The sequence below is a fragment of the Phyllobates terribilis genome, unplaced genomic scaffold (assembly GCF_046119375.1).
Source record: "Phyllobates terribilis strain yellow unplaced genomic scaffold, ASM4611937v1 Scaffold_11__3_contigs__length_659146591, whole genome shotgun sequence".
NCBI lineage: Eukaryota > Metazoa > Chordata > Amphibia > Anura > Dendrobatidae > Phyllobates > Phyllobates terribilis.
Window position 1 is genome coordinate 433,943,381 of NW_027362771.1, and position 60,948 is coordinate 434,004,328.

The 60,948-nt window shown below is 41.4% G+C and overlaps 2 protein-coding genes across 2 annotated transcripts; both read right to left on the minus strand.

Moving 5' to 3' along the window:
- Nucleotides 1–5,790: 5,790 nt before the first annotated feature.
- VPS33B (VPS33B late endosome and lysosome associated) lies at nucleotides 5,791–48,991 on the minus strand. Its single transcript, XM_073653206.1, has 24 exons — nucleotides 48,869–48,991; nucleotides 44,045–44,161; nucleotides 42,690–42,770; nucleotides 42,391–42,452; nucleotides 40,449–40,498; nucleotides 38,648–38,715; nucleotides 38,515–38,560; nucleotides 37,027–37,121; nucleotides 34,587–34,691; nucleotides 32,519–32,615; nucleotides 32,010–32,087; nucleotides 30,723–30,796; nucleotides 28,130–28,216; nucleotides 27,698–27,788; nucleotides 22,059–22,133; nucleotides 16,713–16,777; nucleotides 16,566–16,620; nucleotides 16,438–16,484; nucleotides 13,220–13,352; nucleotides 12,873–12,946; nucleotides 12,685–12,786; nucleotides 7,851–7,920; nucleotides 7,642–7,758; nucleotides 5,791–6,595 (listed from the first exon to the last, which is right to left on the minus strand). Exons 2-24 carry the CDS (start codon nucleotides 44,135–44,137, stop codon nucleotides 6,516–6,518), a joined length of 1,845 nt encoding a protein of 614 aa, XP_073509307.1. The 5' UTR covers nucleotides 44,138–44,161; nucleotides 48,869–48,991; the 3' UTR covers nucleotides 5,791–6,515.
- A 5,166-nt stretch (nucleotides 48,992–54,157) lies between these two features.
- Nucleotides 54,158–60,381, minus strand: HDDC3 (HD domain containing 3). Its single transcript, XM_073650851.1, has 4 exons — nucleotides 60,173–60,381; nucleotides 58,008–58,063; nucleotides 56,085–56,325; nucleotides 54,158–54,508 (listed from the first exon to the last, which is right to left on the minus strand). Exons 1-4 carry the CDS (start codon nucleotides 60,279–60,281, stop codon nucleotides 54,378–54,380), a joined length of 537 nt encoding a protein of 178 aa, XP_073506952.1. The 5' UTR covers nucleotides 60,282–60,381; the 3' UTR covers nucleotides 54,158–54,377.
- Between the last annotated feature and the right edge of the window lie 567 nt (nucleotides 60,382–60,948).

Consider the following 60,948-nt stretch of genomic DNA (forward strand, 5'->3'; position numbering starts at 1 on the left):
CCGACAAGAAGATTCTGAAAACAGATGAGAAAGATTTAAAATAACAAAATAAATCATACACCTCTTACCAATCCTGGCTGCTCTTATTATGACTTTATGGGTGTCCACTAGTCTCTAGTGCTAGCCCTAGTGGCCATGAGACTTCATGGCTACGGCCAGTAATTGGCTACAGTGGTCACATGAGCAGGTTGGGGGTCGTGAAACAGAAAGGAGAGAACAGCAGGAAACCTAAGAAGCATTTAAACTGGAAAAGTGGAGCATTGGGAAGGGGAGTATGGTTTATTTTATTATTTTAGACTATTTTTAAAATGCATTCAAAAAATGTTTGCCTATCTGAATAACCCCTTTTAATGCTGGTGTTTCTGAGCCAAATACAGGAGGGGAAAAAAAATAAAGAAAAGTACGTATGCTAAGATTTATACATTGCCTTATTAAAATTACACAAATCCTTGCAATTTATTTTTGTGCACCCCTTGTCAATCACTTATAGGCATATCAATCACCAAGAGTGATTAATAGATGGGCACTGTAAACATATACTGAGTAAAATGAACGGGAACCTGTCCGCTTCCCTAGCCTGCCAAAACTGCCACCATATCTTTACTGATCCTTTTATCAACTTTCTAACAAGCCCCTTTTCCTGGCTAACTGATAGATTTCATGGTGATTCAACAATTTTAAAACGGTGCTTGCTATAGACTAAATAGTAGATGACTAGTTGTGGGGAAATTGGTTTGTCCAGACTAATCCTACCACTAGTCATGCACCTGTGTGTGCGAGTGACATGATCACAAAGGCTCATTGCAGGACTCGTGTACGCGATCGACATTCCCTGGTAATGTGCAGTGAATCCGGGGTTCATTAGCACACTGCGCATGTCCATGGATGGCGGCAGCAGTAATGCATGATGTGTAAAGAGTCCACGGTAATGCTGCTCTTGAAAATCATGTCACTCACCTACACGGGAGAGCGATAAAATGATTACAGGAAGGATTAGGTCTGAGATATGCTAATTATGCTAACTAGTTACCCACTAATTAGCATATCACAAACACAGCTGTAAAATTGATTCCATGGTGATTCAACAATAAATAAGGTTTGAAAAGGGTCAAGATAGAAAGTAGATATAGGGTTCAATAAGACACGGTGGCAGTTATGGGGGGCTAGGGCGGCTGCCACGTCCCATTTAAACATTATAAGCAGCAGTAAAAATGGCAAAAGCACAAGCTGTTCATTGAAGTACCACTACAGCATCTTCAGTACTATCCTCACATTTGGTCCATTCATATCTCATCGGAATAGGACACTCCACTCTAAAACTCATTGGTTTGTATCAATTTTGGCCATATACAGTATATAAACTTGCTGCATGTATAACCACCAATCTTTATGCTTCTCAAAATCATGGTAACTGTAACATGCTAAATGATAAAAAAAACTTTAGAAAATAAAAAAAATGAAATGAGAAGTTATGTGCTAAAGAAAAGTATACGGCTGGATTCACACATGCAGCTTTTGGAGCAACAAAGGAGTGGATACAAAAAGTACCAGCCTGACTTCACTCCTGGCATGTCTCCTTCATAACAATCCTGGAGATTTTCTCTGTGTTCCTCCTGAATATGTATGAACACAATGACAGCTGGGTGTCACCATTTGGGGGGGGGGGGGGTGTCCTTGTAGAAACTGATACTGTCATCCATAATTGGACAGTGGAGACACACCCCTAACAGGTAACACCCAGCTGTCAATTTATCCACCAATATCCATGGTAAATAGAAGAACGTCACAAATACAGAGCTAAAAAACAGATGTTCCATCATCTCAAGACAAATATTTACTAAAATGTTCATTTTAGGATAGAAGAGAGGTCCTCCTTGTTTTGGTTAAAAACTATCAAAAAAATAGTATTCTAGCCGAATATATGTGTTATGCTGTAGATATATAGCTAAAGCTTAAATATAAAAGAATACGCAGCATTTATTGTCTACAATTACAATAATGTTCATATAGATTCAGTAAGACTGTTGTTTATTCACGCTAGTGTTATTAAAAGGTACACTGTGTTCCAAATTATTATGCAAATAATATTTTCTCAGATTTTCCCAAATTACCTATATGAATTGCAGTCATTGTAATTTTCCAGTCAAATAACTATTAGAGTACAATTGAAAGGTTTTTGTACAAACTGCCTATGATAACAGTATATTTTTAAAAAAATAAAAACCTCAAACTGCACTCAAAATGCATGTTCCAAATTATTACGCACAGCAGAGTTTTCAACCTTGTCATTTTAATAAAGAACAAAAAATGGTCTTTTTTGAAATTATAAGCATTAGCAGGTTATTACAAACTGAAATCAAACAGTTTTCAACTCAAAACTTTATTCTAGGTGATGTTACATTTGCACATAGGACCGCTTGTTCGAAAGGAGCTTCTGAACTCTCTCGTCCATTGAATTTGTCAGGTTTTGGAAGGTTTCTGCTTCAATTGTTTTGCATGAGGACAGAATACCCTCCCAGAGCTGTTGCTTAGATGTGAACTGCCTCCCGCCATCATAGACACTCCTTTTGATGATGCTCCAGAGGTTCTCAATGGGGTTGAGGTCAGAGGAGCATGGGTGCCACACCATAAGTTTGTCCCCTTTTATGCCCATAGCAGCCAGAGATGCAGATGTGTTATGTGCAGCATGAGACGGGGCATTATCATGCATGAAATGATCTCGGTAGTCCAGATGGATGGAGTGGAGGATGGCTGGTTGATGGCCACCCCATGCAAACACGGCTACGGCGCTAACAAGGAGGAGGTGGAGTAATGTTTTGGGCTGGAATCATGGGGAGAGAGATTGTCGGCCCTTTTAGGATCCCTGAAGGGGTAAAGATGAACTCCATAATGTATGTTGAGTTTCTCAAACAGCACTTCCTTCCATGGTTCAAGAAGAAGAACCGTGCATTCCGCAGCAAGATCATTTTCATGCATGATAATGCCCCGTCTCATGCTGCACATAACACATCTGCATCTCTGGCTGCTGTGGGCATAAAAGGGGACAAACTTATGGTGTGGCCCCCATGCTCCCCTGACCTCAACCCCATTGAGAACCTCTGGAGCATCATCAAAAGGAGTGTCTATGATGGCGGGAGGCAGTTCACATCTAAGCAACAGCTCTGGGAGGGTATTCTGTCCTCATGCAAAACAACTGAAGCAGAAACCATCCAAAACCTGACAAATTCAATGGACGAGAGAGTTCAGAAGCTCCTTTCGAACAAGCGGTCCTATGTGCAAATGTAACATCACCTAGAATAAAGTTTTGAGTTGAAAACTGTTTGATTTCAGTTTGTAATAACCTGCTAATGCTTATAATTTCAAAAATGACCATTTTTTTGTTCTTTATTAAAATGAAAAGGTTGAAAACTCTGCTGTGCATAATAATTTGGAACATGCATTTTGAGTGCAGTTTGAGTTTTTTATTTTTTTAAAAATATACTGTTATCATAGGCAGTTTGTACAAAAACCTTTCAATTGTACTCGAATAGTTATTTGAATGGAAAATTACAATGACTGCCATTCATATAGGTAATTTGGGAAAATCTGAGAAAATATTATTTGCATAATAATTTGGAACACCGTGTATATGCCACCTGGCGTGCGCCTCCACCAGAAATGTCACACTAGCTATGGGTTGGCGTTATTTTCTGACACAAATTACGCCCTCTTGTAGAGTAAATTATGATGAATTTGATGGGTGGGCTTCTCTGCGCTCCATCCCAGCTTTGAACACTTTGACGGAGCTGTCCAAACAGATGTAAAAATGATAAAAGTCATAATTATTTTTTTCCCAACTCTAAGTTGCGCAAAAATATTGCAACATTACAAAAGAGTTTTATGCCAGAAAACCAACAAGAACTCCTTGATGAATTGTGGTCATAGTGTTTTTGTTTTACACTTGGCATATTTGTCAGGAATACTCCAAATGCATCTAAAATACCTTTTGGGGAGTGTTTCATCATACCCTTTTTCAGTTGCACTACAAAGCGTAGATGTGTCTGCTTTTTATGAATAGAGGCATTGTTTCTTAATATTTGAGCCTTTTTTATTTTTAGATTTAGTTTAGGCCTCCAACATACACTTCCAAAATTTCCCCAGAAGCATTGCTTCTTAGCATGTGAGCTCAGAAGTCATTCATGAAACTATACCTCAGACCTAAACAAAATTCAAAAATATAAAGAGGTCCTCACTGGCACAACCACATAGAAAATCAAAGATGAATCTATATAAAAATATTAATCACTGCCATTGTTGGTCAGAAGGGGAAAGTTAGACATTTGTCCATTTAATTTGAAACATTTAACATTGATGACTTATCCTTAGATAGGTGATCAATGTCTGATTGGTGGGGGTACGACACCAGGCACCCCAGCCGATCAGTTCTTCTTGGTGTCGGCGGTGGCCGGAAGTGCTCAGTTACAGAGCTGTTCCATCTACTGCACATTCCTTTCCTACTGGTTTGAATAGGGACGGATGTGCAGTACATGGCTATGGCCACTATTAATAGACAGAGCAGCTTCGTAACTGAGCACTTCCGGCCGCCATAGTCACCACCTCATCGGCAGGGTGCCGGTGTCAAACCCCCAACAATCAGATATTGATTCCCTATCCCATGGATAGGGCATCAATGTTAAAGTAGTGTACAAACTCTTTAACTCATTTAGTAATTGATGTTGGCAACAAATCTAAAAAAAAGTTGGAACAGGGTTAACAAAAGGCTGGAAAAGTAAGTTGTATTAATGAAAAACATCCAGAGGGTCAATGTTCAACTAAGTCACATACCTGTCTAAATAGAGCATGTTAGAGAGGCAGAGTCTCTCAGAAGCAAAGATGGTCAGAGGTTCACCAGTTTGTGAACAGTGTCTAAAAATTGTGTAACAATTTCCAAAAAAATATCCTCAACATAAAATTGTAAAGACTTTGAGTATCCCACCATCTACAGTACATAATATCACCAAAGATTCAGAGATTCTGGAGAAATTCATTGGCATAAAGGACAAGAACATTGCAAAACACTGCATGTGCCGTGCAATCCACAAATGCAAGTGTAAGTTCTATTATGTAAAGAGTAAGACATAAATCCAGAAACGCTGTCGTTTTCTCTGGGCCAAAGCTAATTTAAAATGGACTGAGGCAAAATGGAAAACTGTTCCGTGGTCAGATGAATCAAAATCTGAAATTCTTTATGGAAACCATGGATACCATCCAGTTTACTATCAGCGCATAGTTGAAAATCCGCATCTCTGATGGTATAAGGATGCATTAGTGCCTATGGTTGGGCAGCTGACACATCTTGAAAAGCATCCTCAATGCTGAGCATTATATAGAGGTTTTAGAACAACATATGCTCCATTCAGACAATGTCTATTTCAGGCAAGGCCTTGCATATTTCAGGAAGATAATGCTAAACTACATACTGTATACATCAAAACATCATAACTTCGCAGAAGAAGAGCTCAGGTGATGAACCAGGCACCTGCACTCCAGACTTTTCACCAATAGAAAACATTTGGGGCATATTGAAAAGACCCAGGACTGTTGAGCAGCTAGAATCCTAGATCAGATCAGAATGGGACAATGCTCCTCTCCCAAAACTCCAGCAATTGGTCTCCTCACTTCCCAGGTGTTTACAGACTGTTGTAAAAGGAAATGATACACCAAGGTAGACATGGCCCTGCGTCAACTTTTTTGAGATGTGTTGCTGCCAACAATTTCTAAAGGAGTTATTTTTTTCAGATGGAATGGAAAATAAATAAAACATAAAAGATTTCCAAATCATTGCATTCTTGTTTTCTTTACATTTTACACAGTGTCGAAACTGTTTTGGAATTGGGGTTGTACATTTATTTTCCTTTTATATATTAATACAAAAAAAAAAAAAAAAGAATTTAAAACAAAAACGAAAAGACAAAAACTAAGCTTGCTCTATTGCTACCAATTACTTTAATTGGCAATGTTATTGTTGTAGGTTGTCATCAGATTTTGTTTGGCATATGGAAAAAGGAACATGTCTTTAAAACATTCAGATGGTACAGGTACAATGGTTTAAGTGTACCTTAATTTTCTGTAATTACCTGAGTCATTCAATGGCAAATGAGAACACACATTAGGCAGTACAGAATAAAGGCCTTTAAATAAGGAGATATTTACATAAATGGCCACAATTGGCAAAATCCGGCTTCATCCCTTGAAAATTGGAGGCCCTTTCTGTATGTATCTGACAGATGAATTTCCTTAAGTTAATATATAAGAGACCATGACAGCCATTTCTCCAATGGTCTCATATTAACTTTAAGAAGCACTAGAAGTATTTCTATATATCTTCATTCATTTTCCAGAGGAATGATCATTTAGACAGAAACCACATGTTTTATACTAAGATAAAGTTCCTGTGCGTAGTTTATAAAATAAATTCCAGTGTCTGACAATTCACACAATGATGGGGTCTAAAAAGGAAAGGCGACTCCGATGACTCATGACTTGGTCTCGGTCATGGATTCCAGTAGCCGTGCCCCATTTGTAATTGCCGTGGTCAGAAAGACAAATTTGCAACCTGAGAATAAAAACAAAATACTTCTATGATACAGTCGTAGCACATATTCCTAGCATTGGTACCTACTGAAAATGCAACTAATGGGTCGGCATGTGAACGCTAAACACTGAGTTTGTACATGTAGTTTTCCCAAGAATATGTTTTTCCTTCTGAAGTCAAGGGGAAAAATGGCAAGATATGTAATTGTTCCCTTCAAACTGGACCTTACAGCCTAGGGAGCCCATAGGTCATCATGCCAACACTTCAACTGCAACTTACTACTTATTAATTTCCTAGTCATATCCTGCATTCTCTGTTTTCTCATGTGCTGTTAGGTCAATCAAGGACCCCCCATCCTCAACAACTTATCCCTCATTACCTTCGGTCCCTAGTTTGTTGTGCATTGGAAGAAGCGGTCCGCTAACTGTCCAGTTTCTTAAGAAATTGCCACAAGAGTAGCTGCTGCCACCACTGCAGTAACTATTCTCTGTGCTGGTAGCATTGAACAAATTTGATGAAGAAGTGGGATCCTACATACACATACTGAATGATAAAGGACAGCCTGACTCCCAGGCATTCAGATACTACACAAAGGCCCAAAAGTGATAGGAGGTCTGTAGCCCTTAAAAGGCATATCTGGGGCTCTATGCATTGGCATTTATTTTTACCCGAATAAGAAAGCTTAGCCTGCTCCCAATGTATGACTTTGATGAAAATTAAAAAAAAAAAAGTGATGTGAACAGAGGCCAAATTTTGACTAATAAATGAGTTGTCGGTGCTCTAGACAATTTTCTGCAGTCATTCTGTGTCACAATTCTGCTGTTAGAATAGGCGTTCATAAGTCAGCCACTTTTCTTCATTTTGTATTCTCTAGTTCGCATGTGACTGGCAAATAAATCATTTGTGGTAAGGTGACTGCACACTCACGCTGGGAATACAATAGAATTGTGACAGTGCGCACATTGCACACTGTCATGAATCGGTAATCTGCAGTTACAAAGTGTGACTGCAGAAAATTATCTAAAGCCCTTAAAACCCCTTAATGTTTTAAATTGCTTATATTTTACCTATGTCTTTTCCTAAAAACCTCAAAGCAGAGATCTCAGAAAATGTGCATCCACCAAGGAAAACCACAACAATGGTCCTATGAGAATCCGAGAAAGAATTCCTGTCCGAGAGTTGTTCTGCATAGAAAAGCAAAATACGTTATAGAGGTTCACAAACTTCTGTCAGGCTGCTATTTTTTAAAATCACAATTGAATGGAAAAAGAAATACCTGAAAATTCATTGCTATTGAGTAGACGTGTCACTTCTTCAAGGCCAGTCCAACTTTTACGTACTAAAACCTGAAAATCAATACACTTATAAATAAGTTGTATACGGTTATAAATACTGCGATAGTACAGGATGAATACTTAAAGGGGTTTTCTACTTTCAGGAAAGTGGGCCTCACATGCTCTAAAATAACTACGCAAACCCTGTGTAACAATTGACTGTTAGCGATACTATGCTTCGGGCCTGCATATAGTTGACTGAGATGCACGCTACTCAACATGAGCATTGTGGTGACAGAAAGTCCACTGCTTTTGTGAATAGCACAGGGCTTTACGACAGAAAAGTCAAGTTTGTACTAGTTGTGCAATTTTTAATAACAACTTGTTGGGAACCTTTGTTAGGTCCACAGGAGAGATTCCAGTTCATATCTTCTGTCTTGTTTTGTATTTAGTGATATTAGCGGTTGTAATATGGTGGGATGAAACTTCTTCTAGAAGACTCTACTTTCCCAGATATGAACTGGGACACCTTCCTGTGAATCCATCTTTACATTTCTCAACTTCTAATGATTGTTGCACAATGATAAAATTCTCTGGACACTTTTTACATCCCTTGATACAAAATAGAACATTATTACAAGATCATCTCTTTGAGCTTCACAGAATATAGCCTCCGTGGGATACATACAGCGGGTAAAATAAGTATTGAACACATCACCAATTTTCTAAGTAAATATATTTCTAAAGGTGCTGTTGTCATGAAATTCTCATCAGATGTCGGTAATAACCCATCCAATCCACACAGGGAAAGACATCAAACCAAATTAAGTTGTGTGTAATTATGAGAAATGACACAGGAATAAAGTATTGAACACGCTTACTTAAATGTAATTAATACTTTGTACAAAAGTTTTTGTTGATGATGACAGCTTCTAGACTCCTCGTGTATGGAGAAACTAGTTGCATGCATTGCTCAGGGGTGATTTTGTCCCATTCTTCCATACACTTTTCAAATCCTGAAGGTTCCATGGGCTCCGTCTATGAATTCTGACCTTTAGTTCCTTCCATAAACTCTCTATTGGATTCAGGTCAGGTGATAGAAAATAAAGCTAGAATGACCCAGCCTTTCTCTGAAACCAACTGAGAGTTTCCTTGGCTGTGCGTTTGGGATAATTGTCTTCCTGAAATGTTCTTCATTGTTTCATCTTCATCATCCTGGTAGATGGCAGCAGATCTTTTTCAAGAGTGTCTCAGTACATTTGTACTTTCATCCTTCATGAAGTTTGCCAATGCCGTATGCTAGAAGACAGCCCCACACCATGATGTTCCCACCTCTAAACTTCACTGTTAGCATGGTGTTTTGGGGTGATATGCAGTGCCTTTTGGCCTCCTAACATGGTGTGTATTATAAAATCCAAAGATTTCAATTTTGGTCTCATCTGACCAGACTATATTCTCCCAGTATGTCACAGGCTTGTCTAAATGTTGTTGAGTAAATGTTAAATACGTATGAACATGCTTTTTGTTCAGCAACGGAGTCTTGCGTGGTGAGTGTGCCTGCAGGCCACGGAGGCTGAGTGCATTACTTGTTTTCTTTGAAACAATTGTACCTGCAGATTCAAGGACTTTCTGTAGCTCTCTTCAGATGGTCCTTGGCTCTTGGACAACTCTTCTGATAATTCTTTTCACTCCTTCTGAAATCTTGCAGGGAGCACCAGGTCGAGGCCGGTTTATTGTGAAATGATGTTCTTTCACTTCCGAATTATGGCCCCAACAGTGCTCACTGGAACCTTCAGTAGTTTAGAAATTCTTCTGTAATCAATGCCATCAGTATATTTTGCAACAATAAGGTTGTAAAGGTCTTGAGACAGTTCACTGATTTGACATATCATAAGATGTTTCTTGTGTGGAACCTTAGTAATGAGACACCATTTTATAGGCCATCAGTTGAACCAGCTGATATTATTTTTCACTAAGTGGCAGGGTTGCTTTCTAATTACTGATAGATTTCAGCTGATGCCATGATGTTCCATGGCTTTTTGTACCTCTTTTTCTTCATGTGAAGGCAGCACAGTGCCTCAGTGGTTAGCACTGCAGCCTTGTCAGCGCTGGGGTGCTGGGTTCAAATATAACGAAGGACAACATCTGCAAGGAGTTTGTATGTTCTCTCCTTGTTTGCGTGGGTTTACTCTGGGTTCTCCGGTTTCCTCGCACACTCCAAAGACATACTAACAGGGAATTTGGGTTGTGAGCCCCAATGGGGACAGTGCCAATAATGTCTGTAAAGTGCTGTGAAATGAATGGCGCTATATAAGTGAGTAAAATAAATAAAAAAACCAACATATTCTAATACTTCTTCCCTGTGTCATTTCTCATTATTACACATAACTTAATTTATGGACATATATAATTTGATTTCTTTGCCTGTGTGGTTTAGATGGGTTATTACCAACATCTGATGAGAATGTTATGTCAACAGCACCTTTATAAAAAATATTTAAGGCTACGTTCACACACTGCGTATTTGCTGCTTTTTTTACGCGCGCGCATTTTCCTGCAGTTTTTACCTGCGTTTTTTTTCGCAGGTGAAAAAAACACCTCCATTCACACACTACGTTTTTTGCTGCGTTTTTTTTTTACGCATGCGTTTTTTTCTGCAGTGTACACTACAAAGACAAAGTTTGTTGGAAAAAAAAAAAAGTGTCATTGATGTCATTTCCTTCCCTTTTTTTTTTTTATTTCATGAATTTCATGAAATAATTTAAAAAAAATTGATGTGGGGCTTCGCCCTATTTTTGTGTCCAGCCAGGTACAGCAGGCAGGAACGGGTTGCCCCCAACCACCAGCTGCCTATTTGTACCTGGCCGGACACATCAATATAGGGAAGCCCCTTTTTTTTTTTATGAATTTCATGAAATAATTTTAAAAAAATACGTGGGGCTTCGCCCTATTTTTGTGTCCAGCCAGGTACAACTAGGCAGCTGGGGGCTGGAATCCGCAGCGCAGGGAGGCCCAAGCTTTCTGGGCCCCCGCCGCTGCAAATTGCAGTCCGCAGCCACCCCAGAAAATGGCGCGTTCATAGAAGCGCCATCTTCTGGCGCTGTACCCAACTCATCCAGGGCCCTGGTGCGGTGGCTCACTGGGTAATAAAGGGGTTAGGGCCAGCTTGGTATTATCAGCTGGCCCTAAGCCCGAAATTCATGGGGTCACGCCAATATTAGACATGACCGCCATGAATTTCTAGTAAAGTATTTAAAAAAAACACAACACCCAGAATAAAGTCCTTTAATTGAAATAAGCACACATTCCTTTAATGTTCTAAATTAAACCATACTTACCATCACGCCCATTCCAGCTGAAGCCAATGTCTTCTGCAATAAAAGTAAAATAATAAAGCAAGCTCATCCTTGCCTTTCCATGGTTCCCAGGATGGCTCCAGCTCTGCTACATTCACATGACAGGCTGGATCGCAGCCGAAAGCTGTCATCCAGCTTGCCATGCCACAGACACTGAGAAGCGCAGGCATGCTTGCGCTCCTCAGTGTCTCGCTGTGACGGCATCCAGATGAGCCGAGATCATGTCCAATGAACTCAGCTCACCTCATGCATGTCACTGACAGCGTGGGAAAATTCTCCTGCGCTCAGCGCTTGAGCAGGAGAATTCTCCCACGCTGGGATGGCACTGAGATGACAGGCTGGATCGCAGCTGAGCGCTGCCATCCAGCTTTTCATCCTTCAACCGGACCGGACGCCTCCCATCCATCGGATAGGTGAGTATCCATAGTTTTTTTCTTTTAAGTTAAGCAGTGTATGTACTGCAGCCAAAAACTGTCTGTACAACACTGCTAGGGGGACACTCACACACACGACACATAGACACAGACAGTACACACACACGACACAGACACAGACAGTACACACTCGATACATTACACATACATATACTTACCGCCTCGATGAGGACACCGACATTGATGGACGTCACACGTGAGCAGCGGCGGGGAACCAGGAACAAAGAATCCCAAAATAGTGGGATTTCCGGTTCCTGTTTTCCCTAGGGCTGCCCCCGTGTGACGTCACATCCTTCATTTCTCCTGCACCTCCGTAAAAAAGCACTGGAATTACGCAGTGTGTGAACACCGCTGCGTAATTCCATCGCTTATAATGGGCACAATATGGGAGAAAGCGCAGGCTGCGGTGCGTAAAGAATTGACATGTCAATTCTTTACGCAGGTGCGCTTTCGCGCTGCGTAAAATTAAACAGTGTCTGAACGGCAAAGTGAATTTCCCATTCACTTTGCCGGCAGACACAAGGCACATTGCGTATTTTGAAAAAGTGCGCGCAAAAAAACGCAGTGTGTGAACATAGCCTAATAAGAAAATGGGTGACGTGTTAAATAATGTCCGGCCATCTGTTCGTGACCTCAAGCTGAAGCACACTTGGGTTATGCAGCAGGACAATGATCCAAAACACACCAGCAAGTCCACCTCTGAATAGCTTAAGAAAAACAAAATTAAGATTTTGGAGTGGCCTAGTCAAAGTCCTGACCTTAATTCGACGACGATGCTGTGGCATGACCCTTAATAATAAAGACCTTCATTTTAAAAACTGTAATTTGTGTTACTTGTGTGATCTTTGGCTAACATTTAAATTTGTTTTGTGATCTGAAACATTTGAGTGTGACAAACATGCAAAAGAATACTTTTGCATATTTGGTCTTTTTCACACCAGTGTGTGTGTGTGTGTGTGTGTGTGTATAAATATATACATATATATAATACATATACACACACCACACACACATTTAGGCAAAAAAAGAACAGATAACTGACTTACATGTTCTATTAACTTGCAACTTAGTGGCGTATAAGCCCCACTGAAAACATAGGCCATGTCTTTTGGGGTCTTCAAGTCATAATCTCCATCTACACGAGGAATCTGCCAAAAAATTTAAGGCTCAGTAGAAGAAAACTGTCTGCATATACATTCCTTGATATAATATACTGGTACAACAGATTACTTACTAGTCCCAGCCTTTTGCTGATCCCTCTGAAATTACTCTTTTTTGCCAAAGATGAAAAAGCATCAGTAAGCTTTCCTGCACATAAAATACAAAAGTTTAACAAGAAAAATTCCAGTTTCTGTCAGCGCTGATCTCTGAAGGTACTGATAAAGTGGTAATGTACATGGTAACTTCATACCACGTGGACGTCTCATGCATCCGCCACTATTGCCATGTCTACAATCATTTTAACTAGGCTGGACGGTTTTACCAGTTCTTGTTGGGATGGACTGAATGACAGTAAAAGAACAAAAACCTTTGATGCAAATGGAACAAAATGGTCAAAACCAGAAAAAAAAACAACCTCACCTACAGCTTTGTCCGTGACCAGTTTGCTCACTCTGCTCTCCACCGCAGTCAGCGTCTCTCCCGGAGCTTGTTCAGTCAGCAGCCCGACGCGTTTCAGATTGGAAAATGTCAGCAGATGCTCAGGGCCGTAACTCTAAAGAAAGGAGAAGATGTAGAGTTCAACTCAAGACTTGATTAAAGTTTTGGAAAAACAAATCAATACTGAACCAGTTATAATAACTTATTACAACTGACCAGACCGTGAAAATCAATGCACCTGACGATAATTGTGTTTCAGAAAGCATATAAGACATTAGTCAGTCTGAACTGTAATTGTGTGAATCCTGCATTTCCTAATATTAATGGCATTAGTATTGCACATAAAGCTTCTTTCCATATTTAAACTATCTTAAAAATGAGTCAACTAAGTTCAATGAAGACATACAGTAGGGAAGTACAGCTCTGTGTAGTTTAACCCCTGGCATGACGACAGAGCGCCATTTATCAAATCTGACGTGTTACTTTAGGTGGTATTCAAGGGGTAACGTTTCTCCTTGTGGAGAGTGACAAGCCAAGCCTGGCTTTCCAATAACTCTGGAATGTTTTTATACATATCCCAGTGATTATGAGAAAGTTTTTTCATGACACATTGTACTTTATGGTATGGTAAATTTAGGTTGATCTGTTTTGCATTTATTTATGAAAATATATGAAATTTGAAGAAAATTTAGAAACAAAAAAAAAAACAATTTTCAAACTCTGAATTTTTATACCCTTAAACCAGCTAGTTATATGACTTTATAACCAGATAGTTATAAACAAAATAGATAATAAATTACCGGTATATTTCCTATATGTCTACTTCACATCAGCATCATTAAAGATCCTTTTATTTTGTTCTGAAGTTTAAATGTTTAGCAGAAATTTTTTCTTTCTTTTTATTTTTTAAAGGACACTGACAAATCCTATTTTTCATGGACCTATTCAATTTTTAAATGATTTTGAGGGGTTTATATAATGGTAAACCCCCAAAAGTGATGCCATTTTAAAAACTGCACCTCTCAAAGTATTCAAAACCACTATCAGAAGGTTTGTACACCCTTTAGGGCTATTTGATTTTTTTTTTTTTACAAAGGGCCTAAGAATTAACAGGCAGGTAGTTGCTGACTACCTGCCTGTTCTGCCAAGTACATACCTCTGCCGGCACAGAGCGGTCACAGACCGCTCCTGCTGGCAATCCGGCACCTTACGCTGATGTCACAGCAACAGACAGGGCAGCAGCTTCTCTTCCGCTCTTCTCAGTTGATGGGACATGAGGTCATGCTGATTGACAGCCAGCTCCCCGCTGCTTAACTGCAAGGAGCCAGATGTCAATCAGCATGATGTCGTCAGTTATGCCCCATCAACAGACCAGCCCAGAAGAGGAAGAGCTGCTCTGTTGACGTGAGCAGTAGAATCACCAGCCAGAGTGGTCTGTGACTACTGTGAAGCGGCACCGGATAGAACAGACAGGTGGTTAACAACTACCTGTCATTTAGTTCTTAGGACCATAGTAAAAAAAATATATATTCCCGGATAACTTATTTAAAGGAAAAGGAATGAAAATTAAATAATATATATGTTCCACAAAAATGATTCTTCAGCTACAAATTTTTCATTTTCACGGTGTAGTAAGTGAAGAGGGAAACCACAGTTTGTTACGCAATTTCCCCCAAATTCCGCAAATCTCCCGCACATGGGGAACATGGTAGGAATTGGAAGGGAAGGATTGCCCTTGGAGTGCATTTTTGGCTGGAGTACAATGTGGACGCCATGTCTCATTTGCAGAGCACCTGATATGTCAAAACAGAAGAAAACTCTCATAAGGGACTACACATCTTAGATACTAAACACCTCAAGAAATTCATCTAGGGGAGTGATGAGCAGTTTGAACCCACAGGTGCTTCACAAAATTTCATAATATTAGGCAATGAAATAGAAAAATTAGGTTTTTACGCTAAAATGTTGTTTTAGTCTCAAATTTTTCATTTTCACAAGGGGTAATCTGAGAAAGTAGACACCACAATTTGTTACTCAATTTTATCCCGAATTTGATCACAATTTTGTCTGGATTAGATTACAGACGAGTTGACATTTTCAGCGGTATCAGTTTTTTTTACACACAACTTTTTGATTTTTTTTAGCTTATTTTTGTGTTTAATGTGGTGAAGAAGCTACATTTGGGTGGGTTTTTATTTTTTTATGGTCTACCCTGTAATTTTACAATTTTTTCTTTGGGGGGGGGGGGGGGGGAGGCCGCAGAGGGAGGGACTGCATGTTTTTTTCATACATTTTATAAAACATTTTGTTTCTACTTAGTCCCAGTATGGTACTTACATATAATACTTTGCAGGGCTAATGCACCTCAATCCTCCCGTAATGCAGTGACACATAGCCTCTTAATCCTCCTTATGGCAGGGCTTAACAAGCCATCGAAACTGATAGACCCCAAGGCCATTACTTGGCGTCGAGCTGCCATGTCAACCATCAACACCCCTGCGAATAACCCCATCTGCACCCCAGTCAAAGAGGGAAAACTCTCCCTCTGTTAACCATATAGATGCCGCTGTTTTTATGGACAGTGGAATCTAGGGGGTATATGGCCACGATTGGTGATGACACCAATTGAGGTCGATACTATAGTATACAGCTGACATCCGCTGCATTTTGCTTGTTGAGGGAGCTATATATTTATTCCTCTGCACTCTAAAAAGACAGCGCTAAGAAATAATGTGTTTTATTGACAAGTAAAAGAAGAATTAGCGCTACCTTTGACAGCATGTAAGCCTCTTAAGGTGATCATAACACTGTACATTAAATGAATGGGTGACAAACATGACCCATTTGGGTAGAAACAAGCAATAGTCAGCATGTCAAATTTCAATATGGCTGATCCATTTGTTCTCAAGGGAGGTAAAATGCTGGTGAAAGTGCATGGCAGTGATTTAGTCTCCTCTCCCCATTGAGATTGTATGCACGCTCAGCTGAAGCAAGCATGCTTGTGTATGTTGTGAGCTGGGGGGACTGTTGATGCCTGGTCACCTTTACTGTGCAAGGTCCTGTTATGTGTATCTGTATTATACGGTTTTCCCAGATCATTTCACACAACTCTTACTGTCTGTAATAAGCATCGTATTAGACATATAACTAAGAAGGACACATTTTCTAAAGCACTCATTTATATAAAGAACCACACAGACCTGTAGGTATTGAGTCTTCAAAGATCTGTAATCTTTTGCTATTAAACCTTAAAAAAAATAAAATAAATAAGGCAATCAGTCTGTAGAATAAACTGAGTGTGTGATTAATGACAAGAGACAAGGCCTACCATTCTCTGTGAGTGACAGCAGACACAGCAAACGTAGGCTTTCAATGGGCGAAACCTGCAAATGAAGCAATATCAAAGTACATGCATGGAAATTATCAGTATCCCCAGCCACATTGGTGCTATTCAAAGTATATGTGATGGACTGACCTGTCGGTTTATGTGTTCTTCTATTAGATTGATGCATTCTCGAATATCAAATCCCTCTAGTAATGCTGCAGGTACAAAAGCAAGAAAATAATCAGATTTAGTACTCTAACAATGGGAGCCATATCCATGTCATTCTCATTTCTGTAAAGTGTACCTGTGCTTTTACATAAAACCTGCTGTCCTTCATTCTTACAAGTTAAACCTGCTTTAGGTGCACTTACCAATCCACTTCACTCTTTTCAAATTGGAGGTTCCTCTTCATAAGCACTAACAGCACTTTAGGTGCTGGAACTCCCTTTGCTCACTTCCAGCATGCATTGTGCCTACCATTGTCCAGTGATTTTCCTGCCTCCAGTGAAGGCCCACCTCTCTGTTATGTTTGTATGCAGTTTGAAAGAACAGGAGAGCAGGAGCAGAGACATAGACCTGCCCTCACTTCCTGTAATTCGTTTGTGTCTCTGCTGTTAGAGGCAGATTACATTTACCACCAGGCAGTGAATGGAAAATTAGGAGGAAGACACCTTGTGGCCCACACTTGGAGTGATGTTTCGGAAGTATGACAATTTAATGTTTAAAGGGAATCTGTCAGTTTGGTTTTGCTACCACATCTGAGAGCAGCATGATGTAGGAAAAGAGAAGCTGAATCCAACTATATGTGACTTACATTACTAGGTGCCGCAGATCTGACACAATCAGCCTTTAGATTTAGAATGAGGCAGAGCTGAGAAAGCTAACCCCACCCACACAACAGCTGACCCCGCCCACACCAGTCTCTGTATGTACAAAGTCCATAGACAGTGAGGTGCTCATCACAGGAGGGGGCGGTCCTGCAATGTTAATCTCTAAGTGATAAATCCTTCACGGTTAGTAAACAACAGCACGCACTTTGACAAGTGACACATCCCTGAATTCTGTGTTTCAGCCTCTATCTCCTGGTGTCTTCAGATTACATAGCAAAAACCTGCTGACAGATTCCCTTTAACCCCCTTAAGCCCCGCGGGTGGTTTGCACGTTAATGACCGGGCCAATTTTTACAATTCTGACCACTGTCACTTTATGAGGTAATTACTCTGGAACGCTTCAACGGATCCCCCTGATTCTGAGATTGTTTTTTCGTGACATATTGTACTTCATGATTGTGGAAAAATTTCTTCGATATCACTTGCGTTTATTTGTGAAAAAAATGGAAATTTGGCGAAAATTTTGAAAATTTTGCAATTTTCAAAATTTGAATTTTTAAGCCCTGAAATCAGAGCGATATGTCACACAAAAGAGTTAATAAATAACATTTCCCACATGTCTACTTTACATCAGCACAATTTTGGAACCAAAATTTTTTTTTGTTAGGGAGCTATAAGGGTTAAAAGTTGACCAGCGATTTCTCATTTTTCCAACAAAATTTACAAAACCATTTTTTTAGGGACCACATCACATTTGAAGTCACTTGGAGAGGTCTTTATGACAGAAAATACCCAAAAGTGACACCATTCTAAAAACTGCACCCCTCAAGGTGCTCAAAACCACATTCAAGAACTTTATTAACCCTTCAGGTGCTTCACAGGAATTTTTTGAATGTGGAAGAAAAAAATGAACATTTAACTTTTTTCACAAAAATGTTACTTTAGACCCAATTTTTTTTATTTTCACAGGGGTAACAAGAAAAAATGGACCCCAAAATTTGTTGTGCAATTTCCCCTGGGCACGCAGATACGCAATATTTGGGGAAAAAACACTGTTTGGGCGCACGGCAGGGCTCGGAAGGGAAGGAGCGCCATTTGACTTTTTGATTGTAAAATTTGCTTGAATAATTAGCGGACGCCATGTTGTGTTTGGAGAGCCCCTGTGTGCCTAAACTTTGGAGCTCCCCCACAAGTGACCCCATTTTGGAAACTAGACCCCCCAAGGCACCTATCTAGATTCATAGTGAGCACTTGGAACCCCAGGTGCTTCACAAATTGATTCATAAAATTTAAAAAATGTTTTTTTTTTCACTTTTTCGAATCAATTTGTTAAGCACCTGGGGGTTCCAAGTGCTCACTATGCATCTAGATAGGTGCCTTGGGGGGTCTAGTTTCCAAAATGGGGTCAATTGTGGGGGAGCTCCAAAGTTTGGGCACACAGGGGCTTACCAAATGCAACATGGTGTCCGCTAACAATTTGAGCCGACAATTTGTTAGCGGACATCATGTTGCATTTGGAGAGTCCCTGTGTGCCCAAACATTGGAGCTCCCCCACAAGTGACCCCATTTTGGAAACTAGACCCCCCAAGGCACCTATCTAGATTCATAGTGAGCACTTGGAACCCCAGGTGCTTCACAAATTGATTCATAAAAATGAAAAAGTGTTTTTTTTTTCACTTTTTCATTTTTACAAATCAATTTGTGAAGCACCTAGGGGTTCCAAGTGCTCACTATGCATCTAGATAGGTGCCTTGGGGGGTCTAGTTTCCAAAATGGGGTCACTTGTGGGGGAGCTCCAATGTTTGGGCACACAGGGGCTCTCCAAACGCAACATGGCGTCCGCTAACAATTTGAGCCGATTTTCCATTCTATTTGTTAGCGGACACCATGTCGCGTTTGGAGAGCCCGTGATGTGCCTAAACAGTGGAGCTCCCCCACAAGTGTCCCCATTTTGGAAACTATACCCCTCATGGATTTTATTAAGGTGTATAGTGAACATTTTGAACCCAGAAGTACGGCACAGAATTTGTTTACATTAGGTCATCATATTGAATAAGTTGCCATTATTCTTGAGCGCAAGTGCTCGCTACTTGAGTTTGCATCGGGTACTCAGGTATGCACCATGTACAGCGTGTGCTCGAGTGACATGCTCGAGTCCCTGCTCCGCATGTTTCACGGTTATTAGACACCCAAAAAAAAACATGCGGGGATCGCTCGTGCATGGCAGGCAATCCCCGTAAAGTTTTTTGGCCGCGAAGCATATGGGGCAGAGACTCGAGCATGTCACTCAAATACCCACGATACTCAATGCATACCAGAGCACCCGATGCAAACTCAAGTAGCGAGCACTTGCTCTCAACACTAGTCGCCATATCGTCATCTTTTTTTCTTACTTTTGAAAAAAATCCCAACCCCAGCCCTAACCCTAGCACAACCCTAGCCCTAGCACAACCCTAGCCCTAGCACAACCCTAGCCCTAGCACAACCCTAGCCCTAGCACAACCCTAGCCCTAGCACAACCCTAGCCCCAGCACAACCCTAGCCCCAGCACAACCCTAGCCCCAGCACAGCCCTAGCCCCAAACCCAGCCCTAACCCTAGCCCAATCCTAACCCAAGAGTTTATTTTTGACGCTGTTCCTTGTGCGGTATAAGTGATTAGACGACTTTATTCTTCGGGTCGGTGTGATTACAGCAATGCCAGAATCATATGGGGTTTTTATGACTGACAGCTGTCACACACTAAAAGACGCATTTTTTGTAAAATCTAGTTTTTGCATCGCCATATTTTGAGAGCTATAATTCTTCCAGATTTTGGCAGACAGTCATGTGACGGCTCGTTTTTTGCGGGATGACTTGACATTGTTATTGGTGCCATTTTCAGGCACGTGACATTTTTTGATCGCTTTCTATTCCGATTTTTGGGAGGCAAAATAAACAAAAACCAACAATTCAGGAATTGTTTTTTTTTTTTTTTTTTTTAAATTCTGTTCCGCGTGTGGTAAAATTGATGAGGTAGCTTTATTCTTCGGGTCAGTACGTTTACAGCGGTACCACATTTGTATCATTTTTCTATGTTTTGGCGCTTATACACAATAAAAGCTATTTTATAGAAAAAAATATTTTTTAGCATCGCTTTATTCTGAGAGCTATAACTTTTTTATTTTTCGGCTGATGGAGCTGTATGGCGGCTTGTTTTTTGCGGGATGAGATGACGTTTTCAGCGGTGTCATTTTTATTTATATGCGTCTTTTTGATCGCGTGTTATTCCACTTTTTGTTTGGCGGTATGGTGATAAAGCATTGTTTTTTGCTTCGTTTTTTTTTTTTTTACCGTGTTCACTGAAGGTGTTAACTAGTAGGACAGTTTTATAGGTCAGGTTGTTCCGGACGCGGCGATACCAAATATGTGTACTTTTATTGTTTTTTTTTTTTATAATAATATTTATTGATGGGTACATTATATTGTTATTTTTGGTGGATTATTATTTTTTTTTTTTTATATTTTTGCAAATTTTTTTTTTTTTTCCCACTTTCACACAGTTTATACACTTTATTACTTTGTCCCACTCTGGGACTTTCACTTTTTTTTCTCTGATCGCCTGCATGGCACAGGAATGCAGCACCATCCCTATGCCATGCAAGCTGTCAGAAATGCACAGTGTGAAGATTGCTTGGAGATGCACTGCGCATGTCCAAGCAATCTTCCTGCTGTCTGGTGACCCGGATGTTGTCATGACGACATTGGGTCGTCATGGCAACACCCGGGAAGCCTTTGCAGACTGCGCTGGAAGCCGGAAGAGGAGGTGAGTATCGGCGATCACCTCCCCTTGCCCCCGCAATGCCGCGATCGACTTCGATCGCAGCATCGCGGGGGTTAATGTGCTGGGAGCGGTGCAGGACCGCTCCCTGCACATAGTACCGGGTGTCAGCTGTGACAATCAGCTGACACCCGGCGGCGATCGCGCCCGCTCAGCCTGTGTGCGCGCGCGATCGCCATGACGTACTAATACGGGTCTGGCTCTTAAGTCCCAGGGCACAGACGCGTATTAGTACGGCAAATGTTGTTAAGGGGTTAAATACTAATAAAAGCTTGAATCTCAAAAATAACCATTTATACATAATTATCATTAATAGTGAGCTTTCCGGACATTTATGTTACACATGCCACTCCAGTGGTGTTAAATGTACATTAGTTGCACTGATAAAAAGTCCATCCAAATATTTCTAACAATTCCTCAAAAAGGTTTAGAAAACCTAGCATTTTTCGCTTTATTATTTTTTTTATGTGAAATGTCTTTCTTTATGGATGTTAATCATATTGTCTTTTGTAAATTATATCAGCACTTGGGAAAGCTGCATGGCAATGCATTTGGATACACATGTTGTCATTCAGATTTTTTTACTGTTATGATGGCAAATGTTCTTGATTATTATGTAGCGACATCGAAGATTAAACTATATTGTTTCAAAGCAAAATAAGATCTGCCAGGGAAGAGTATGAATGTTGGGTGGCAATAAATCAGTAGTCTACTATATAGAAAGAAACACAACAAAATTGACTAAAGCATTGACTTTTTCTATGTTTTGTGTTAGTTTTTATCTACCAATTTTTAACAGGACCACACATCAGCCGTGAACATCTGAGAAGTAATAAATAACAACTTACAATGTTCAGTTTTCAGGAGCTCCTGGAAGTCCTGCTTGGTCTTCTTTTTCATTATAGACTCACAGGCTCCGATATCTTTATAGGAAGAAACAAAAAACATTTACTCCTATTTACTAACTGTACAAGATAGTCCTGGACACTGGATTTACACTGTGTTTCAAAAGGATGGTTTCTATCTCAAAGCAACAGCACAAACATTTATAAACTTAACTTAAAAAACAGTTAAAATGTAACTTTTACTAACAACTTTATAAGGGCTCCTGTATAGGCAATATCAAGACGATAGCGGAATTTGTCCCAAACACCTCTCGAAGTGTCATCTTCCACTGAGGTCAAAGCAGCAGGATTCTGTTTTTGAGGTCATCATGTGAAACGTTATGCCCACCCTTTCAAGTGGCAAGAGCTTCCTAATTCACGGTTGCAGGGATATAGAGATTTAAAATGGAGTCTATCTTTTTGAAACACGCTGCATAACGGGTAGGGAACCTCTAGGTCCAGGGCAGATTCCAGGGAACCAATGTGCTCTGGCCGGCAGCTGTATTTTGATCGCTGCCGTCCCTTTAATTTCTTATTACTCTGCGAGCCCGTGCATGAAGCCGTTCACTACAGGATGCTGTGGCGCATGGAATGGAAGATTATGTCGGCCAGGACGTACTCTGAGTGGAGTTAGCGCGTAATGTGCTCCCGTCCCATGTGTGTATGCTCCAGGCCAGTGTTTCCAGCAATGTGTATGCCCCAGCCAAGTGTCTCCAGCAATGTGTATGCCCCAGCCAAGTGTCTCCAGCAATGTGTATGCCCCAGCCCCAGTCCAGTGTCTGCAGTGATGTGCATGCCCCCGCCCCGGTCCAGTGTCTCCAGTGATGTGTATGCCCCAGCCCCGGTTGTCTCCTGTCATGTGTGTGTCCCAACTCCGGTCATCTCCTGTCATATGTATGCCAAAGCCCCGGTCGTCTCCTGTCATATGTATGCCCCAGCCCCGGTTGTCTCCTGTCATATGTATGCCCCAGCCCCGGTCGTCTCTTGTCATGTGTGTGTCCCAGCCCCGGTCATCTCCTGTCATGTGTGTGCCCCAGCCTCGGTGTCTCCTGAGGGATGTATATACAACAACTTCAGTGTCTCCTGTGTGATGTATATACAGCAGCCTCAGTGTCTTTTGTGTGATGTATACTGCAGAGCTCCCACTGCTTGAGGTCTATAAATGTAATGCGAGCAGTGATGGATTTCCATCTGTATTCAGTACGACTTACTACTGCAAATACTTCACAAAACTTATCATTGCAAAGAGTCACCTGCACTCCAGACTGATGTAAACCTGGAAAACCCATTATGAGTAGCAACATCATCTGTACTATCTAATATCACATGTCGCATCAAAGAGAAGCAGCTCCAGCCATCATATTAGGGGTGAGTTAATCAAGTGTTTGACCAACCGTAACAGGGTACCGTATTTTTCGGACTATAAAATGCACCTAGGTTTTAGAGGAGGAAAAAAAAAAAAAAAAATGTAAGCAAAAAATGTAGTTATGATGCACTGTTAAGGGGGAGAGGGTCTGCTGCTGACACTGTTATAGGGGTAATGTCCCCCAATTCTATTAATATCCCCCATCCTGGTATATATGGTCCCCTCCTTCCTGCTATACGTGGCCCTCATCCCCATCCTGGTATGTATGGCACCCTTCATACCTCATTCTGGTATGCATGGCCCCTCTCATACCTCTTCCTGGTATGTATTGCACCCTTCATCCTGGTATGTATGGCCCACCTCATCCCCATTATGGTATGTATGGCACCCTTCATCCCTCTTCCTGGTATGTATGGCACCCCTCATCCCCATCCTGGTATCTATGGCACCCTTCATCCCTCATCCTGGTATGTATGGCCCCCACTCATCCTTCATCCTGGTATGTATGGCCCCCACTCATCCTTCATCCTGGTATGTATGGTCCCCCTCATGCTGGTATGTATGGCCCCCCTCATCCCTCTTCCTGGTATGCTTGGCACCCCTCATCCTGGTATGCATGGCCCCACTCATCCCTCTTCCTGATATGCTTGGCACCCCTTCAACCTGGTATGCTTGGCACCCCCTGAGCCCCATCACGCTGCACACAAAAAAAATAAACAATTATGCTCACCTCCTCTCTCCTCCAGTGCTGCGTCCCGCTCTGCTGCCGACAGAGATCTGACCGTGTGAGCCGCACATGTCGTAACTGCCATGCGCCCTCACACTGTGAGATGCTGTGCCGGAATAGTCACTGCTCCCCACGCCGGGACACTGTGCAATCCATGGGAGTGGATTGTAGTGGATATTCATGGTCTTTAATAGCGGGCACACAGACCGCAGAGCGGCAGCAGGAGCTGCGCTGCGGGTACAGTGTGCGCGCTATTAAGGAGAGTGAATGGACACTGCTCCGCACGCACACAGACCCGGCATGGGGAGCAGTGACTATTCTGGCACAGCATCTCACAGTATGAGGGTGCATGGCAGTGACGCCATGTGCAGCTCACACAATGAGATCCCTGTCGGCAGCAGAGTGGGACGCAGCGCCGGAGGAGAGAGGAGGGGAGTATGATTTTTTTTGTTGTTGTGTGCAGTATGATGGGGATCAGGAGGCGCCAAGCATACCAGGATGAGGGGTGCCATTCATACCAGGAAGAGGGATGAAAGGTGCCATACATACCAGGAAGAGGGCTGAAGGGTGCCATACATACCAGGAGCCGCGCTGCAGGTACAATGTGCGCGCTATGGACGTGAGCAGCAGTGAATATTCATTTTCTTTAGTAGCGGGCACAGTGTAGGCTGCTGCCGCCTATGCCCCGCTCCTCCACAGCTGCCACTCTCCCACACACCCCACCACCCACAGTATATATATCGGACTATAAGACGCACCCCCCCACACTTTCCTCCAAAATTTGAGGAAAAAAAGTGTGCCTTAAAGTCCAAAAAATACGTTAATTTTCAAGTTGATAATCTTGTACCAGGGCTGTGTGTCACGGGTGTGTCGCCACGAAGATCGTCACGATTACACAGCCTGACTTCTCGCAGCTGACTTTTTGGTGCTTTGTGTTTTCGGCAGTGAGGGAGTTAATTCTCTCTCTCTCTGTGCTAGACGAGGTCCAGCCTCGCCCAGCTGCAATCAATGCTGCTGTAGTGAGTCTCCTTCAAATGCCTGCTGGTCTGTTTGGGAAGTGTCGGTGATAGCATTTCATACAGAGCGGATCGTGGTATTTGGAGTTTCTGAGATAAGTGTATTTGGAGTCTTTTTTCCCTTCCTCGCTTTATCATTTATCTCCTTTCCCGTTGGTGTTCCCTCTGTTGTAGTTGTGTAGTTTTTGTATGCAAGGTGGTTTTGGTTTTTCCCTTGTACTGTCTCGTTCGTCTAAGTACTGTGTGTGGGCATATTATTACTTGTCCTCTTTTGTTGTGATCGGGGTCCTTCTCAGGACTAGATTACTTAGGTGCAGGGATCCTCAGGAGGTAGGGGTTACGCTGGCGGCCTGGACCTCTGTACCTTTAACAGTACCTCCAGGTTGAGGGATTAGTCAGGGCCCCAGCTTAGGGTCAGCTTAGGCCCCCTACCTCCAGTATACAGAGACAGCGTGACACTGTGGAGTCAGTAAGCCAAACCTCCGACTCCTCAATTTTCACGACTCCAACTCCCTCATACATGGCCCATGTTTAAGTGATAAATTTACTGTAGTACAGATTCATCTTAGCTAAAAGTCTAGACCCTTAGATCAGGAATAGGACAGACATTTATAGGACATTTCAGAACTTTCCCAAATTCTTAAGAAAAAATATTCCCCACAAACTGCATTGACCTACTGTACCCAATTTATTATATATTTTAGGAGTTGGAGTCCGTCCATTTTATACCGACTCCGATTCCGACTCCACCAAAATGGAGACTGACTCCGACTGTCTTGTACGGCCCCTGAATGATCCCAATGGCCATGATAGAAAAAAGGTTCCCCCACCCCTGCTGTATAATTACCATAACCGGTGATATCAACATACAACATCCATTTATCACATGCATTAATAGATGCATCTTACACTGAATGATTAAAACTCAAAAAGAGAGTTATTTTTTTTGCCACATCAATGAATATTATTTCAGGCACACACCCTTAAGGCAAAGTGTAATGCTAAAACGTATCTTATCAGCCAGAGGCAGCAACTTATGCTCTATGCTCTCAACTTCTATTTTTATTCCTGATCAAGACACTTGTGTTATACTTTACTGCTAGAGAGGGGAAAAACATTCTCAGTTAGACAGATTTGCTAGATATGCTTTTTAAAACCAAGTATAAGAAGACGTGCGTGCGTATATATATTATATACATGCTCGCCCATCACTACTGGTGACCTGTGTTTATGCTTCTGTGGTGGAAGCAAAGCTGGACTTTGGGATCCTGAAAAACGCTCCAAAAAACACACCAAAACCTGCGTTTTTGACCCAACTTCTTTCCTGCCAAGAGATCAGGTTTTGCTGAAGAAAAAAAAAAAACACCTAGTGTGAACGTAGCCTATTAGAGGTTTTTGTTGTTATCTGGCAGCACCGGCCACTTGACATCTGTGCTGCGGATTGCACACCACTAGGCAGCGTCCTATTCCTGATACTATTAGTGCAGGAGCGAGTGTCATGCAGCGCAAGGAGCTAAAAGCAATGAGCAGAGCGCTGCCTAGTTAAGTGCAGCCGGCAGAACAGACTGCAACACTTTGGGCTGCAGGTCGAGAGCAAAAACTCTAATAGAGTGATTTAAAAAAACGAATCCTACAGAAATATTTTTTATTTTTTTTAAAAGTGGTGGTATGCTTTAAAAGGAAAGATGCCATGTCCTAAAATACTATTAACCTGCAGATATGTAGTTAATCTACAGGTTAATAGCGTCACAATGATGTCCGACCACCTTACTGAGAGCACAAATGCAAGGAGAAAATAAGCTTAATTCATCCCGGGAGCCACTGGCTTTCAGTCACAGAGGAGTGCCTGGAGTGGCTATTGTCAGTGATCAGTACAACTGTAAGCACTCCCTGGCACTTTGATAGCCGGTTCTGCACAGTAGCACAGCAGAGTAAGCTGTCACTCAAAGAGCCATCGAGTGCTTACAGTTGTCTCTCATGGTGTACTGAGCAGTAGCAATAGTCACTCCGGGCACTCCTCTGTGACTGAAAGCCGGTGGCTTCCAGGAGGAAAAAAGTTCATTTTCTCCCAGTAGCCAAGTAAGGCAGCTGGACAGCATTGTGACGCTATTAACCTGCAGATTTAACCTGCAGGTCAGTAGCATTTGGGGACATGACAGGCTCCCTTTAACAAATGCATCCAACTTTCTACACAGAATAATTCTGTATATGTCCTTTAAAAGTTTTTTCAAAACTTATATTGGCAATTAAGGCATGCCTAGATCTGCAGGAATATTCTAGCTAATCTAATACATTACCATGGGAAGACCTCGTATTCAGGATGTACGAATATACTCGTTAGTGGCTACTTAGGCCACGAGTATAGAAAATGCTGCTCCAAATAGATAGCAAGTTCCAGGTACAGGACTGTGAACTACTTTGGCATTTATCCTAAAAATAAAATATAGTTATACAGACATTGGGTATGATATGTAAGAAATGGGTCAGTCCATACGTAAACTCAGCATTCGATGCTCTTGCTTTAATCCTTTCAGTTCCTCGGCAACAAAAGATTTCATTTGTTTGATGTCCATTCCTCTACGTTTCTGAAACATAGAAGACATTAATAATTTACAGATTGGATCTTCTTCGTCCAATCACGCTAAGCTGGCGTGACAAGGGCTAGACATGTCTATGCTTCTACCATCTAGTGACAGCAGAAAAAACTGCTTGAAATCCCCATTCATCCAGCTACAATTAACACATTCATGGGGATAAACTAGAGAACTTTTCTAATGAGTTCCCCATATGTATCATACAGGATGGACAGAACAATAGGCTTATATTATTCTTTTTCATCATAAATTACATATCTAAGGAGAAAAATGTTCCTCTATCATAAATGGTGAATGTTCATCAACTTATGAAATCCACACAATGAACTTACATCATATTGGCTTTGCAAGTTGCGGGCTTTCTGACTCAGGAAGCTAAATACGTTGGAAAAATGCTCATTCCGAATTTCCCCAAATACCTAGGAATACAAGACAAAAGTATATAACATTATAAGGGATTTTCAATACATTGCATACATGTGACAGGTGTATGGAGCTTAGATGTCATGAAGAGGTAGAGCTAAGTTGTTCTCTGTAATCTACTGTGCAAGAAAAATGTTATATTTTGGTAATGTTCTTTATGGTCCGGCAAATCATCTAATGTGTATGGACGTGCACTGACTCTTTCCCAAATGCAGATGTCGTGGGACTAAAGGATCCAGCATGCTAGATTTCAACATGCCCAATTCTTAGCATTCAGAGTAGGTAATTGCCACCGTGGTGCCTTGCAGCAAATGACTCATGTTTCCACATTGAAAACACATGCACTCAGTTGAGCTGGGCATTCGTGCATGGGGGAGAGATCGGGAGCTATTTAATGTGTATAGTCACCTTAAATAGCAAGCTTTTTGACATAGCATATTTCATCTGAAGTCTTCGGTTTATTCTTGATACCCACATTAATGTTCACACTATGCACAGATGAGAGATCATATTAATGTAGCGCAGGGGTGGGAAATTAATTTTCCTAAGGGGACACACGATGAGAGACCATGACTGTTGTTGAGGGCCAAACCAATATTTTGAAATTAATTCCGCTAAATATTAATACTCACATTAATTAGAATTATTTTATATTAATATTAATTGTATTACTTAATATTGAGCAGAATAATGTCTGGTGACTCGCTGATACTGCTAATACATGTTACAACTGATTGTAAAGTGTATCTTGCCAGTAGCAGCGGAGCAAAACTATATAATTTACTGCTTTTTATAAAGTACAGTATGATCCCCCCCCACAGCTCCCCTATATACAGTCTGATTCCACACACAGCCCACCCATGTACAGTATGAGACAACATGCCCAGACCGCCTACATATAGTGTTAGAACCCACAAACAGCCCACCCTGTGTCCTCTGATCATGTATCAGCATGGAAACGAGATATTAAACCACCACTCCAGTGTTTTTTTGTATTTCACCTCTAGAGTGATATCACTAATCCATGTAGTAATATACTTACTAGCTGCAGTCTTCAGCTCTTCCCGGCACCGATCAGCCATCTTTTGACTGCAGCTCCTGATTGACCGGAAGTCAGAGGTATCGGTCATAAGCTCTCAGTGTAAGTCTATGAGAGCCTTGTTCTGGCCTCATTCTGACTCTCATAGACTTACATTGAAAAATGACCTCTGGCTGCCCAGCAAACACTGAGTTTATCTGGCAGGATACAACCTGCAGAACACCGAATAGAGCAGCGCCGTGAAAAGAAGTCGGTGGCTGGTAGGTAAATTACTCGGGGCAGGGAACATACATTAGTGATACCACTCAAGAGCCTAAATAAATAAGGTGGTGCTTTAAAGGGGTTGTTTCATTAGGATTAGGACTAGTAGGAAGGTTGGAATGAACAAGCTGATCATTAGTGGGTTCTCAAACAGGAAAGGGTACTTTAGATGGGACAATTCCTTTTATACAAAAATGATTGTTCACTTTTTTAAACATTTATTCTCATTTCTTATAGGTCTCCTTAAAAGGGTTATTAAAAATAAAGTATAACTTTCTAAGATTGTGTTGAGGGGCACATTGGAACAGACTCAATTGAACGAGAGAGTGTTCCAAGATTTCCTAGGATATGAAAAGTAACACCGTTCTTCTTCCCCAATTCAGTAACATGAACAATGCGTGTAAAATAAAACATGGGTGGAAAGAAATTAACAAAATTAATAAGGTGCGCAAGTCACATGATTTTAATTAAGGTCTATGAATGGTTTTCTGAATGTTCTCAGAACTAAAAAAAAAGTGAGAAAAAAAAATCGTCGACCCAGATTGAATATACTGATATGAGTAAAACATGAATTCTAAAAGGTAATGATATAATAGTGCACCTCAGTGCCCTTCATGGTTCCTGTATACCTTAGATTCGTCTGAGAGATATGTCTCCCATCTTCCCCACATTCATGAACATTCAGCTCAGTTGAACATTAATGTGTTTTCAATGGGGAGCAAAGAGAAAGTCGCCGTCAGACTCCTCTCCTCTGCCGATGATGAATCGGGCGACCCCCATACACGTTAGGGGGTCAGCCAGTCCTGCCAAAATTCTTGATTTGGTGAACATTATTTAATGACTATGAAGAACTTCAATTCATAATCTGGATAAATATAAGTAGCACAGCTGATTGTACATTGTACGGCTTTCTGCTCAATCTGCCACATACAGTTTAGCATTGAGGGAATGTGAAGGAGATCACAACACTGAGGAACTCGGAATTCCAGAAGACCACTCCTAACAAAAAGGATACAAGCAGGGTATGACATTTCATAGTAAAGGGAGCTTCAAGTATTATTTAACATTGGTTTATACTTTTCCATTAATAAAGTAATGATATATTCTACACAAGAACCAATCTACATACAAAAGATTTACAGCAGGATTCTGGGGAACTGGTTTTCTCAGAAAAAAGGAATTTCTTTAAAATATTGTGTTACCTTATCCTGAGCGTTCAGCAGAATTTTCACACTTTTATCGGATGAGGTCACCTCAGGCCCAAATTCCACACTTCCTGAAACATAATAAGATAAAATAAATAAGAAGCTAAAGGTACACATGCGACTTGAAATCAAGTTTGCTTTACAATAGCCATATTGATCATATGTTTTTTTTCCTTTTACTGATATATTTATTAAGATTTTTCCAAAAACACAGAAATGCAGTAAAAAAAGTAAAAAGTCGGATATTTGGGACCAGCAAAATTAAAAGTGCTTTTCCCGTCTCGGTCCTTCATGTCTGAGACCATAACAACTCCATCCAGGCTCCGATCACCGGAGGCAGAGCTAAGCAGGCAGCCTGGAACGGTTGAGCTAGTCTGTCTCCACCTCGAGGGTTTCAGAGTTGGACATATCTATTTCTTTCTCAGCCACATGCAAGTTGGAAACGGAAGTAACCCTTTAAATAAAAAAGCATGTGACCAGAATAATAAAGAACAGTTAACAGGATACTGATCCATCATGGAATTCCAGGACACAGCATGAGAGAAATAGGCCAGAGAACCAAGAAAAGGAAGAAAATAAAGGCCCAAGAAGAACAAAGGAGCGAAAGGAAAGAAAGAAACAAGGAAAGAGTAAGAGAGAAAAATAGAAAGAAAGAGAGAGATAAAATAAAGAGAGAAAAAAGAAAAAGAAAGAAAAAATATAAATAAAAAGAGAAAAGAAAGTGGAAAGAATGAAAGAAAGAAAAAGAAAGAATAAGAAAGGGAAACAGAAAGAATTTAAGTCAGAAAGAAAGAAAAAATAATAGAAAGGAAAAGGAAGCAAGAAAAAGAGGAAAGAGAGAAGGAAGGAAACGAAAGAGAAAGAAAGGAGAGAAAGACATAAAGAGAACACTTAGAAAGAGACAGAAATAACGAGAGAAGAAAAGAAAAAGAAAGAAAAGAAGAGGAAAGAAAGAAACAGACTGAAAGAGAGGAAAGGATGAAAGAACTTAAGAAAAAATAAAGAGAATAAGAAAGAAAAAGAAAGAATGACATTCAGAAAGAAAAAAAGAGCACGAAAGAAAAAGAGAAGGAAGGAAGGAGAGAAAGAAAGAAAGAAAAAGAAAATAAAGACATGGAGAGGTTCATCAGATGAGCAGGACTGAATGCTGGAGTTTGTCAATAGTTTCACAGATCATAACATTGTGACTGAATGGTTATGCGGGGGCCTAGGTGTCACTGTACAACATATAAATACAAGTAATTATGTTGTGTACATAGATCTTTTTAACCAAATTAGTCTTACCACATTTAATGCGAAAAATATCGTCAACCAGTCCTTCATACACGACCTGAGAACACAGAGCAGTGATGTAGTCCACATCTGCAAGAGCAAGACAACATTGGCAGGACCGCACATTAAACAGTCAACTCTGCAAATCATGAAGGTTACTTGATGTCAGAAAATACAGAATGCCAATAAAGCATCTAAACCTCTGAAATGAGAACCTATTCTAAGTTTTTATTCCTTTGTTGGATTTTTTGAGTGGTGTCATGCACCATCCTTCCAACATATGCCCACTGTAAACACATACAATCGCATACATTGGTCTCTGACACCTATTCTAAGAAAAAAAAATATACAGCATGGTATACATTTATAATAAACTATATGCTGATGTGTATTGGCCCAGTGTACTTTAAGAGGACACCCTTTCAGCATAGGCTATGTGCTTATGGTCCCTCAAGCAATCAAGCTCAGACTGCTATCATTTTCCAGTAGATCTGAAATCTGTTCCCAAGATTAATCCTAACCTCGGTCAATCATGAAGACAAGTCCCAGATCCGGTTTTCTCTCCTTTTGAATATTCTCTTCATCTTCAAGGAGATCTTTCCACATTTCATATGCCATCTGTAAAAAAAAAATATGTATAACAATACAGGCAAGTCAACTGACTGCTCTTAAAGAACATGCTCCTCACAATAGAAATATATACACTGCTCAAAAAAATAAAGGGAACAGAATATAACTCCAAGTAAATCAAACTGTCCACTTAGGAAGCAACACTGATTGACAATCAATTTCACATGCTGTTGTGCAAATGGAATAGACAACAGATGGAAATTATTGGCAATTATCAGGACACGCTTAATAAAGGAGTGGTTCTGCAGGTGGGGACCACAGACCACCTCTCAGTACCAATGCTTTCTGGCTGATGTTTTGGTCACTTTTGAATGTTGGTTGTACTTTCACACTCGTGGTTGCATGAGGCGGACTCTACAACCCACAGAAGTTGCTCAGGTAGTGCAGCTCATCCAGGATGGCACATCAATGCGAGCTGTGGCAAGAAGGTTTGCTGTGTTTGTCAGCGTAGTGTCCAGAGGCTGGAAGCGCTACCAGGAGACAGGCCAGTACACCAGGAGATGTGGAGGGGGCCGTAGGAGGGCAACAACCCAGCAGCAGGACCACTACCTCCGCCTTTTTGCAGAACAGGAGGAGCACTGCCAGAGCCCTGCAAATTGACCTCAAGCAGACCACAAATGTGCATGTGTCTGCACAAACGGTTAGAAACCGACTCCATGAGGGTGGTATGAGGGCCCAACATCCACAGATGGGGGTTGTGCTCACAGCCCAACACCGTGCAGGACGCTTGGCATTTGCCACAGAAAACCAGGATTGGCAAAGTCGCCACTGGCGCCCTGTGCTCTTCACAGATGAAAGCAGGTTCACACTGAGCACATGTGACAGACATGATAGACGCCGTGGAGAGTGATCTGCTGCCTGCAACATCCTTCAGCATGACCGGTTTGGCAGTGGGTCAGTAATGGTGTGGGGTGGCATTTCTTTGGAGGGCCGCACAGCCCTCCATGTGCTCGCCAGAGGTAGCCTGACTGCCATTAGGTACCGAGATGAGATCCTCAGACCCCTTGTGAGACCATATGCTGGTGCAGTTGGCCCTGGGTTCCTCCTAATGCAGGACAATGCCAGACCTCATGTGGCTGGAGTGTGTCAGCAGTTCCTGCAAGATGAAGGCATTGAAGCTATGGACTGGCCTGCCCGTTCCCCAGACCTGAATCCGATTGAGCACATCTGGGACATCATGTGTCGCTCCATCCACCAACGTCACGTTGCACCACAGACTATCCAGGAGTTAGGGGATGCTTTAGTCCAGGTCTGGGAGGAGATCCCACAGGAGACCATCCGCAACCTCATCAGGAGCATGCCCAGGCGTTGTAGGGAGGTCATACAGGCACGTGGAGGTCACACACAATACTGAGCCTCATTTTGATTTGTTTTAAGGACATTACATCAGAGTTGGATCAGCCTGTAGTGTGTTTTTCCACTTTAATTTTGGGGGTGACTCCAAATCCAGGCCTCAATTGGTTAATAAATTTGATTTCCATTGATGATTTTTGTGTGATTTTGTTGTCAGCACATTCAACTTTGTACAGAACAAAGTATTCAATGAGAATATTTCATTCATTCAGATCTAGGATGTGTTATTTGAGTTTCCCCTTTATTTTTTTGAGCAGTGTATATATATATATATATATATATATATACACATGCACATATACAACTTTTTTTGCAGGATTCCTGTGTAGAAAAGTGTAATAAGGTACATTTTTTATACTACTGGAAAAAGGTGTACGAATACCTATTGGTCCAACAGTGGACAGAAGGATACCTTTTTAGCATCCATCAGGTGAATGGAGACCAGTGGATATATTTGCCCTATGCCCCAACATCCTTCTTGCCATAAAACAAAACCTAGGCCTAAATATAATGTGAGCTGCACCCAGGAGTCTAATGTGGAGTCTGTTTTGCCCCAAAGCAGCTATACTTAACCTAAGAAGCATAATACTAGAATAAAATTATTACCTTAGCACTCCTTCCTATCCCATAGACCTTTGACACTGGTCCAAAGATAGAATTCAGCAATTGAAGAGCCTTGACCACAGTTCCAATCCACCGTTGGTCTCCTTCCTTAAAATTGTACAAAAGACCATGACTTTATGTTCCATCAGAGATACTACACAGCAAGTCACTAATGAGACAGCGAAGGCTCTTAGAGATCACCCACAATGGCCATTGTTAGCAGCACTGAGAACCGCACAAACTATTACACCAAAAGTTACATGTAGTTTGCTTGACATGTGCAGAGCTTGTATGGGAAGAATGTTAATAGGACATTTTTCAATAGAAAAATCGGATATGAAGTAACATAAATCAGTTGCGTTATAAGGAGCATTACAAGGACTTGTCCAAGAGATGTGTAAAACTGGACTGAAAGCAGAGGATAAATTAAAATAACTAACCTGTTACATTCCTTGCCGCTCCGATGGTCCTGTAAGTTTTCCTGCAGTGATGGCGTTCAGACTACCTTCAGGTGGCCACTGCAGTCAATCACTGGCCTCCGTGTTCACCTGAAGCCGGAGCTACCATTAGTACTGAGGCCAGCAATTTGCTACAGCGGTCAGGAGAAGGTAGCGTCATCACTCCATGAAACTAACAAAAAACATTGGGATCACTAAAGAGCAGGGTTTTTTAAAAAAAAAGATTTGTATAGCAGATTTTGCTTTAAAAGGGTATTCCTATCTCCAAGATCCTATCCCAGTATGTAGCAAGTGTAATAATAATAATATTAGAAAATGCCTCCAATTAGAAATGTAGTATAGTTCTCCTAATAAGCTATATGGCTCACCTCATGCGCACATCATTGCAGTAGCTTAGGTATCCATGGTTATGACCACTCATGTAGTGACAGTTAGTTAGCTGCTAGTGGTCTTAACCATGGATACCTAAGCTACTGCAATGGCTGCACATGAGGTAAGCGACATAGGTTATCAGGAGAACTATACTACATTTCTAATTGGAGATATTTGCTAATATTATTAATATTACACTTATTACATATAGGGATAGGACTTCTACATTTAGCATCACAGCATGGTCGCCGCATCCCATAGTATCCTGGAGACTTTTTTAGAACACTTTTAGGTGCTAAGAATTACAGACAGTTGTGATGTCAGGTATAAGTATAGACCAGAGGTGCACAAGTTGTTGTCTTGGGAAAAGCATGCAGACAATGATGTCATTCTGTGTGGTCCTCAACATCAGGGCACAGACATTGTTGCCTGGTGGCTGCTCACATGTTCACTGTGAGAGCAAAGATGTAGTACGAATGGTCTACTGTGTGGTCATCGTGAGAGAATAGGATCTCTGGACGCCTGTTTAGCTCCTCATAAAGTAGTAAGCTGGAAGGATGTAGCTTTCTCCAGTGCAGTTTATGAGAGTTGAAAAATGCTAAGCTGTTCTTGCAATTTCCATATTCTACATTAGAAACAGTCACATGCAGGATCGCATTTACTTTGGCGTGCCGAATGGGGGAGAAAAAGACCTCCATTCTGCTGATAGGTCCCACTGACTCCCACCTATCAGACATATGATTCTGATAAGCCATGAATGTCTCAGACGGTAATACCCCTTTACATTTCATAGGTAATGGTTTAATTGGGCAATGTGGCACTTATATTAAAAAAGATTCCTGGTTATAGAGAGAGTTCAACAAGTCAGAATGTCAAGCAGGTCCGCATGAACTTTCTCTTTATTCCTCCATACTTCACAGGATAGCAGGGATATGATAACCAAGAAGCAAGTGTGATTGAAAAGTGTTTGTGTTTTCTGAATAATGATGTTACCATCATGTGTAGATAGATTTTTCTATTGACTTATAATATACATTGTGGTGATTTCATGTTTGCCAGCACTGTAATGCTCTCCTTGTGGGCAGTGACATGAAGGTGTAAGGAGATTTGTAGGCTATGCCATGCTCCTCTGCGAAAATAAAAATGCAAATTGCCTCTTCTGAGAGCAAGAGGTCTTGAACACTAGTGCGACCTTATGGAAACAGCAATCCTAAAAGTCAATATCGACCCTTTAAGGAAAAAAGCCAAACCAGAAAACTATTTGCAGCCAAGTGTTTTGGGTTGTATGCCCCTCCTTAATGCAAAAGATCTGATTTGGCTGCATGAGGAGCCTCTGACTGTGATCTAAGAGTTAATGTCTCCCCTTGTGGAGAGTGACATGTCTGTGTAAGGAGACTTATAGGCCATGCAATGCTCCTCTAGAAACTGAGGAGAGGCAACACCCCGAAACACGTATCTGCAAATAGAGTTTCTGGTTTGGCTTTTATCCTAAGTCATGTGACAAGGCTCGTAAAAGGGTCGATATTGACTTTTAGGATTGCAACTTCCAATAGCTGGCACTAGAGTTCAAGTCCTCTTCCTCTCTGAAGAGGCAATAGCACTGTAATACTCACAAGAAAATAGTCCCGATAAAATTCTGGTAGCTCCATACTGATGATATCGTCATCCAAGGGGAGAAGATAAAAAGGCCATTCATCACTGGTTACATCTGTGTAAAAAATAAACAGTTTTTTTGGTCAGGATATTCCAGTTTGGCTTTCTCATTTTCATACATGTAAATCCTTATACAGTTTATTCTGCCTTATAACACTACATAGTTGTTATCTTTTAACCCCTCACCAACATATCACATACAGTTACATCATATGCTGGCCCCCTAACTTTGATGGGGACTCAGGAGCTGAGCCCGAATTTTTGCCGGTAGATGATGGCTCTATTATTCAACCATCATCTGCCTCAAAAATTATACATGTGGAGCTGATCTCTGCCAACGGCTGTCAACCTGTTAAATGTCAATCTGTGACAGTGGCTTTTATACTGTGCGACTATGGGTGACGCGCTGTTCTAATTGCCCATTAGCGCTCACAAATCACCGATGTATTGCCATGACAGCTGGAGGTCTGCTGCAGACCCGTGTGCCTGTCACAACGGCACTCCTGTGAACGTCAGCTTGTGGCTGGCATTCATAGGAGACTGATATTTGCTGTGGTATTACTGCATATAGCACAAGCGATCAGACAATCGCAGGTTCAAGTCCCCTAAGGGGAATAACAAATACAATGAAAAGGTTTTGTGATTTTTTTTAAATCTGAAAAAAATAAATAAATAAAGTCAAAAGTCCTAATCATCCCTCCTTTTCCTCCATTAAAAATCGAGAAATACAAATATGTGGTGTTTCCACATTCATAAAAGTCTCACCTGTCAAAATATAAAATTGATCCCAATGATAAATGGCTTAATGAGAAAAAAAAATAAAAACGCCAGAACTGCTTTTTTTGACTGCCACAACAGCGCAAAAAAATACAGTAAGAGGTGATCAAAACATTGTATATACTCCAAAATGGTATCAATAAAAACATTGGCTCAAAACACAAAAAACAAGGCCTCGCATAGCTCCACTGAGCAAAAATTGAAAATATTATTGCTCTCAGAAAATGGCGACAAAAGCCACTTTTTTTTCCTTTTTCACAAATTTGCTAACTTTTTTCACCAGTGAAATTAAAAACAAATCTGTATGTTTGGTATGGCTGTAGTTGTCCAGACCGGGCGAATCATAGCGCCAGGTCATTTTAACTTATAATGAACGACTGCAGAATTGCGCTCTTTTTCACCCTTTCGCCGGATCTGGAATTTTATTTTTTGCTTTCCAGTACATCACATGATAAAATGGATGGTGTCTTTCAAAAGTACAACTCCTCCTGCAAAAAACAAGCCTTCATAAGGCGATATCGACTTTAAAAAAAATATGGCGGGTGGGAGGGGAACGAAAGTGCAAAAATAGGAAATCACCCGTTAAGGAAGAGGTTAATATTGATATAAATTATCCTCACTACCAGAGACAAAATAAATTCAGATTATCAAGATCTGCGGGTCCAACTTACCTCCATAGACACCTTCCTGCTCCAAAATCATATCACATGTATAAAACTAAAGAAAACAGTAGAAAAATATGTGGCACTTTACTTCCAAAGATTGCAGGATATCAGAAACAGAAGATGTGCGGACGGCGCTTACCCTCTGAGGACTAAATATTATCTTGTACTTCCTGCTTACTCCTGCTTTCTTGTCTGCATTCACGAGATCTAGAAGACAAATTAGACATTTTATGTGCTTTTAATATCTGTATGTCAACAGATATCTCTGGTAAGTCTTCCTACTGTCTCTAACCATGTGGGTGTTAGTAGCCTATAAAATCAGGGGGGCGATCTTACTTATCAGGTCATTTTTAAGAGACATATTCATTAAAGATTTACCAAGAGATTTGTCCAGTGTCACATGGAGCATTTAACTTACCATATCCCCATACATATAACACTGATCCTGGGTCATACCTTCTATTGCCACTTTAAAGGGAATCTGTCAGTAGGATCAATCCTTCTAGGCCGTCTGTAGGGCAAGTAGGTCATAGGAAGCTGAATAACATGATACCATGATATCTGTGATCTGATGTCTTATCCCAGAGAAATCCACATTTTTATGTAAATGATCTGTTCAGGACTATGGGCCGGATGCTTATCTCCCCGAGAATCTGCCTCCGGAGCCATTTTACATGAAGGGGGAGTTCCCAGTGTGATGTGTAATGGTTACCAGTGTTCCTAGTGTGATATGTAATGGCTCACAGTGTTCCCAGTGTGATGTGTAATGGTTACCAGTGTGATGTGTAATGGTTACCAGTGTGATGTGTAATGGTTACCAGTGTGATGTGTAATGGCTGCTCTCTGATCTCACTGCAGAGCTGTGTGTGATTATTCCTGACACATCTGCAGGATCCTCTCAGCTTCCAGCTCACAGGCAGACAGGGTTACAATACAGCAGAGCTGTGAGAGCTACAGCAAATGTGTTTTTAAGGAGACAAATTTAATTTCTCCTCTTCTGTGTTAGTTACATGTCTCACACTGGTAACATCTCCTTTTATTTAACCCTACATGACCGTTGAAGTACATGTACATAATCGGCCATGTGTCCCCAGCCTTTGATGCGGGCTCACATTCTGAGCCCGCAACTCTCCCTGCCATCATGTGCCTCTAGAAGTCTCTGATCCACCCGCGGCTGTTAAGCAGTTAAATGTTGCTGTCAATCACTGATAGCAGCATTTAAGACGCGCAAATAGGAAGCGCATCAACAATGATTTTGTTTTCCCGTTCTCCAGTACACTGTGTGTCAGAATAAATGGGGTCATTCAAAAGTACTTGTCCTGCTAAAAACAAGCCCTGATAAGGCTATATGGCTGGAAAAAAAAGCAAAAGAAAAAAACTTATGGCTCTTGAAAGAAGGGGAGGAAAAAAAAAAAAAAAAATCGCCTGGGGGTGAAGAGGTTAAAATAATCTCTGGAGGCAGATTCTCCTACAGATCAGTATCCAGTGTCCAGTCCTGAGCAGATCATTTACATATAAGAAAAAATTGGATTTCTCTTGAATAAGACATCAGATCGCAGATATCAAGGTATCATTTTATTCAGCTTCCTATGACCTACATGCTAATATCTACGGCTTAGGAGGGTTCATCCTACTGACAGATTCCCTTTAAAAATATACATAGTGAGACTAGTCTTATACTTATTTGTAGAAAGTGCAGAATATCTGCCGAACAACTCTGTGACAATCTACGTCATCTTCCTGTGTGAATATGGTGCTGTATTTCCAAGTCACAGATGTGTCAAACCTTCAGCCTTATAGTGCTGTATTTCACAACACAACCTTCTCAGGGACATTATTACTTGGAAGTAAAGTCAAGTGTTTATTTAGCGGGCAACATAAAAAAGAGGCGGTGACTGTAATATCATCTGTCTGCTGGAAGAAGAAGGAAAATTACTTACCGGTAATATGTCTCACATGCTTGACACGTGGTCTGATGAGAAAGCACAATCTAGAGACAGCACCAGAAAAAAATTATTACAATATATGAAAGAATGATGTTCTGCCATTATGTGGTAGTTTTATCACCATCCCAATAGTACATAAAGACCAATCATAACTAGATTTTAATGATTTGGAAAATCTCTAACAATTTGTGTGTATATATATATATATATATATATATATATATATATATATATATATATATATATATATATATATACACACATATATATAGATAGATAGATAATTAAGTTGTTTACAAATTCATAAAGAGATTATTCCCAATCATTAAAATTCATCCCCGTGGGGTTAAAATATGAAGACAGATATTGTCTTCAATATTTAGCAATCCAGCACCATTAATGCACTGTCAGTGTGCTCCTTATCTTGCTGCTCTCACAGTTAGAAAACAGTTCTGCCAGTATCATACAAGTGAATGAAACCGTTGTCGTGCATTCATACTATCACTCTATTCACTGAGAAATATATTTAGTGGGAAATTAAACCAAATATTAAATTGTAAATATAGTAAAGGTTGTAAGCTATAATCTTCAGACCCAGACTTACAGGGTAACTGTATTCTCAAGTAACTTTTCAGAATGAGCTGTTCCCATTCCTGATTCCCATCTGCAGGCTCTATCTCTAATTTGCAATTGTCTCTGAGCTGGTGGGACTAGCTGCTGTGGTGTCTACAAAACACTGCACAGGGAGAGATTCCTGCTATTCAATTCTTAGTTAGATGACAAATAGAGGCAGCAGCAACCTGGAAGAAATTATACAGCAGTACTGATAAGTGCAGATCTGAATCCAACTCTGGGATGAGGTAAAAGCCTTGTTAGAAAGCTCAGCACAATCTTTCTTTGTCTCCCTCAGCTCCTCACCCCTCCCCTCTCCATAAAGTATAATAGGAGGTGTAGATTGACATCATCTGTCATCTGTGTTGAGCAAGATGGAGTTCAGCTGTTTCTACAGAGTAAATGGTGAGTTCATAAGACAGGCGAGGGGACTAAGTGGAGAAAGAAGCAGATTCTTCCGATAAGATATATTATAAAGTTGCTTATATTCACTTGTGCAAAGTTTATTGAAAGCACAGATCCCATTTAAATTGTTATTTTAAATGGGATGACATGGAATTCATAGTGCTCGAAACACGCATCATTTCAGAGAAAACGGGTTTAAAAATCCATTCCTGTACCATGCGTCTCAGATGAAAGTCCACGAAGCTGGACCCTAGCGGCCTCTACCCGTACCGTTTCAATACACTGACAGGTCTCTCCCTACACACACATAAGGAAAGACCTGTTCGTATAGGGGAGTGGGGCAGGAAGAAGCCGCCAGGGGCCAGCATCTGGACATATGACCTCTATTGGCACATATCAACTAGTCATCCTATCCTAATCGCATCACTCCCTCCCTGTTTTTAAAAGTCTGTTTTCTGAGAAACGTTGCAGAGTTTCAGACTAAGGCCACCTTCATATGTTCAGTATTTGGTCAGTATTTGTAAGCCAAAACCAGGAGTGGAACAATCAGAGGAAAAGTATAATAGAAACACGTCACCACTTCTGTATTTATCACCTACTCCTGGTTTTGGCTTACACATACTGATGTGAAATACTGAATGTGTGAACGTGGCCTAAAACATACACATGTCAATAAGGCAGCTAGCATCTGTTCACTCTTCCTGTTGTTTGGGTAACATGAATTTTCAGACAGGTTCCTTTTAAAAACAGGTCTTTTCTTATCAGATATAATATCTGCTTCAGCACTATATCCTAATTACATTTTTAGTATTAAAGAAAAAAATATCATTAAGGAAATAAAGGAAAATTAATACTTCAAGATTTATGTCATAGAATATACAGTATATATGTAAGAAAAAGAGAAAGAACTATTACTTACTGATCAGCGTTGGTATAAATGGGCTTGTTCTCCAACTTATACAGTTTGTCTATATCATGTTGCTATAATAATACAAATAATTGATATAATAATCAGATTTATCAAAATGTCTAAAGCCACCATAAATTCATTTAAAAGGGTTGTCCACTGGTGGAAGCATTTTTAATGTCCAGGCGCTGGTCAGGGAGGTAAGTATGCTTTCTTTCTAATTTTATTCAGCACATTGAGGGCATTAAAAGTCGTTGTCCAGTGGCCAACCAACCCTTATAATGTTCCACCCCAAATATATTGTATGGTACCTTTAATATTGAGACATTGGCAATCCGATCCAATGGACTCATCAACTCGAGTTCAATGAACAAATCTTTTTTTCCAGGGAGCTGTAAGCAAAATATATACGGTACATAGATGTTAAAACTGAGGCACATGTTATAACAAATGATACGTTTGAGGATAAAACACATAACATTGGGCCATTTTAGGTAATCTGTAAAACTGCCAAAAGCTAACTTATTGATAATAATAATAAGGAAGCCATACATATGCCCTCACAAAACCAGACACAAAAAAAGGAAAAATGGATGGATTAAAAAAATACTAGCCTAAGTGGTCTGTGGGGTCAGTGCACACATCAGTGTGTTTTCATGGACCGTATGTCTGTGGGCAAAACATGCAGCACGGGTCGCAAAACGTCCCGCACACGTGCATACTGATGACACACGGATGTCATCCGTGTGACACGTACTGGCGCCTGGGAATCAGTGGTACAACTAGTGCTGTTCCCAAAAGCCGGGTGTTGCAGGCATCTGTCATCATTGTCCCCTGCCGATGCTAAGATCAGCATGAGCAGGGGACAATGTTGATAGTTGTATTATGCCCCCGCTGTGTCCAAAACCTGCAAAAATAAGAAGAAAATAAAAAACTCCTTATACTCCCCTGACCTGCGCTGAGCTCACTGAGTGACAGGACACTGCTTGGTGAGCTCAGCGCAGGTCAGGGGCCCACTCGCTGGAGCGAGTCGTTCTCCTCTGCTCCTCAGTGTGTGCGGACAAATGGATTACAGCATGGGACACTTAGGACAGGTGAGTATAAGGATTTTTTTAATTTTCTTCTTATTCTTACAGGTTTTGGACACAGCGGGAGCAGAATACTACTCTCAACATTGTCCCCTGCTGGTGCCGATTACAGCGCTGGCAGGGGACAATGATGAGGGCAGCGTTCAGCACCTGGCACTTGGGAACAGCGCTAACTGTACCACAGATTACCAGGAGCCGGTACGTGTCATACTGATGTGGCACACTGTTGCCACACATATCATACACATAGACACGGATTTCTCCGGTACTGGTTTTCCAGTACCGAAAATATCCAGACATGTCAAAGAGCACTTATATGTATTGGTCTATAGCAGTGTTCCCCAACAGATCATGTTTTCAGGATTTCCTTAGTATTGCAGAGGTGATAACTGCATCACCCACATAGGCAATAATTCCACTGGAGTTGGGGAACCCTGGTATACAGTCCACCCATGAAGTGCCGGATGAAGACTGTCGTAAACCATAGACTGCGTCAAGGGGCGTTTTCTTTTCAACCTGTAAATGATGGTATGACGCATGAAGCCTACTCATCGTATTAGATGTGCACAGACACCGACCTGCTCCAGAAGATATATAAGCTGGTCTCGCGCCACCCTCTTCAGTATGGTGAAGTCAGGGAGCTCTGGGGCATCGAGTCGTTCTGATGCCATCACTGCCCTCTCTTTCTAGCCCACCTAAAAGAGAAAGCCCAACAATATGTTAACAATTCCTATTTTCACACACCGTTATTATTTAGCCTAATGACACTTTGCACTGGATATGTCAAGTATTGAATGTGCATTTCCTACCTTGTGCCATGTATTTTATATCTGGGAAATCTAAATTACAAGCCTTATGGACACCATTGTAACTTTGAAACCTGTCATCTAGCTTTGCCCTTCTCTTAAATGGTTATTTTAGAATATGGGAGCAGTAGATTTATTACTATATAAATCCATAATTTAATTTATTTAATTTATTTCAACAGCACAAAATACAATATTTTACTATCATCATGACCAAATATCAGTGCTGGCTGTGACTTGTCGAGCGTTTTACCTCTCTATACTGAGCGTACTTGGCCAGGCTCTGACACAGGGTTGACAACTTGATTTTTTTCTGGACAATTTATCAAAAAATCACGGCCGGCCAACATTTTTTTCAGACATATTAGAAAAACATAATAAATCATTATGATTAAAGTTGATTCATGTCTACGGCCCATAATTTTGATATGTAGACATCAGCTGCATTCACTGTAAAATGATGATAATTACAATCATAATATTCTGTAAAAGTCTCCAGCTTTAAAAAAAAAAAAAAAAATCACAGATGCATTTTTTTATATGAACGGGGAAATAAGTGCCCTATTTTTACGGACTGTCCAGGACTCTCTGGACGGATGGCATCTCAAAAACTGACAGAGCCATGCTCACATGAATGGTGTGGCTTGGATTATTTTAAAATGTGATCAGTAATAAATCACTAATGTTTTGACTTATTTCTCTTCATTTTCTATACACATTCTTCCCTGCAGTCACATCCTGTGATCTTTGGCTTCGGCACTAAATTTTTACATACAGTTTATAATAACACTGCTCAGTAATAAGAATAATGAATTCTCTTATGTCGCTTAGATTTTTATTGCCCTCTTTTAATAGAAATATTGGAAATATTTACAGGTGTTCTCTATTGCTAATATGTCGGGAATCAATGGCGTGACTAGTCAGATTTACGGTTCAGGACATTGAGAAAGCTTAGTGATGTCCCTTAGGGTATGTGCACACGAAGCGTTTTTGCCGCTTTTCCGCTGCGAAAACGCTTGCCAACCGGTCTGCCAGCTATAGCAATGTTAATCCTGATGTGCTGTGCACATGATGCGGAAATTTCCGCTCAGGATTGCCATTGCAGAAAAAAACGCAGCATGTCCATTCTTTGCGCATTTCCGCCGCAAATTCGCGCCCATTGACTTGAATTGAACCACAGCAAATCCGCATAGCTGCGGAATTGCTGTGTTTCAATTAAAGCCAATGGACGCGAGTTTGCGGCGGAAACGCGCTGCAGGTGGTACCGAGGTCGGCAGAGGAGGACTACTACTACTCCTCTCATCCGACCGCCGCTCCCGCTGATAACAGTGAGAGCAGTGTGGCTGGGGGGAGCAGTAGGCTGCCCGTGGTAAAAACAAACAAACACTATACTCACCTGTCCGGCGCCCCCGATGTTCTCCTGGTCCTCTGTGATTCTCTCCCCCCGGCGGAACACTGCAGGGAGAGCGCTCGCTCCCAGCAGTGTACTGCGCTGCCAGGACCTGCTGTCATGTGAGCGATCAGCTGATCGCTCACGTGACATCACCGTGGGGACAGTCTGAAGAATGTTCCCATGGTGGTGAGCTCACCGGGGCTGATCAGCTGATGAACCCCAGTGACGTCACTCCTGCACAGCAATATACACTGACAAGAGTGATTTTACACCTGTCAGCGTACATTGCTGTCTTCACCTTTATCTTTGCCTGACTTACACACAAACCAATTAACAAGTAAGGAACTTGTGCTATTCTATGGTATTCACTATGTGTATAGATCTCCTACTCTTTCCATTTCCCTTTCACTGCTACCCAGTCCCCCCCCTCTCCTCTACCGTCATGTTCAACTGTAAATTATATTGGAACTTTTGTATTTGACTTCACTGTCTGTTGCTAGCATTGCACTGACAGATTTGTTCTTATTTTGCAGTAGCGACAGAAATGAGTAAAGGCCCAATAGGCCGAAACGTCTTCTCTTATAAGTGTCGCCCCCCCCACGTTTGGTTTGTTAACCTCTTTTGTGTGTAAATAAATGAATTTTGCATATCCCAATACAGAGAGTGCGATGAATTAATCTGAATCTTCTACAGCAGTGACATCAGTGATTGCTGATGTCACTGCTGTAGAAGTGACCCGGATCGCCGAGGGTCAATCGTTGACGGTACGTGGACTGCGTCATGACAGCGGACAGGTGAGGGATATGGTTGTTTGTTATTTTTACTTTTTTTTCAGAAGATCGAGGGCTTTGCAGATAGAGTGCAATAATTTTTTTTTTTAAAACCATGTGTTTTTTTTATTTCATTAAAATACTTTATTCCGGCCATGTCTTTTATTGAAAAGGCGGTGATAACCTTACTATGCAATTAGTAATCTAGACGTCTTATAGACACCCTCCATTACTAACCTGGGCTTCACGTCAGCCGCCAATACAAGGCTGACGTGAACCCCAACCCCATTACCCCACTCGCCACCGCTACAGGGCAGTGGGAAGATCGGAGGCTAAGCGCCATCTTATGGATGCACCATTTCTGGGACTGAGGGGTGATATTAATAGCCGCGAAGGGGACTAGTCTTCATGGCCCCGTCCCTGGCTCTTAATATCAGCCCGCAGCTGTCTGTTTAGCCTTTTCTGGTTATATTTTATAGGGGGACCACAAGTTAATTTTTTTCTGCGGTCCCCTTGTAATATAGCCAGTAAAGGCTAAACAAACAGCTGTGGGCTGATATTAATAGCCAGGGAACATTTTTGGCTAATGGCCCCTTCCGCGGCTACTAATATCAGCCCACAGCGGTCGGCTTTCCCTCTGTTGATTATAAAATTGACGCGGGAGCCCATGCCATTTTTTTTTTTACATTTTAGGCTCTCTGCCCACCATCCGGACGTAGCAGCGCTTCGGACGAATATTTTTTGCTGCGTCCAAAACATTGCATTCTATTGAACGCAGGTAAATCCAGATGTGTTCACTGAACCATGCGTATTTGCTGCATTCAATACTTTCTAGTGGTCAAATTTCTGTTGCGGAGACTAGCGACTCCGCAAGAGAATTTGACATGCAGCGGTCCTGAAAGACGCGCTTCATGTCAGTGTCCACCGGTGATTCGCAGCCTCTGTCTACTGTATAGTGGCTGCGATCAGGTACTGCATATCTGTCACCTATTAAAATCAATAGGGGGCAGATGTGCAGTACCTGGTCACAATCACTATTCCGTGGATGGAGCTGTGCGACTACCAAGGACACTGAGAACAGCTGATCGGTGGGGGTCCCAGGTGTCGGACCCCCACCGATCAGACATTGATGACCTATCCTAAGGATAGGCCATCAATGTTAAAGTTGTGGACAACCTCTTAAGGTATGATCACACAACGTTTTTTTTTAACATGTGTTTGGATCCGGTCGGCTCCAGAACGCACCTCAAAAAGTGTTACAAGCTGCCCAAAATAAAGAACATATCCATCTCTAGGTACATATTTTCAGTCTTTTGAACGTCTTCTAATCAATTCAGGTTTCCAAAGACGTCAAGTGGCTAAAAGAAGTGACCGGACCATTCTTCATGCGCTTTCTGCTCTGAAGACAATCTATACTTTACAATACAAGTCAATAGGAAGGCTCAACCTATGCCCAAGCTTCTTTTTCTTAGATTTTTATCAACGTTCTTGCTTGGAAAAAAAACGCTAGAGGTTTCTTAATTGTTGGGAGTTAAAAAAACGACCAAAAAGCATCAGTAATAAAAAAAAAGTTACCTATAAAACGCTGAAAAAACACAAAAAAAGAAACCCAAAGAGCCAAAAGTAAAAAACGATGAAAAGTGCTTAAGAAACAACAAAAAACAATAAAAAAAAAGACTCTTATGGTTTACAAAACACCAGACAAAAGGAGACTTTCCTGAAGAGTCTTGACTTGAAAAATTTATGTTTTTCGTCGCCTGAATAAGTTGTGTGCGGATATTCTTATAGGAAATGTAAATGAAGCCATATTGATGACAGTTAATGCCAATAATGGGTAAATGGTTCTTCACAAGAAGGATCGCCGACAACAAGCATACAAGGACTGAGGGATCTGACCAACAATCTTACTGCCCCGTACAGTCCAGTCTGCCCGTGTGACCGGGTCATTGAGCGTACAATGATCAGCGCTGGTATATGGGTAGACACCAGCCGTCTATAGACATAAGTCTCGGCTCAGTAACCTCTATAATCACTGATGACGCCCATTATTGGGGAACCCTGCTCGTATATACCGGGCTGGGCTATTACTGATATGGGCGCAATGAGAAGACAGCGATGTCTACAATGCAGGGATAGGTGGGGAGGGGAGCAGTTGCCAATAGCAACCAGATTCCTGCTATCATTGTCCAGCACTGGTTAGAATGAGTGAAGAGCTTTGCTTGGTTGCTATGGGCGACTGCTCCCCCGCACTAGTACATACAGGGGACGTCACCCACAGACACAGGTCAGTATACTGCAGAGATAAGCAGGTGACAGCGCTACATGATGTGGGAGCGGACTTCCGGCCGTGCCCCACGTACATAATATTGCTTCCCCTAGGAGCCCCAATTTCAGAACAATGCTCCCCCCTCAGAACACAGCCCCTGCACTCACCTCCACGGGAGCTTCCGTGACTCCACACCGTGAGAAAGCACGGGGCTGGATCTCCGCTAGGAACTAAAGTTGGAGCATCCCACAGGGGAACAAAAATTGAACGTACGACTTCCGGTTCAATCATGCGTTCCAAAGAAGTGTGCGTCACCATGGAAACGGAAACAAGCGGAAGTTGTCCAGTAGTGTCAGTAATCATTGCCAACCACCGAGTCGTGCAGTAAAGTTGTAGCCTGGGGGATGATGCGGGTTATAGACCCGAATGGCTGCGCAGTACTGTATGCTGGGAATGTCATCCACCATTATGTACAGAACGCTAGGCCTGTGTACAGGGAGATATCTGCTTCTGTCTAATCCGGATGCATTGTAAGGTTTCTGCAGGTTTCCAGGTTGGCTTTTGAGCTCCTGTACATCGGAGCTGTCCTATAACCGGCCATGAATTTGTGCTAGCCACCTACTGACAGCATGCAGAGATCTGCAAGGAGTTTGTATATTCTCCCCATGTTTGTGTGGGTTTCCTCCCACACTCCAAAGACATACTGATAGGGAATCTACATTGTGAGCCCCAATGGGGACAGCGATGATAATGTATGTGTAGCGCTGTGGAATATGATGGCGCTATATAAGTATAATAAATATGTCGAAATTGATAAACACGGTATATTAGAAAGTTGGGCTGGTCGCAGACGCTGCGTCTCGCTGCATGTGTCCTTGCACTGTGACGCTCAATGGACTCAAGATTTGGTCTCAAAATTGTGTGATCATTGGGCATCCGGGCAGGCAGAGATTCGGACACGCAGCGTCTGGAATCAGCATTACAGAATTTTTTATTGTACATTATGAGCCTTTATGTATATAGACAATTTTAAGTGGACACACACTGGCCCAGATTATTCCAAAAGAACATCATTGGCAGATGCTGGGTGTATGTGGTCCAATGGATACAGGTGGCACGTGTTTTGGAATCTTTCTTAGTTTTGAGAACACCAAATGTTTAGTGGGATTTCACCACAGCTGACCATACAGTAACTCCTTAACTCCAGGCTAAATTCACACAACCGTATGGAGATGGTACTTTATAATTCATATTGTGGCAGCAATTCCTGCCCCAACTGCAGGTTACCTGACCTGAACTAAAGGCGTCATATACAACCCCTGGCAAAACTTATGGGATCACCAGGCTCGGAGGATGTTCATTCAGTTGTTTAATGTTGTTGAAAAAAAGCAGATCACAGACATGGCACAAAACTTAAGTCATTTCAAATGGCAACTTTAGGGCTTTAAGAAACACTAAAAGAAATCAAGATAAAAAATGTGGTACTCAGTAAGGGTAATTTTTTTCAGACCAAGCAGAGGGAAAAAATTATGGAATCACCCTGTAAATTTTCATTTCCAAAACTAACACCTGCATCAAATTAGATCTGCTTGTTAGTCTGCATCTAAAAAGGAGTGATCACACCTTGGAGAGCTGTTGCACCAAGTAGACTGACATGAATCATGGCTCCAACACGAGAGATGTCAATTGAAACAAAGGAGAGGATTATCAAACTCTTAAAAGGTAAATCATCACGCAATGTTGCAAAAGATGTTGGTTGTTCACAGTCAGCTGTTTCTAAAATCTGGACCAAATACAAACAACATGGGAAGGTTGTTAAAGGCAAACATACTGGTAGACCAAGGAAGACATCAAAGCGTCAAGACCGGAAACTTAAAGCAATGTGTCTCCAAAACAGGAAATGCGGCAGCCGGCCAGAAGACCTTACCTGCAGTGCTTGGCCGTCAAGTTCAATTGAATGGGAGGTGGATGTGCAGTACCCCACGCCGGCCACTACACCTTGACGGCCAAGCACCGCAGGTAAGTACTTCCGGCGGCCGCTGGCACTGATAACAGCTGATCGGCGGGGGTGCCGCATGTGGGACCCCGGCAAATCATACATTTGATGACCTATCCTTATGGATAAGGAAATGAATGTGAATGTAGTAGACAACCCCTTTAAGAGGTAAAGTGCAAAGTTACTTGTCTTTACAAGGATTTTTCAATTTTACCCATTTAACAAGATAATGATAACCCTTGGTTATTTTACCTGTATTGCTTCCACTGAGCAGATTTTTCATTATTTCATTATTATATTTTCATTCTTCAAATATCGGCCTTGACCACAATATTTATTCTAGTTCAGCATAAAACCCTGTACATGTATGAAAGATACTGTCCTGTTTGTACCTCATTCTTTAGTGCTAATCACACAATTCAGGAAAATCAAGATCACATATGAATCTAATTATCGATCCATTCTTTTTATTAGTCACTTACATATATTCTTTCATATCACATTATACAAGCAGCATTATATTACTTATCAATTATCTGTAATTCATTCATTAAACTATAGGCAATCCATTGGCTCATAATATAATAAAAGGTTAAGTTAGTACTGATTTATTATAATGTACAGAATTACGACCATTATCCTCATCATATTAATGCATTTTTATAAAAGTTGTAAAGACCTGGTTCACTTTCCAAAATATTGCTGCATTAGAATAAATGTATTTTTAATTAGTGAATGTGTTGTGTGGATATTTTGCCACGGATCTGCTATGAATGTAACCCTTTGTGCTGCAAATCTGAGTGCACACGTCTGTTAAACTCGGGTGAACCCGCCCAGTTTTTCACATAAAAGATGCGTCAGGAAACCGGTCATCTTTTTTTCCGGAAGCGTCTTTAGTGTCATTTTTTTTGATGGTTTCCAGAGTTTTTTTCCAAAAGTTTTGGCAGCAGGGGCTTTTTTTTTCCCCCGAGGACTTTTTCGTGGTCTTTATGACGTTGTGTTTTTTTTTTTTTTTAAAATTTTATTTTTTCATTGTAGTTTGTTTCACTACATTGAATAATCCAGAAACCACTAGCGTTTTGTTTCTTTTCTTTTTTTTTTTTTTACCTTTAAGCAAAACGCTCCAAAAGACGTCCGGGCAGATTTTCAGCTTTCCCATTGGCTAGTATTGAAAAGTTCAGAGCGAGTTTCAGGCGGTAAAGAATGGACATCACTTCTTTTAACTTCTTGGCGTTTTTAGAAACTGAAGTGGTTAAAAGACGTTCAAAAACCTGATGAGGATATGCACAGCACATGGTTTTTACCTAGAAATGCATATGTATATTCTTGAGCGTTTTCTGATAAGTTTTTCAAAGAAGCAATCTGCCTGAAAAAGATGCCATGTGCACATACCCTTAGAGCGCTGCAGCTCTGAAAACCCACTGAATGCCCTAAGAATTGTGTGTGGATTTTTACCGCTGTGTGAGAGGGGGGGGGGGGGGGGGGGGTGTGGGGGTTGTAAAAAAAAATATATTTTATATATATATATATATATATATATTTTTTTTTTAATAAGATGCATTTAGGGTACAGGGGTTTTCAGGAGTTGACGTGGCTTTACTTAAAGGTATATTCCCAAGTTTGGAAATTATCCTCTATCCCTGGAATAGGGACAACTTCCTGATCACTGGGAGTCTGAATGGTGGGACTGCCAACGATCTCGAGAATCGGGGCTCTGCAGGTGTGACCTTGAGCAGTGGTTGATCGTGCACTCTAACACTCCATTCATTCATAATGGGAGCGTCAAAGATGGTCTTGTCTTTGACATTCCTATAAGAATGGGGATGGGGGATAACTGGCCAAACTTGAGAATATATAGTAAAATTCTAAGAGAAATGTGCCCACCAGTGGCTATATGGTACCACTTAAGATTTTAGAACATTCAAAACAAATAGAAAAATATTCTTGTGGTTGCAAAGGCAGCAAGAGTTGTAAAGTGGCATGTATTTTTTTTAAATAATTAAAAAAAACAGTATACTATAGTTCTGACTTTACTGTCCACATACTTATTTTCTACCAGTGCATTAAACCCCAGTGTCTCCAGTGTGCCAAGCAAGAAATGTCCTGTACGTGCAGTGCGCCCAAGAACACCAACCTAAATGGAGACTACCAGCTTTTAGGACGGCTCTGCACTGGGCAGCTGAATGCAATTGTCAATCATTTTCTTCCCAAAAAGTGAGTGGATCATATAGAACAAAAAACATTAAAGAGACTTTTCTTTCATTGAGCTCAATTATTGTTTCTAATAAAACCCAAAACAAATTTACACAGCATTGTTTTGGAAAATTTTTCATAAATCAGTAGTGGATCCTAAAGGAGTATTTGGAAATTCTTCATACTTCCCTTCTGCTTTATTTTTGGCTTAGGGGTTGCAATAATAATAATAAAAGTCTGTAGTCACCCGCACCCCCTTGAGAAGCGCTACTCCTCTGCTCGCAGAGCTGTGTTTCCTGTTGGACTGCTTTCATCAATATCCACTGGTTGCAGCTGTCCCGTGACCAATTGGTAACTCAATAGGGATTTTGGTTTTTATTACACCCATTAGGCCAAATAAGCGTTAGTTAAAATCTAGTGGAAAACCCCTTTAACCAAATCCCAATTCTAGTTAAAAATATACATGTGTGAATGAGGCCTCATATAAAGGTCATTTTATTAATGTTGTCTATGACACTACTATTTTCAATAGTAAGAATTTAAAGCAATCCTACAGGTTCCTCCCTTAGCTTGGCCTATACCCCTTACTATATGTGGGGCAATGATCTATTTCACAGTGGTTTATCAGTAATATGTAGCCACCTTCTGGTGATCCTGCTTTAGACTTGTACACAGCAGCCAATCAGAAGAGGTAGAGTTGCAGGGTAAGGGATGGTGGAACCAATGATAAGACAGAGGGCGTGTCTCAGACTACCCCTGGCTTCCTGTAAGCACTGTAGATGAGCTGTAGTCATAGATCACAGCTTTGTCCTAATGGAAAGGAGTAGAAAATGCAGCTAAGCAGCAGATCTGAGGGTAATAAATAGCAGCTGAATATTACTATCCCCAATCAGCTTAGAAAGCTTTAATGGTAGGGAATTTACATGTCGCAGTCCAACTGCATTTTTGACAAATGATTTTACCACTTCATTAAAGGGGTATTCCCATCTCCAAGATTTTATCCCAATATGTAGTAGGTGTAATAACAATATTAGCAAATACCCCCAATTAGAAATGTAGTGTAGTATTTCTGATTCGCTCTGTCTCTTTCCTCATGTGCAGGCATCGCAGGACCTTAGGTATCCATGGTTACGTCCACTGATAAAGTCAGTTAGCTAGCTAGTTGCTAGTGGTCGTAACCATGGATACATCAGGTCCTGCGATGCCTGCACATGAGGAAAGAGACATGGCAAATCAAAAATACTATACTACATTTCTAATTGGGGGTATTTGCTAATATTGTTATTATCACACCTACTACATATTGGGATAGGATCATGGAGATGTGAATACTCCTTTAAGTAACACTACCTGTAGTTTCATGTCCTCCCTGATTACACCAATGGTTTGTTTGGGGGGGAACAGTGCTGTACAATCATACATTTACACGGATGACACACGGCATGCTGCCCTTCTCCTGTGCACATGTGAATTCTCATACAGCAGACTTAGGCTGAAACGCCCCTCTCCTTGAATAACTGGTGCAGATGTTTCTCCATCGCCACATTGGTGCCTTGTAGACCATTCACAACCTGGAATGCCCACTGGAAATATTCTTGTACTCGCTTTTCTGACCAGCCTACAAAAAGAAGAAAAGAAAAAAGTTTAGGTTTGAGACCAACAAAAATAATAATATTGACGACAAAATAATAAAAAGTAAATAATATATAACCGTTGCTTTTCAGCACTAGGAGCCTCTGTTAAAGGGTTTGTCCACCTTTGGAGACAACAAAAAATGCTTAAAACACATATAATTCTGGAATAAAAATTGCTTTTGCAATTGGGTTGGGTTAAAAATGTTGCACCGTTTGGCTTTTACAGTCTCATGATTTCCCAGCACATTCAACTTTGATGTGGTCTGCAAAACACAGCGGCTATAGAAGGCAAACAGCAGGTACATTTTTATGGAGCGCAATTTCAAAATGATTTTTAGTCCCAAATACATGCATTTAATTAACCTCTTCACTACTTAGACGTACATGTACGTCAAAGGTAGTGTCCCTGCTTTTGATTCTAAGCACTTGATGGCTGATTAAATCACCCATCAAGTGCCTCTAACAGCCGTGGCGGGTGGAGCAGTGCACTGCCCAAGGCTGTTAACCAGTTAAATCCCACTGTCAATCACTGACAGCAGGATTTAACACGCGTCATTCATCCCGTCCAAGTTTAAAATCACCCCCCCCCCTTTGCCCCATTAAAAAAAATGTGTGTGTGTATATATATATTTGGTATCGCTGTGTTCAGAAATGTCTGATCTATCGAAATGTAAAATAAATTAATCTTATCAGTAAATAGAATAACAAAAAAAAAATCAAACTGCTAAATTAAGTTTTTTGGCCGCCACAACATTGCATTTTATTGCAATGACAGGCGATCAAAACATTGTATCTACCCCAAAATGATATCATTAAAAATGTCCACTCAGGGAGCAAAAAAATGCAATTCCACAATTTTTTTTTTTATTCACCATGTTCAGTATATGGCAAAACTGACCTGGCAAAATGATTTCCCAGGTCAGTAGAAGTACACAGATACCAAACATGTATAGTTTTTTTTTAATTTAAGTAGTGAAAAAAAATTCAGAAATTTGTAAAAAAAAAAAAAAAAATGTAATTATTAATTTATGTCGCCATTTTCCGAGATCCCTAACATTTTCATTTTTCAGGTTCTGGAGCTATGTGAAGGCTTATTTTTGTTTTCCAATTTCACCATACTTGGAATTTTCCCCCGTTTTCAAGTACACTATATGGTAAAATCATATATGAACAATGGTGTTGTTCAAAAGTACAACTTGTCCCACAAAAAAACAAGCCCTCACATGGCTATATGGCCAAAAAATAAAAAAAAGTTATGGCTCTTGGAAGAAGAGCAGGAAAGAATGGAAAAAAAAAAACAGAAAATCGTCGGGCAGCGAAGAGGTTAAAGCAAAGAGGACAACCCCTTTAAGAACCCACCAGGGACATCTGTATGCAGTTTGTATGCTCATCATTTGGTAAGCTCCTGGTTGTTTAGTGACAGAAATGTCAGCTAAGTAACCCAAAGGCAATGATCAGTCACGATTTTAAACAAAATTGCTCAATTTCTACAAAGGGTCAAACAATAAAAATATCTAAAACTGATTTAGCGCTCGTTGTATGGGCGATGCGGCCCAGTACCTCTCGGAGTGCTGCGCTTCAGGTCTCGCAGATTGTACAATTTGTCGGCTAATTTGACCAGCTTGGCCTTATGGCTGCAGTGGGGCGCGTGCTCTATCTGCAGCTGTTTCCTTCTCATCCTTGGCAAAGTCTTGTCATCAGTCACCTCTTCCACTATCCGCCTGACCTCTAGGCCAAACTTCTCCTCAATTTCCAGGAACGTTGTGTTTGTATCTTCAACTGTGTCATGTAGAAGAGCTGCCTGGAAACAAAGTAGTGACATAAGGAGACGTTTGGTTAGTAAAGTCCATGGTGCTGCGTTACATCACAGAATAGTCCATGTACCCGAGTGAAGCCAACAACATTGAGGGCTTTTATGTTTCTGATCGTTTTACTTCTGAGACCACAAATCTAATACTCAGCAAAAAAATACCATTATATAGTATATATGCAAGAAAATCTATAATATGGGGATATTCTATACAGATAGAGAAAAGCTGACTGGTGCTTGAAAGAAGACTGGGGGTTTTCCAGTACTGAGATATTGATAGGTATCAAATCAATATATGATCGGTTTGGTTTAACACACGGCAGCCTCAACGAACAGCTGATTACAGTGGGGGACACATAGGACAAGTGAGTATATGGATTTTTACACATGGATACTGCGGGAGCAGACACTACTACCCTCATCATTGTCCCTGCTGGTGCTGATCGCAGCGCCAGCAGGGAACCATGATGAGGGCAGCGTTCAGCACCCGGCGCTTGGGAACAGCGCTAACTGTATACTGATTCCAAAGCGCCGATTCGTGTCACACAGATGGCATCCGTGTGCGGTACGTTTACACAGACCTATTGACTTGAATGGGTCCATGTGATCCGTGCTGCCGGCCAAAAACGAACATGTCAGCGTGTGGAGCACATGGACACACAGTCCGTGGAAACACACTGACATGTGCGCAGAGCCATTCATTTGAATGGGTCTATGTGTGTCAGTGTCTCTGGTACATGTGGAAGCTGTGTACCGGACACACGGACGTGTGAAAGAGGCCTTACAGTTCTCATGCCCATTGTGCTTTTGTTTTTTTTTGTTTTGTTTTTTTACACATTTCTGGAAGCATGGATACCAGTAGACAACAAACTTTATTCCTCTCAGAAGATACCGGCTTTCAGTCATAAAGGCGTGCCAGGAGCTACAGTCACCACTTCGTGAACAAGTCCCACCAGTTTGACCGCTCACTTTGCACACACATGCTGTACAGTCGTCTGTCAATCAAAGTGCCAGGCCGTGTTCACCACTGTATACTTAGTGGTGACTGTAGCCGCACCAGAACGACTGACAACGCCGGCGTCTCCCGGGAGGAATAAAGTTAATTTTCTACTGCTAGCCGTGCTTTCGGTACTACAGCTGGGCACCATTGTGATGTAATAAACCTGCAGATTAACCCTATATTTGTTGGTTACAAGGGATGGGGACATAACATATTCCCTTTAATGATAATTCAAGGCTGCACTTTCCTGTATTGCAGGAGTGCGGTACATTTAGTGAGCAGGAAAAGGTAGCGATTGAGCTTCAGCAGTAAAGCAGCAATGTTCCTCCTTTATTCCATCGTGGTGATATGCTGACACTTTTTAGAATGGGATAAGGCGAGGTGCACATGGGCACGCAGGATCCTGCCTTCTGTTCTATTTAGAAGGATGGAATTCATAGTTGATACAGAGCGCAAACAAACGGTGATGGACGGACGCCACTGACTATAGGGATGTCTGTTACTTTACTGGAATAAATGGGGCAACCAGAACATGACAAAACCAGACGATAGAGGCTCAAGCGGACGTGTGAACACAGCCCTATGTGTATATTGTAACAACAAACAATATATTTGCACTAATGCTATAAAAGACAGACTCTACATAAAAATGAATAATGCGGCACAGGTTTACCTGCAGCACGGCTACATCACTGATTCCAGCCTCATGAGACAGAATTCTGGCGACCCCTACAATATAAAAGGGCATGCAGTCATACATTACACATTATAAGGACGACTCGTTAGCGAAGTGCAATATTAGACTAAAATGTGTATAATCTTGGGTGAAACTAATTTCAATTCTATAACTTGTGCTAAAAATGCAGTATTTTATAATATGTGCACTTTTTCCCATTATTAAACCTTCCCCTATCTTTCTAATCTTCTTGGTATTCTAACAAGACATTTTCTCACATTTTGTAACCATGATTTATACAGTGATTGAATTTACCACCTGTCCTCGTTACTTCTGTGTTATCTGGAATTCACCAACAAGGCCGGGCAACAGATAATCTCATTGTATTCCAACCTTTTACCTTGATACTGAAGTTTTCTAAGAATTAAAGGGTTGGTCTGGTGTAATGTCTTTTTTAAGTATCTAACCTTACACCCTAACCACTTTTGTCATTTGCTTTATTATAAAATACCCTCCCTGTTATACAGCTAATCTCTAAGAGTGCTTTCACAGTGTTCCAGCACCCGTTCAGTGGCCCCGATGGGATTCAGACATCTGCGCCGATGGGCTGTAAACGGTAATGGTGCTGACAGAGTGAATGTGCGCTCTGCCGTGCATCATCTTCGGGCATGTATGCCTACTGGAGACGGACACTCAGACGTAGTAGACTGTGTCTGGGTCCATAAAACATACAGGTCCCGATTCATCAAGTCTGGCGATGTTCACACCGGTCTTGATGAGGGGATGTGCTGGAGTCAGATGCTCCTGATGGAGGGCATGTGCCCACGACTAGGAATAGCAACGTTTTGGACACAGCTCACCTGTGCTGCGTCCTACAGTACAAACACAGTGGATGGGATTTCTAGAAATCTTGTGTCCACTGTGCTTCTATTTGACGCTTTGTAAACTCACCTGTGGTGCAGGTTTACGAGCCGCAGCATGGCTATTGCTGTGCCAGAAACGCTAGTCTCCGCTGCGGATTTTTACCAATTGAATGTAATTACATGCAGCGGATCCGCATGTACTGACAAGCAAGTGCAGCATTAGAACGCAGCGTTTTGGACACAGCTAAAATATGGGCTGCTGGTTCCTGATCGTGGGGAGGTAGCTTAAGAGGCGCACAGTTCTTAATGAATGAAGAACATCTGAAAAGTGGCAAGTGCCCGGCCATAAATCTTACTCCAGTCATGAATTAGAGTAAGCGTTCCGTTGTAAGGTAATGAATTAGACGAGCTGTTGGTTGTGCCTGGCCATAAAACTGCTGTAAACATAAGTCGCAACATTTTTTGCACAACTCTTCAAAGTGATTTTCACCACAATTCCGGCGCTTTGATGAATTTGTGGCATAAATAAACCCGGTTAGGGCTTGCTCACACGACTGTATATCACGGACCAGTGCTATGTGATGTTTTTATCAGATATCACTTGGCTCAATGTTATACTATGGGACACTGCAGAGCTGCAATTTGTTTTCGCATACTGATTTGGCATGAGAAAACAATAGCAGCTTGCTCTGCAACTCGGACCACACGCACCCATCCAAGTCTATGGGTGTGTGTAATACATCGCACTGAACTCAGATGTCATCCGAGTGCAGTCCGATTACTGTGTACGCAAAGAATGGAAAAATTAAGTTCTCAGTCTTCTCTGCACCTGTGCTATGATTCTCTCATGCGAAACAATCGGATCACGGTAAGATGACACTCAGATCAGAGTGACATTATCATAATCAGCCTGATTTTCTCATGAGGGATCGGCGCTCGTGTCCCTGGCCTTATAGTCCTGCTCTTGTGTTATAAGTCCGTGGATTAGTAGTCAATCCTATGGATCTGATGTTCTGCAAACATATCAGATGCAATTATAGTGATCTCCCAAGTATAATGCTGAATGATCTGGATGGGGAGCTCCTGGGTCTGGGCAACAACTCAAACTCAAACCTGTAGAGGAGAAGCCTAGCACCTCTGTGCAGCTCTCTCTAATAAATATATATATATCACAGGGTGTTTATGCCACTTTTCCATTCATGACTCCGGCAGGCTGACCGTGTATAGCAGCAGGCGATGACTGGATGAGCGGCACATGGACGCGCTGCGGTACCAGTGACACTGACAGCCACTGCTCACCTATGGGGTGGTTTATGTACGGCGTCTGCTCCGCATCCTTCCTCCTCTGTGCTTTATGCTTTATGGCAGCAAAGTTCGCAGCTTCCAGAATACCAACAACTTCCGCCATTACCGTGACCACCAGCCCGGCATCTACACGGTTACTAACGACACATCGGCTTCCTAAGTGCGCATGCGCGGCAGCCCGCTGTCTTACAAAACTCCACACTTCACTTCCGGGGAACCCTAGGTTGTGTCGTGAGGGCGTGTACGGGCAGTCGGGGGACTATAACGCCCAGCAGGTAGAGCTCTACAGGATGCTCCACAGCACGGACAGTGATAGCGGTGCCTGGTGAGGCAATAGGAAACCTGAAATCACTGCAGTACTGTGTGAACACTTCCATACATAACAGAGGCTACAGGCGGGATTCCTACATGTAAGCGCGGTGTTCACACACGGCAGTCTGACAGACTTTCTTGCTACTTCCACTCATAGCTTTGGCTTAGAATAAAGTGGTGCACAATGTGAATGTGTGCCATAGAGCACAAAGCAGAGCTCATCAATCACCCGAACATTTTCATGCATATTTTTCCTCTCCAGGTGGATGAGGTTTATCAAAGCAGAATCATTGGCATTGTACTATAAATAGCTGGAGATCTACGGTAACACAGAAAACCTAGACTGCTAGTAACACCCACACTGCGGGGATGTACAGACCAGAAGATCTGTGCGTCTTATACTGACAGCATTGTGAATGGGAAATGGGGAAGTATTGTGAAGAAAATGCAAATAAAAT

Coding starts and splice junctions, on each gene's coding strand:
- HDDC3 (XM_073650851.1), bottom strand. CDS start 60,281: ATGGCGGAAGTTGTTGGTATTCTGGAAGCTGCGAACTTTGCTGCCATA. Junction 58,064..60,172: donor GTACATAAACCACCCCATAG/GTGAGCAGTGGC, acceptor TTTATATTGTAG/GGGTCGCCAGAATTCTGTCT. Junction 56,326..58,007: donor GTGATGTAGCCGTGCTGCAG/GTAAACCTGTGC, acceptor CTTTGTTTCCAG/GCAGCTCTTCTACATGACAC.
- VPS33B (XM_073653206.1), bottom strand. CDS start 44,137: ATGGCATCAGAACGACTCGATGCCCCAGAGCTCCCTGACTTCACCATA. Junction 32,088..32,518: donor TGTCTTCATGATTGACCGAG/GTTAGGATTAAT, acceptor TTGCTCTTGCAG/ATGTGGACTACATCACTGCT. Junction 16,621..16,712: donor AAGAACACATAAACCGACAG/GTCAGTCCATCA, acceptor CTTCATTTGCAG/GTTTCGCCCATTGAAAGCCT.